Source organism: Cibotium barometz, chromosome 29 (genome assembly GCF_041138505.1).
Source record: "Cibotium barometz isolate CiBa-2024 chromosome 29, ASM4113850v1, whole genome shotgun sequence".
Taxonomy (NCBI): domain Eukaryota; kingdom Viridiplantae; phylum Streptophyta; class Polypodiopsida; order Cyatheales; family Cibotiaceae; genus Cibotium; species Cibotium barometz.
Window position 1 is genome coordinate 36,891,898 of NC_141074.1, and position 72,089 is coordinate 36,963,986.

Below are 72,089 nucleotides of genomic sequence, written 5' to 3' on the forward strand. Positions count from 1 at the left end.
TAATCCAGAGTCTACCACCCTTACCATCAGTTTTTAGAGTCTTAGAAACTACAGCGAAACCCCCATATTTCACCTATGTGGACCGCTCTACCCTTATGTCAGAGTCAAGCCTAAGAATTTCCCTTGATGGTGGCAAATAAGACTAATTATATTAGTCTCAGATCTTTGTAATAAAACTCGTCCTTGTAAATATTTGGAAATAAAATGATTTCAATGTTTTACTCTCTAAAATAAGCGTTGTGCAAATATGAATCTTGTAATCTTAAAATTGTTTTTACAATGATGGCCAGGATGATCACCCTCCACTTCCCAATGCGCTTTACACTGATATCCAGGAGAAGAAGCTCTTGCTCAAGCAAATGCAACCTCCCTCCTTTAAAGAAGAAGGTTCAAAGATTGAGAAGGATGCTGAAGTCTGGATTAAAGCGATGGACGATTATTTCTCTGCCGCCGCCGGTACTGGAGTAGCAAATCAGTCTATGCTTGTACATTCGCCTCATCGGAGATGCTAAACTCTGGTGGAAACAGTGGTGCCGTGATTAGGGAGTCACCGAGCATTCTAAAACATGGGAAGACATGAAGCAGGCCGTGGAGGAAAGATATCTTCCCCCATCCCATGAATCCATAAAGATGAATGAGTTTTTTTGTCTTAGGCAGTGCAGCTTAACTCTTGAGGACTACTATTCCAAATTTATCACTCTTCGGAAGTATGCCCTAGCTATGACTACTTCCCAGCAAGTGGCTCGTTTCTGCCAAGGGTTAAATGGACCCTTAGATTCCCACCTTAAAGCAATGAGGCCAAGCACATTACAGGATGCTCTCATATGAGCAAAGCCCCTTATGAAAGAAATGAGGACTGACAAACCATCAAAAGAGATCTTACCCCTGAGGAAAATCCTAAAGATCAACCCTACAAGAAACCCCAACAGAATTTCCCCTACTACAACAGAGGGCAACAAGGTAACTCTTTTGTCCTCCGCTCGTATGCTGCTTCTTCCAGAGAAGGCCCTCTATGTTTTGAGTGCAATGAGCCAGGACACTTTAGGGCAAACTGTCCCAAGATAGCAACATCATTTCCCCAAGGTGGCAGAGGAAATCAAGGCCGTGGAACCCCTATCCACCAAGGTGCAAGAGGTGGTGGGCGTGGCAGAGGCCGCGGAGGAGCAGTTGCTAGGACTGCCTGTATTATAAGTGAAGAACCGACCTTGAAAATGGCTGAAGAAGAGCACGCCACCGTCCATGCAACAGTAGAACACCAAGGTCCAAATAAACAATTTGGTGTAATCCAAACCCCAGCCACTCATCATGGTAAGCCATTTCAACTTTTGATTGATTTGTTGAAATATACACGTGAATAGGGTGTGTGCGAGAACAAGCCCTTGGTTAGAGGCTGTAAAAGAGAATGTGTAAATGTGAAAGAACCTGTGAAAAGGTGAGAAGAATCTCCTGGGAGAGAATAAAGGGTAGCATGAGAAGATTTAGAAAGTGTGGAGATATTCTAGGAGATATTCTTGGAAAAGTGAAGAGGTGGAGAGAATCAAGCAAAAGAGGTGGAGTGAATCAAGGAGAAATCAGTGGGATTAGATGCTTGGATGTAAACTCTATAAATTGAGGCATTGGCCTAATGAGAATTTGTTGGTTTTTGATTATCCATGCCTACGTTAAGCTATTTGCTAATTACTCACTAATCACATCTTAATTATTTATTAATCACATCTTAATTATTTGCTATCACTTTGTTAATGATGTTCATTCTAGTATTTGATCCACCATAGCTCATCACATTGCTGTAATTTCAACATGGTATCAGAGCCATGCCTAGAATCCATCAAGTTTATGAGCCCATTATCTAGTTAATTAGGATTAGTAGATAATTAGAAATTAATCAAATTTTTAGTTATTTTTTAACTCACCTCTGTACCCCCAGCTGGTGGAGGAGCTCTAGCTCCTTGCACACTCAACATTAGGCCAAAACCTTCTAGCCACAAACATCCAACACCCTTGTGCTCCAGCCAGTCGAAACAACGCAGCAAACCGCCGTGCTGGACGAAGGAGAAATCGCGATTTTAGCCAGCGCAGTTTTTTCAGAGGAAATTGCAGATCTTGTCTTCATCCAATTAAATTGCTCTAATTCCTCATAGCTCCAAGGGTTTTCAAGCATGCTCTACAAGCTGGTGAAGTCAAAATTCAATTTGATCAAGTCTACAGTGAGATCCAAGCTCTTCATCAAATCTACAGGTGACTTTGGTAAAACAAAGATTAAACATTCAATGTTTGGTCAAATCTTGTGTTTCTTGGCTTAATCCTCTACTAGACTCATTGCTATTGATGGCCTTGAAAGAATTTGAGCTCATTTGAAGTCTAAGGCCCCAGATCTGGACTCCTCGCATACTCTGCTTTCTGCACACAAAACAAAGAATTAATTTACTAATCAATGCTAATCACTATATTTTGGTGCAATTGAGGGTTCAAATTAACCATTAGGTATCTGATACAGATCCCTATAACTTCATATTACAATTCAGAGTTGGTTTGATACTCCAACCATTCCGTACAAATTGGTTACCCTTGATTTAATGTAATTTTTGGTAAAATTATGCTGATAAAATTGTGGTAATCATCATTTTGCATTTAACCCTTGGTTAATGCTTACAAATCACACTCAAATTCAAGATTATTCACAGCCAGATTTGCATTTGGGAATGTGCATAAGAATGAATGCTATACGCATTATGTATTGGGCACATTACATCAGTGTATCAGACACTGCCCTTGTCCAGAAAGAGGTAAGACCTCCCACATAGATCTGGGTTTGCATTGCATAATGATACAAGATAAACATCAAAAGCCCAAAAGAACTGTCAGTAAAACATGTTGCTCACATGGAGCAAGAAGACTTGACGGACAAGCTCATGGCCCCAGCCATGAAAGAAGAAGAACATCTCTTTCCAAGAAGAGGATCCACACTGAGAAGAAGATCTAAAGGAAGCGTTGAAGGAAGACATGGACACGAGAAGAGAAGCTGCCCCACAAGAAGACTGAAAGAAGAGGAAGACATGGACGCGAGAAGAGAAGCTTCCACAAGAAGAAGACTAAAGACAAGAGAAGATGTGAGGCTCTAAAGAGTGAGGAGCCATGTGAAAATCTCTGAGAGAGAGAGAGACCCCACAACCCAATGTAACATTCCCCAACAAAGTAAAACCACCTCTGAGCCACTGATGATGTAGGCCACGTGGTAGATAGATGTATGTGTGAGCACTTTAGTCAAGGTCGCGGGCACTTGTAGTAAGCCTTGGACACATAGAGAGAGAGAGTGTGTCAAGGACTATGAGTTTAGGGACTTGAGGCACTGGTCGCAGGCTATCAAGTAAGCGAGAAACTTGGTACAAGGTCCAGGTGTGCTAAGTTAACTTGAGGGGAGGTATGCTAGACTATCAAGTAGGAGAGAAACTTGGTATAGGGTCCAGGTGTTCTAGGAGTATTCACTTGAGGGGAGGTGTTGAAATATATAAGTGAATAGGGTGTGTGCAGGAACAAGCCCTTGGTTAGAGGCTGTAAAAGAGAATGTGTAAATGTGAAAGAACCTGTGAAAAGGTGAGAAGAATCTACTGGGAGAGAATAAAGGATAGCATGAGAAGATTTAGGAAGTATGGAGATATTCTGGGAAAAGTGAAGAGGTGGAGAGAATCAAGCAAAAGAGGTGGGAGTGAATCAAGGAGAAATCAGTGGGATTAGATGCTTGGATGTAAACTCTATTAATTGAGGCATTGGCCTAATGAGAATTTGCTGGTTTTTTATTATCCATGCCTACATTAAGCTATTTGCTAATTACTCACTAATCATATCTTAATTATTTACTAATCACTTTGTTAATGATGTTGATTCTAGTATTTGATCCACCATAGCTCATCACATTGCTGTAATTTCAACATGATTGTGGCAGTACCCATTCATTTCTTTCTCCTAGGTGCTTGCAAATATTAAACTTGGGTCAAAAAACAGGTAAAAAACTTGGTTACTATCAGATCAAATTCAAGGAAGCAGATATACCCAAGACAGCCTTCAATACCCGCCACTATGGCCACTATGAGTTTACTGTAATGTCATTCGGGTTAACCAATGCTCCTGCAACCTTCAACCGCCTAATGCAAGATATATTCCGTCCTTACTTGGATAAATTTGTGCTTGTTTTCTTTGATGACATCTTAATCTACTCCAAATCAATGGAAGAGCATGAGGAGCATGTACGTAGAGTTCTACAATTGTTGCGCAAACACAAACTCTATGCCAAGAAGAGCAAATGTACCTTCTTTACTCATCAAATTGAGTATCTTGGGTTCATCGTCTCCAAAGATGGCATTTCAGTAGACCCCACCAAGGTGAAAGATATTCTAGAGTGGCCATCCCCTAAATCAGTTTGTGAAGTTCGTGGGTTTTTGGGAATCACAGGATGGTATAGGATTTTTATCAAAGATTATGCCTTGGTAGCTACACCTTTGACGGATCTTCTTAAGAAGGATTGCAAAATAGTGTGGCTGCCAATCCATCAAAATAATTTTGATGATCAGCTCAAGGTCATTATTACTTCTGCCCCAGTCCTGAAGCTTCCTGATGTCACCAAGGAATTTGAAGCGGTTACTGATGCCAGTAGTCTAGCACTTGGTGGTGTCTTAGGCCACGAAGGAAGACCAGTTGCTTATACTTCTTGCAAGCTGAAGCAATATGAAGTAAATTATGCCACCCATGATTTGGAGCTCTTAGCAGTTGTTCATTGCCTCAAATTATGGAGACATTATCTCTTGGGGGCAAATTCCAGCTTGTAACTAACCACAAAAGTCTATAATGGATCTTCACTCAACATGCGACAAAGGAGATGGATTGAAATTCTACAAGAATATGACTTCAACATCAAATTCCGTCCTGGGAAAGATAATGTGGTAGCACATGCACTTAGCCACAAATCTTTCTTGAGTGTAATTTCAATGCCAAATAATCCCATACTGGTCAAGGTGGAAGAAGTCTCATCTCATGATCCAGATTATCAGAGGATGATGAAGTTAATAGAAGAAGGGGGAAATTCAGAGAAAGAGAAGAATCTAATCAAGGGATACTCCACTCATAAAGGAAGCCTCTACTCACAGGCTATGTATCCCTAAGGACCCTGCTTTAAAGAAACTAATCCTCCATGAAGCTCATGATAGTCCTGCTGTGCAAGACATACAGGCTATGCGAAAACATTAAATGCCATAAGAAGGAGCTTTCATTGAGCAGGCTTAAAAAATGATGTCCTTCGGTACTTGAAGCAATGTCTCTCATGCCAAAGGATCAAAGCTGAAAGGGCCAAGATGCCTAGGAAACTTCAACCCTGGGATATTTCCCAAATGAAGTGGGAGTGCATTAGTATGGATTTTGTCACAAGTCTCCCCACTGTTCAAGGAGAATATGACTCCATTCTGGTAGTAGTGGACTTACTTACCAAAGTAGCTCACCTTATACCAGCAAAGAAGAACTTCAAAGCTTATGATGTTGCTCGAATATTCATAAAGGAAGTCCTCAAACTTCATGGTCTCCCAAAACAGATAGTAAGTGACCGGGATTTTAACTTCACTTCAAAGTTCTGGCAGTCCTTATTTCAAGCCCTGGGAACTCAACTTTGCTTTAGCACAGCTTATCATCCAAAGACCGATGGCCAGACTGAGAGAGTCAATCAAGTAATTGAAGACATTCTCAAAGCATATTGTGGACGGGAGCCAAGAAGGTGGATTCAATACCTTCCTTTGGTAGAATTTGCCTACAATACATCTTATGATCAGAGCATAGGAATGTCACCATTCAAAGCACTCTATGGGCAAGAATGCTTGTCTCCTCTAAGTTTCTCTGATCAGAGCATCGGAATGTCACCATTCAAAGCACTCTATGGGCAAGAATGCTTGTCTCCTCTAAGTTTCTCTGATCCGACCATAAGAGTTAAGGCACCCAGGAAAATAGTCGAAGAGATGGAGGAACAAACCAAAGCAATCCAAAAGGATATTAAAGCTCCCCAAGATCGACAAAAACATTATGCTCACACCAAGAGGTCTGAAAGGATCTTCAAGGAAGGAGACAAAGTTCTTCTACGACAAGTGCGACCCAAACGAAGTTCTCTATCACTTGGGAAATATAAGAAGCTCAGCCCTAGGTATTGTGGCCCCTATACAGTTATCAAGTGTCTAGGTAAAAGTGCCTATAAACTTCAACTCCCAGTCCATATCAAAGTCCACAATGTATTTCATGTAAGTTTGTTAAAACCTTATGTACCCAGTATCGATCATATTCTTGATGATGAACAAGTTGTGATCCCTACTCAAGGAGTCCTTGAATTACAGCCCAGTAGCATCATAGATTCTAGGGAAAGGCAACTCCGAAATAGAACTCTTATAGAACATCTAGTACAGTGGAAAGATTACCCTGAAGAGAGGATGCAACTTGGGAAGATGAAGCTACACTCTTAAAGGATTATCCCCAATTCATGACGAGATGAGGACATCTCGATTTCTTTAAGGGGAGAAGGATGTAACATACCCATCTTCACTAATAAAGAAATGTCAATGTAATAGATAAATTTATGAGTTTTTATGGTATAAAAATCAATGTTTTTATTAAATGAGTCATTTTTACTTAGAATCTTCAAATTCTGAGCCCAAATTTAGAATTTGCGCACAATTTTGCCCTAATATAGGATTTCACAGCATCCAAAACGGACACCGGATCAAGCTTATACACAAATTTTAGTCATTTTTAGTTAAAAAGCGAGGACCTTTAAACCTTAATAAATGCACAACCGGGCGTCCGATTGACGAACGGTCTAAACTCCAACGACCAGGAGAACCTCTCGGACAAAAAAAAAATCGCCCACATGTAAATCGAGGCTGGCATCCCAAATTTGGGGATCCCGCCCCAAAATTTAGACCGTACACACTTACCAGGGTGCCCGTACGATGGCCGCACAAGAACCAAAGGACGGTCGCCCACCACTGTGTGGTCCACACAGTGGACACCCATGCTACCCCAGACCAGATAAGGTACATGCTGCCCCGTACGATGGCCACACAAGAACCAAAGGATGGCCGCCCACTAGTGGTCCACACAGTGGACACCCATGCTGCCCCAGACCAGATAAGGTACATGCGTATCACTCCTTTCCCTGTTAACCGACACCATACCTTTTCCCTAGACCCATGCAGGCCACTGATCTACAGCCTTTGCTGGTACACCGTCCTTTCATCCTTGCTTTGCGCAGCGCCCGGGCAACACGCATTTCTGCGTAGCCTATGCTCTGATGTGCCGTCGTCCGTCCCTGTAAGTGTGCTTGCTGTAGTACTTGCTGTAGTACAGCTGCCCCTTGTAGCCATCCCTCTCACACCCCCTCATTTGCCACTTTAGGCAATTTTCCTCTATCCCCCTCTTGCTAAAAGGCAGTGTCCTTAACTCTTCTCCCCCCATGTGAAGAGACTTACAGCAGCCCTTAGCCCTTCTCCCCTTTTGCAAAGTGTTTTTGTGTTAAGGACATCTCACAATTCCCATCCCCCATTTGCGTGGACTTTAGTAAGAGGTTTTTGCCTTAAGAGAGGGTTCATGCACTGTGGTCTTTTGCTCATACGGTGAGCAAACGATCTCAGAATTGAGATCCGACTAGAGCGTTTCGATCGCGACAGCGAGCCCTACAAGACTACGTCCAAGATGGCCCCTTCCCAAAAACAACAGAATATTACCTCAAGAGGAGCACGCAACAACGAGATTGAAGAAGATGCTCCCAATGCAAGAAGAAGAGAAAAAGAATTGCTAGCTGTAAACAATAGCCCCAAGACCTAGTGGGGTAGTTCTCTACTTTTAAAATTCAAGACCTCTTGTAAAAAGACCTTGAGTATATTTCTACTATGACCCTTAAGGCCCATAAAGGGGCATGTTTCAAATGTAATACATTGGGCCACAATTCATTCCAGTGTCCATTCAACAAGATGCCTCTCCTAGTGGTGGAGGTGGTGGTAAATCCGTCAGGTAGGTAATCCACTTATTGATAGTATTGATGTCTATTGGATGTTAAGATATCAAGCTCCAAATAGTGCTACATATATTGATGACCCACTTAGGTGATAGTCTCCACACTTATGCCAGTAGCATAGTTGCAAAGATTATGATTGATATGCCACTAAGCTATGTGATAGCCATATTTGGATTACCAAAGTATGGCATAATTATAACGCCACCTTATATAGTCAGGTTTAACTATGGACCGTAACTATGGATCGTGACCATTATATGTTATAGCAGGAGAGTAGTTTCCCTTATAGTATATACTCATCTCTTTAGTTTATGGTTGTAGAGAAGAGAAGAAGATAGAAGAAAATTCAGCCATCCATCTCTCTCTTGTGTCTTGCTCTCTCTCTCTTGTGTGTGTGTGTTTACTTGCAAGGAACTCAAGGAACTCTATGTCTTGCTCTCTCTCTTATGTATGTGTGTTTTCTTGCAAGGAACTCAAGCTTCCCCTCTCATGTGCATTCTCTTTATGATATTAGAGCTCCAAATCATGTAAGAGCTAAGGAGGCAAGCAAGAGGCAAGAACAAGGCAAGTAAGGAAGCGGTACATGGGTAAGGTTATTTCCATCTCTTTCCCTCTTTGATTTTTGAGCAACAACTTCAGAGGTGCTGTGAGAGCTACAGGCAAATAGGGAAGTCACTGTCTCATATCCTCTTGGGTGAAGGAAGAAGACTATATCATGTGCAATTGTGTATTTCGGCGCGATTCAAGCACATTTCACACCCCATTTTAACTTTGCAAGATTTCCACATGCACTCTATGAAAGTGTCAATTTTGACTGTATATGCCAAAATTTTGGTCTACAAGGTGTAACATAAATTTGATTACAAGACAATTTGTACATAGAGAATCTAAGTGTTGTAGGTTTTGATGAATGTATATGTATGTAACTGATTCCCATACAATGGCATTATTATAGGTTTACAGTATCGTTGTGTTACACATTGCGGATTTGGTACAAGTGCAGAAGTTATTTGTGAAAGCACCATTTGGTAGGTTGTTGTAGCAGATTCACATACAATGGCATTATAATAGGTTTATAGTACCATTGTGTTAGAGATTATAGATTTTCTACAAGTGCAAAAGTTATTTAAAAGCACCATTTGGTAGGTTGTTGTTGCAGCAGGTAATCATGTCTAATAGTCTATATTCCAGATTGTGAGCAAGAAGCTAGACAAGAATATATTCCAAGTGTGAAAGTTGGCGATGACCAATTTCCTTGTGGAAAAAGGATATTGGGAGTTCATCACATGTGAAAGATGAAAAGGAGCCAGAAATTGGGGAAGAAAACCCCACCCCTCAGCAAGTGTAGGCATAAAAGCATGGCATGAAAGCGCCAAAAAAGCGTTGTACTGGATGTGTGTCAGTGTGATAGATTCTATGATTGTGCATATAAACGATGCACAAATGACTAAGGAGGCTTGCAACACCTTGGTGTGAAGATGTACAACACAAATATCCAAGCTTGAAGATGCAATTGAAGCAGGAGCTACATAATGTGACCAAAGGGAAGCTAAGTAAATGATTACTCAATGAAGGTTAAAGGGCTTGTAGATGCCCTTGCTTCTATTGGATCACCAGTAGATGATGATAATATGGTTTCAGTGACCTTTCAATGATCTTGGCGAGGAACACAACCATGTTTAGACCTCCATTAAAGTTTGAGAGAACTTTCTTGATTTTCAGGAACTGATCGCTCTTCTCATCGATCAGGAGATGAATATTAGGGGAGGTTCATCCTCTGGAAATTCAAATGAGCATGCCTTCTACTTAGATATAGGTAGAGGTAGAGGTAGATCATCATCTAGAGGCCGAGGTGGAGACCATTTTGGAACAAAAATCATGGGCAACAACAACAACAACAACAACAACAATCAAATGTATAGATAGGTGGAAGAGGCCACTCTAGAGGCAAGGGGATCCAAACAGACCGAGGTGGTTGGCAAGGAAATAAAAAATGTAAATAGCATAGAGTGCTATTACTTTGGTAAACCAGGGCACATGGCAAAGGACTGCTATAAAAAGTAGAATGATACCAAAAGTGGATTGCATGCAAGGTAACTATGCATTATCAAGTAAATAGGGTGATAATAGAAGCAAGAGCTATTTGTGATGCATCATATGCTCAATTTCATATCTCAGGAGATGTGTCAGGATCAGGACATATTTGGTATGTGTATTCAAGGACCTCTAACCACATGAGTAGTCATGGTTAGTGGTTTTTAGAGATATGCAAAAAATGAAAAAACCTGATTATATAGAACCAGGTGATGATATTGTGCACCCCATTGTGTATGTTGGTAAAGTGCAATTGTGTATGCAAGATGGAAAAATAAAGTACTTGGCATATATACTTCATGTTTTAAATATTACAAAGAACCTAGTTTCTGTTGGGTAGATGGTTGAACAGGGTCTACAAGAGAGGTTTAATCCTCAAGGCTATTTTGTGGAAAACTTCAAAACAGAATACCATTTGGTTGCAAAGGTTGATAGAAATGGCAGGATATTTACTTTGGATGTGAACGTACCTGAGGTAAAGACAGTCATGTTTTCACATGGGACAGGTGTCATTGTAGATATTGACATATGGCACAAGTGCATTAGTCATGGGAATATACAACAATAGAGCTGAAGTCTATGTAGGCCCAAAATATTGTTGCAGGTTTACCAAAGTTTAAGGTTGATGGCATGCATAAAGTATGTGAACCATGCCAAATTGGTTAAGTAGGACAAACATGCTTTCCCACATGAAAAGCACATCAGTGCAAGGCCATTGGATGTATGAGGACCGACCACGACTGTAACAATTGTAGGTTGTAGGTATTATATTATATTCATTGATCACACTAGGAAAGTGTGGATTTATTTCATGAAGGAGAAAAGCAAGGTGCTTGCTTACTTTCAGAGCGAGAAGAAAAAAGGCATGCAAATAAAATGTCTGAGATCAAATGGTGGGGGAGAGTATTTTTACAATAAGTTCAGTGATTTCTTGAGAAAGGAAGGAATCAAGAGATAGTTCACATGCAGGTACACTTTGCAAAACAGAATGGTTTGTAGATAGCAAAATAAGACACATTGTAGAAGTGACACGTGCCTTAATGTTTGAAAAGAATATGCTATATTATTTTTGGACAGAAACAGCAACAACTTTTGTTAACAAGACCCCCAGTGCACTTGTTCATGATATGATGCGTGAACAAAAGTTTACAAGCATAAAACCAAATGTGTCTCACTTGAAAGTGTTCAAGTATATTGCATATATGCATGTTCCTGATGAAGTGAGAACAAAGTTTGATCAAACAGCAGAGAAATGCATCTTCATTGGTTATACTTTGGAGGAGCAGGTGGTATGCATCAGCAAAGGTAATAGAAGATGCAGATATAAGACATAATGATGTTGCCCCACATGTAGAGCAATCATCACATGTGTTTAGTGGACCTGGAGAGTCCTCTGATAGTGGATCTAGTGCTAGTCCATGGTTAGGCAGGTTAGGACATATGTAGGTATATAAAGAAAAGGAAAAGGGAGATCAACCCTTTGTGCCTGATCATCAGCAAGTCACTTATATGTGGATGGTGACTCTAGTGGCTCAAAGAAGAGCCTTGATGAGAAGTTTAGTAAGAAGAACCATGATTTTTTTGAGGACACCTAACAATAATACAGGTGCAAGGAGAACCATAACTATTTTGAGGACACCTAACATTGGTTACTCCTAGGGCAAGGAGAACCAGGATTGTTTTTAGGACACCTAACAGTGATCGAGGTGTATGCAAGTCTACGAGGGTCAAATACCCTAACAAGTTGAGACATAATGGATATACAGCACATCATTATGCTTACATGGCTAAAGCAATACATGAGTGAGAGCCCACTTGTTTTGATGGAAATGCTATGGCTAAAGTGAAGGGTTAGTCTTTACATCAGATGGATGTAAAGAATGCTTTCCTGCATGGTGATTTTTAAGAAGCAGTATACATAATGCAGCCATCGGGTTATGAGAGTGATGCGGAGACTCATGCCCAAGAGGACCTCCAGTACAATAGAATTCAGTCAAGAGCAAGTGTGCTCCAAAGTGGTGTTTTGTAAATCCAAACCTAAAACTCTCACGTGGTATGAGAAGACCAAATAGAAAAAACACACTTTTTTGCTATTATGGAGCTCCCCACCACTAGGGCAAGATTTGATATCAAATTGTGGGCTAAAGGAGATGACTTTGTTTGGTGAGTCTCCATAAGGGGCTACTGTATTAGCCCTCTTGTACCACTACAAGACGGTTAAAGGAGATGACTTTGTTGGTGAGTCTCCATAAGGGGCTACTATATTAGCCCTCTTGTACCACTACAAGACGGTTAAAGGAGATGACTTTGTTGTTGAGTCTCCACAAGGGGATACCGTCTTTGCCCTCTTGTACCACTACAAGAGGGCTAAAGGAGATGACTTTGTTGAGTCTCCACAAGGGGCTACCGTCTTTGCCCTCTTGTACCACTACAAGAGTAGACCCCCCTAAACATCACAAATAACGAGATCCAATAGGCATATTTTTGTGACGTTAAGCATTATGTATAGAACCTCTATCATAAAACGTCACTCATATGGTCACAACTATCATCATAATTGTGACACAATAAGATCTTGAACTTTTGAAACTAAGAATTTGGAGTGACTTTAAATGTCATAGATTGTGAGGTTTAAAGTCACATTTTAAAGTCACAAAATGTGACTTTAGACGTCACAATCAATGATGTTTAAAGTCACATTTTGTGGCTTTAAACATCCAATTTGTGACTTTAGACATCATAATCCTTGACTTAAATGACTTAAAGTCACATTTTAAAGTCACAAAATGTGACTTTAGACGTCACAATCAATGATGTTTAAAGTCACATTTTGTGGCTTTAAACATCCAATTTGTGACTTTAGACATCATAATCCTTGACTTAAATTGTAACTTTAAAAGTCACACTAGATATTATAGTATTTGACATAAACCCGCATGTAATCTTTTTTACAACAATCACATACACACACAACTCTCAACTCTCTCTCTCTCTCTCTCTCTCTCTCTCTCTCTCTCTCTAGTAATCGTATCTCTTCACACATATAGAGAGTTTTATACATTATCCTCCTCCACTTCATTTAAATGGAGGTGCATCTCTTGTTCTTCATCTCTTTTTTATTGTACATTAAAAAGATAGAACCATTGATAATAAAGAGAAAGGATATATATGTATAATGAGATTGTATATTGCAACATTCATGACAAGTAAGATAAAAACCAATACATGTATACATATCCATGACTGAATCAATACAAGATAAAAAATATCCATGATTGAATCATATGACTGAATTAATACAAGATAAAGTATTCAATACAATCAAATCTATAAATATCCATCATTGTATCAATGCAAAGGTATACATGCAATGTGGCCAAGTGACCAAAAGCTAGATCTTTATAAGCTATCAAAATCCTATATAACAGTCTCGGGGCCTTTAGAAGGACACAATATGTAAATAGAATAGTGTGAAGGTCGGTAATGCTTTTGCTTCTATACATGTGAATAGGAAGATGTAGGGAAGGCAATTGAGATGCCAAGAAGCATGAAGCTAAATTTCTTCCATTCAGAGAGCCCTCTGCATGAAGGCAAACAGAGAGCCTATCACATGAATCCCAAGTATGGTCAAATGATCAAAGAAGAGCTAGACAAGCTCATTGCAGTGGAGTTTGTGTATGAGATCAAGCACACCAAGTGGGTGTGGCTGTCGATAGTGATCAATCCCAAAAAGAACACGCAACTTAGAGTGTGTATTAACCTCAAAAAGGTCAATGCCACCACAATTTGTGATCACTACCCCTTGCCCTTACCCCTTGGAAAGAGCTATTAGAGCAGAAGCTTATAACTTCTTGGGATGGCTTCTCAGGCTATAACCAAGTGACGATTGACCTAGTGGACAAACACAAGAAGGAATTTTCTATGGAATGGTGAACCTATCATGCCATTCAAGCCCCCCCCCCCCCCTAGCACCTTCCAATATACCCTTTGAAATATCTCCTTTGGAAGATCTTGGAGATATTCATTCACAACATATGCATGATCATGAACTCCAAGTGGAAGAAGCATATTGCTCATCTTTAGCTAGTCATTTTTTTATCACCAAATTTTTTTTCAAGAACTTAATAATCCTTTATAAAATAAATCATTTTTTATCATAAATTTTTAGGGATTATTTGGATTTAAAGAGAGATGTTTTGATGGAAAAATAAGGATTTATTGTAAGTTGATTTTAAGAGCGATGTTTCAATTGATGGAGAAATCTGAGCTTGTGTAAGTGGAAACAATGATTTCATGTGGGGAGAGAGAGAGAGAGAGAGAGAGAGAGAGAGAGAGAGAGAGAGAGAGAGAGAGAGAGAGAGAGAGAGAGAGAGAGAGAGGAGAGAACTTTTTAACGTTGTAGGAAACTATCCCAAGAGACCAAATTGATATATCCGACAAGATTTGAACTCAAGACCTTTGATTCAAGAGGGAAATGAGCTAACCAATCTACCACACTTGGGTGATAGAGAAAGAGAGAGAGAGAGAGAGAGAGAGAGAGAGAGAGAGAGAGAGAGAGAGAGAGCATCTTGCTCATCTTCAACTAGTCATTTTTTTATCATCAAAGTATTTCTCAAATTTATTTAAAGAACTTAAAAATACTTTTGGAAAATAAATCATAAATTTTTAGGAATTATTTGGATTTAAGGAGCCCTGTTTTGATGGAGAAATTTGGGTTTATTGTAAGTGGATTTTAAGAGCGGTGTTTCAATTGATGGAGAAATAAGGGCTTGTGTAAGTGGAAACGATGATTTCATGTGGAGAGAGAGAGAGAGAGAGAGAGAGAGAGAGAGAGAGAGAGAGAGCAGGGAAGTTTCCATCTGAGAAAATGAATCTTTTTTTTTGGGGAACAGTAAATATATATATATATATATATATATATATATATATATATATATATATATATATATATATATATATATTAACAAAGATAGCTCTTTACAAAAAGTTCTCTTACAACTCCTCTCTTAGATACATCAAATCTTAAAGCCAGAAGAGTCCTCATCCATATAAAGATCCTCCAATTTACCATTAAGTAATCTGCACATGAGAAAATTAATCTTTAGCTTAGCTTTGAAAAGCATGGCTTTGGAGAAACTCTTATCACATTTCAAAGCCAAAAAATCAAAGCTTGAAGTTTTAAGAAAATCAACCTTTATAAGGTTGTGTGAAAGTATAGAAAGAGAGCACCAAATGGGTTGTGTTAAAGTAAGGTTCAATTAAACCTTGAAGGAGAGAGTAGAGAGTTTAATTGTGAAAAAGTTATTTTTTGGCAGCTTTTACAATTTTTGAGTTCAATTATAGTTCATGCTTTTGAGTTTCTTTTTTATTTTATGATTTTTACAATATTACTAAGAGATTTGGTTTATGTGGAATATAGTTAACGATGTAGGCCTTTAAAATTCCCAAGAAGAAGTATTAGAGCATGGCTACTATACTATCTACATGGTTGAGAGCCCCATGTGGCTTCATAGTCTGATGCCACGTGCTTCTTAATGCCTACGCCATCTCAAAATTCATATTCTTTGAATTTCAAATTTCAAAAAATGATGAGCACGGCATAAATAAAGGCACAAAGAACTAATGCTCAAGTTCAAGTAACTATGGAACAAGTCTCAAAGCAAAGAGCTGTAGGTAAGAGTACCAAGGATTAGGTATTTTAATGTTCATATTAACACATGCCTATTACTCCCATAGACTAATTAATATGGTACACAATCCAAGGTGGATATCCAGTAACTTTTCCAAAGGTGTAAACTCAAAAACATTTCCACACTTGTCTAGTAACTTTTCCAAAGGTGTAAAGTCAAAAAGATTTTCATAAAAGAAATCAAATTTGTGGATCCACAAATTAAACATCTCTCCACATCGGGCTTTAAATTTGGCACCCGTACGGGAGCCTTTCACAATTTCAAGTGCCAAATGGCACCTCCATTTTCTGGTAGAAGTGCCAACGTGGCACTTTGAAAAAACAAGGGAAGTGCCCAATGGCACCTAGCGTTAGGGGTCTAAGTGACCAAGGGTATATATCCTATATAATATAGTAAATATATATAATATAGTACACAATACATAGTAAATATGGAAAGTCTTCAATAACTTGAAAGTCTTCAATAATTTATGATGCCTTTAAAAATTCTCTTGCTATAATGTATTTTGTGTGATGAGAATACGTCTATTGAATTGTGAAAGCTTAATGCACTTACAAAACTAATATGTTTTCATTACTCAAAGTAAAGTGGTTTGTTATTAAAAGGGGCACTCAAAATTTTAGCCAAAGGTGACATTTTGGCACCCATGGTTGATGGCAAAAGTGCCACTAGATTTTCTATGGCACCTAGACTTAGGTGCCAAATTTAAAGCCTGCTCCACATTCTTCCAAAAACGTAAACCTTATATTAAAACGTTGATATTCAATCTTGAAATAAGGAAATAATTACTTCAAAGGTGACTTTGTTCACTCTCTTCTCAAAAGTTCATTAAACCAAAAGAGAGCATCACTTATCATTCTAACTTGAGGCTAAGGATACTCAAAAGTTTTAACCTCTCTCAAAGCTATCTAACATAGAATTTCATGTGATTCACACGCACAAATCCTTTTGTGTTGCTCTCTACCAACATTTAGTCACTAGTTAACAAGAAAAACTCAAATCGATGGAAGCAAAACCCCCTCTCTCTCTCTCTCAAGCAAGAAAACCAATTCCCTCTCTCTTATCTTTATCAAGCCCAATCTAACCCTAAAGTTAACCCTAATCCACGTTAAATTTTAGCCCTTTTTAATGGTTGTAACACTAAACAAATCCCTGAAATTCTTAATCTTTAATTAAACATCCATTAGAGACTTATTATTGACTTAATCCAAAGAGCAGTGTGGTGCCGCCACACATCAATGCCACCACGTGTAAGACCAGCCCGTTTTCTATTTTTAGCAGAAGAACTAAACTGAGAGTATTATTAATTAGCCTTTTTTTTCCATCCTCCGCATGGGGAAGAAAGAGAGAGAGAGAGAGAGAGAGAGAGAGAGAGAGACGAGGAGTTGTAAATAGGCTCACTACTCCAACCAATTGAGAGAGAGAACTGTGCACCATAGAATGAGGCTTTCAGATCTCAAGACCACCACCACTTCTGCATATCACGTGCGCATGTTACAAACCTGCAAGCTCCCTAGATCTAGAATCACACATCGCTGGCTCAATGCACTCAATTATTAGCCCACTTCCTAGCCTTGAGTGTGCGGTGCTATTTTTATCTCTACACATATAGGACAATTATCGAACACGTCTGCATGTCACGTGCACACGTGCAAGCTCGGCATCTCAAGACCCACCTCAACGGCGAGTCTAGATCTAGAATCACACAGAGGACTTGGGCGCATGTAGGACAATTATCGAACTCTCTTCATAACCAATTTCTAACCCATGTTACTCTCCCGCAACAACTCATGCCATATATGATATTGTATTCTCTTCTTTGTGGGTTTTTGTGATAGATTTGTGCATCTATGGCTTTGACATTGAAGCGCTATAGAATATGCTTCTCTTAAATAGTAGCTAGATAGTGCTGCCTGCCTGCCTCTTGCTTTAACATTGAAGAATGTGGAAAATGCATACATATGTCTTGTCTTAAATAGTAGCTTGATAGTAGTGTGCTGCCTGCCTGCCTCACTAACGCTTTGACATTGAAGCACTATGGAATGTGGAAAATGTATACATAATATAATCGCTTGATAGTAGTGTGTTACCTCTCTTGCTTGAAGCCTCTTTCTAGAGTCCAGTGGAAAATGAGTGGAGATTTTGCTAGGTTGAATCCCAATGGGAGTAGCACCGGATATATGCTTATAAAATTGGACTCTCACAAAAGTATAGACTTCTCATGGCAATAGTCTGAGCTTCCATGGAAGCTTGGCAATCAGTAGAATATAGATTGGACTCTCACTCTCATGGCAATAGTCTGGAGTCTCACAAAAGTAGACCTCTCATGGCTATAGAGTCTCGACCTTCACAAAAGTAGACCTCTCATGGCTACAGTCTGGACTTTCACAATAGGAGCTTTTAGCCTATACACACCTCATTACTTGTTGCTTGTTGATTTGTCGCATGTATTTCGCTACATGCAATGCAAGCTTAGGAACTGTCTACTGTAGCATGTGCCTTGACGTCCAGTTAGTGTTACCTTCAAAGAATCGCACAACACAACAAGGTCCATTGAAACAGTGAGACCTTGTTTTGTAAACATCTGAGCAATCAACGTTCCGTATAATTACACATTTAAAATAGTTTCGGGGTACCCTAAACCATGCATCGCTTCAGAAAGGTATTGCACTTAAATATTCAGGGAGGACACGCACATAATACATGAAGAAACACTCTACAAGAAGAATGTAAAAAGGGTAAGACAGGAACAGGCAGAGGTGTGTTACATACACCAACTAGCAGACTTTCTAAGAATTGTCCAAAGGCTCCCTCACTTAAGAGGCGTTGAGTAGGACCTAGTTTTTCTTGCTCATAAAAATTGTAACATCCTTTTCAGGCACCCCAAAATGGTGCCAAATGATAGAAGTGGGTGCTTACCCCATCATTTCCCCAGGTTTTGAACAGTACACTTAATGTCAAGCAAAAACCTTCTGCTATCTGATAACATTTCTGCCAAAATTCTCTTGTTTTGTTGTGAGCTGTCAATGTCCGGTGAATCATGCACTGCTTGTGAGAAGCTGTCCTTCAGCCCGTGCAAGTAATGCTGAGAGTTCTTCATCTGCTCCTCGAGCTCTCTTACCTCAGACTCAGCTTTTGAGCGCATTGAAGTTAAATTTTCAAATTCTGCCCTTGCCTCTGCTTCAGTCTCTAGCAAGACCTGTTTTTCCTTCTTAATTTCCTCCAGTTCAGCCTTTGCTTCCTGTAGGCTAGGAGTTGCTGCCTCCCACTCTACCTGAGCACAAAGAAGGGCTGTTTCCTTTTTGTCAATTTGCCCTTTCAGATGTTCTATGTCGACCTTGATCCTCTTCAACTTCTCGTGTTCATCCGCAATTACAGACAACAAAGTGGCTTTCTCTTCTTCCCCCCTCAGCAATTGCAACATGGAGAAAGCATTTTGGGTTTTCTGACCACTAGTGGACTCTGCACCATCTAGTCTCCACTGTTCTGCTGTCTGAACCTTCTCTTTCAAAGCTGCTTCCTCCAACAGCATAATCTCTTCATGTTTGAGAAGCTGATCAAGGCAACTTTTGAGATTCTCCTCTTCAGCCTGCAACTCAGAGATCTCCATCTCTTTCTCAGCCAAGACACCAGAAAGCATCTGTACACGATCCCGCATTCTTTCTTCTCGAGAAAACCAATCATGTTTGGATAAAGAAAACCCACCAAGAACCTTTCTCAGGGCATTCGCTTTGTTTTCTTCTTGTTTTAGCTTAAGCTGAGCTAAGTTATGGCTTTCCTCTACAAGCTTCAAATCCCTCTCTACTCTCAAAATTTCAAAAAAAGTGTCGTTGAGACTTTCCTTCTCTCCCTTACATTGAGTCCTCATGCAAATGACAGTTCCGTCAACCACAGAAGAAAGGTCTGAGAGTTTGGCCTCCACTAAATCTAGCTTTGATTGAAATGCCACGAGACTATCATTCCATATTTTCTCTCTTGAGTTGCAGAGATTCAGAGCAGTATCAAGCTTTTCCTGCAACATCCTTCTGTCTTCCATCCATGTGCCTTTCTCTACACTAGACAAAAGGCACACATCATCCCTGGCCTGCTCCTCCTCTCTCAATCTCAATTTTGTCTGCTCCAGATCTTCATGCAATTTTTGATTTTCCAGGCTATTTTCATCAATGATAGAGAGCAATGCAGATACCTCCATGCATACCTTCTCTATCAATGTCACCAAGCTCTCCTTATCCTGTCCAAGCTCCCCTGCCGATGCATTCATACCGTCTAGTGTTATCTTAAGACCCTCAATTTTCCGTTCAACATTCTGTATCAATTCACTAACTCTTTCATCCATTCTCAACAACACTGCACAATGATCCTCAAGGAGCACCCTTACCGAAGAGTCCATATCCAGGCTTCTGATGAAACTCTTATCTAGCACTTGGTTTTGAACAAGTTCTTCTCCTTTCTGTTGCATACTCACATTCTCCAATGTTGCTTGTGCCACCTCCAGGGCAAACCTTAATTCACTTAACTCGATCTCCTTCTCTTCTTTAGCAGTGTGCAGCTTTCTACTCAGTTCTTCTGTGTTTGCACTCTTTTCTGATAGAGCAGACTGATACATTGCTGACAACCTTGCATTCTCTGCCCGTAGTTCCTTTAAACCTTTCTGTAGCCCTTCAACATCTATCATGTCCTCATGCTCATTTCTTCCTGTGTTTTGAATATTAAGCACTTCTACTTCCTGCTCCTGCGTTTTGTAATTCATCGCCTGTTGAATATTAAGCACTTCTACTTCCTGCTCCTGCGTTTTGTAATTCAACGCCTGTTGAATATTATGCAATCCTCCTTCCTGCTCCTGTAGGTTTTGGTATTTCAATGCCTGGTGTGCCTCCTGCAGAGCAGACCTAAGTTCATGTTTCTCGTCATTTTCTACAGCTTTCCAATCCCTGTCAAGTTCTTTCAAGATTGCCTCATTCTGCACTCTTTCTTGCTCCAGCCTCATCGTCTCTAATGCTTCTTGTGCAGCGTGCAAAGAAATCCTTAATTCCTGCTTCTCCTCCTCGGTCTTTTCCTTTATTGACTGCCAATCTTTACTGAATTTCTCTAATGACACCTCTCTTTCTGAAACAGCAGATCTGTACCTGCCCAATAACCGTGCATTCTCTTCATGCGCTTCTTCCAAACTTTTTTGAAAGCATGCAACATCTGAGGAGTTATCTAAGGAGAGAACATTCTCATTTTTTACATTTGCCAGATCAACTAGATCTTCTCCTGTTTGATGAAGCTTCACACTCTCTGACACAGCTTGTGCAGCCTGCAACGCACACCGTAACTCAATGATCTCTGCATCCTCCTTTTCTTTTGCTATTTGTCGATCCCTTTTGAAATCCTTAATTATCTCATCCTTTTCAGCTAGAGCACATTGATACATGTCACAAAGCCTAGCATTTTCCTCCTGGAGCTCTTTCAACCCTTTCTGAAGGCCTTCTATCTCTCCAGTCAATAAAGAAACCCGCTCCCGAGCCTCCATCTCACCTTTTGTTGCTGCAACTACAGCTTCTCGCATGGCTATAAGCTCTGCTTGCATAGAGGCAACAGCTCCAACAGTCTCTATCTGCTTCTCCAGTTTGAAACTGTCAACCTGCAAACAAACTTCATTGACTCAACGTTGTAGAGAGATGAACACGCTTGGCAATAATCAGGCATGATCACACACACACGCACACATGCAGGCAATGCATCGATGTGTTCAATAATTAAGTAGACCACCTCCTTTTCGATTGACTTATCCTCGCCATGTGAAGCACTCTGCTGCGAGTCCTGGACCAGTGAAACGTAAAAGCCTCTCAATCTTTTCAACATTCTAAAAGCTCTAAAACTGCACTTAAATGATTGAAATGCAGAAAAAAAATGTTGGTCTTTACCTGACCCCTTCCTGCATCAATAGGATCCTGCTCATGCATAAGCTTCCAGTCTAATGCTTCTAGAAGCTATCAAGACACCCCAAAAAAAATATTAGCTCTCTCTCTCTCTCTCTCTCTCTCTCTCTCTCTCTCTCTCTCTCTCTCTCTCTCTCTCTCTCTCTCTCTCTCTCTCTCTCTCTCTCTCTCTCTCTCTCTCTCTCTCTCTCTCTCTCTCTCTCTCTCTCTCTGCACGTGCACGTGCGCGTGCGCGTGCGCGTGCGCAAAGGAGATCTTGGTAAAACAAAGATCTTGATTTTCAGTACAGGTTATGGGGGACTGCAAAATGATACCTTTGTGTTCCTTTGTGTTCGAGGATGACATTATTGAGATAGTGGAAGCTTAAATTTATATGGGGGTTGTGTTTACAAGTACAAAAATCTCCATGAAACCAGCAGCGGCAGCAGCCTACTTAGCTAGAAGAATTCACAGCTAGGGAGAAAAAGCTTTCAGTCACACTTTCAGCGAGTGAAAACGAAATGTCTTCTCTTTGACTCACTAACAGGACCTGTAGCAATGAGGCATCTTTTTGGGCAGTAGGCCTCACACCTTCGGAATGTAAGAAGAGAGACTGGAAGCATGATGCTCCCTTGACTCATACGCAGTAAATCTCTATCCGCTACCACATGATTCTAGTCTGCAGCCTGCCCCTTTCACAGAAATATATATCAAGGATCCAGCCTACGAAAACACACCCCAGAGGACAGACAACCGCTACATGGCATGCTTTCACATTATCTATGCACCTGGCCTGGATAAAAAATTGTTGGTATGCTATTGTCATGTTGCGGATGACTTCACAAGGGCTCTCTCTCAATGCACTGCCACCACAACAGTATAATGGAGTGAAGCATAAACCACTTCCACTTGAACTGGATAGAGTTATTAGATATGGTATCTGGCACATGTATATCCACAAGACATGGATTGAGCTGGAAAAGCTCCCATCTAGAATGGCCACGTACCTTAACCACTTCCTCACAGTGACTAAGGATGCTTTATTCAGATGCCAGATTACTTGGAAGTACAAGTGCATGCACAGAGAATCTAAGTGGGGCAGCATAGGGTCTCATCACTCAGGCTCCACACTCAGACAAAAAATAAAGGCAGAGGTGATGTGGGAGAACTGCAAGCTACAGATATGTCTAGTGTGTGACATTGACGAAACAGAGACCGAGCGGCACACGCCAACCTGCAATATCCAGCATACTAGGAGATTTGAGGGAGATTCAATTGCTTGTTCTGAGAGCGATTAGAATTTTAGTCCTCTTTCGCAAATCATTATTGAGTATAAGAATCAAAGATGTGTGACCCTATACTTTCATGGAATACAAAGACTAGAGACAAACTCGTGAGACATTCTAGGAGATGAGGATCATACTCATATTTCTAGAGGTGCAGGTCAGGGCAGAACAAGAGAGGGGCAGAGTTAGAGACACACATGAAGAGAACAAGAACACTAAAGTGACCACAGCTGTAGGGCACCTTCATTTTGACATCGAGATGGTTTGCTTCCTCTAGGCACCCATATGTGATCGGCACACAAGCACCTGGGAAACCTACGACGCACCAGAGGAGGTCGAACATCCCAATCAGAGTCAGATATGCCCACCAGCACTAAGGACCCTGTTTCATCATTGGGTTATCTGAAGGAGATTGTAAAACAACTATCTAACCATACCAGTCTCTGCCGGATGATAGACTCCCTCATCTCAGATGAAACTAGCAATTCTACTCTTTCCTTTTGTTTTTTTATGCTTAGGATTTTGGTGATGCCTTATTCGTCTTCTATCAAGCACGTGGGACCAAAGACCAAGCAGAGATCAAACATCCCAATCAAAGTCAGACATGCCCACCAGCACTAAGGACCCTGTTTGATACCATTGGGTCTCTAACGGAGATTGTAAAACAACTATCTAACCCTACCAGTGTCTCTGCTGGATGATAGACTCCCTCGTCTCAGATGAGGCTACTCTTTCCTTTTGTTTTTTGATGTTTAGGATTTTGGAGATGCCTTATGCACCTTCTATCAAGATTAGTACTATTAGTCACCATGTATTAGTCTTGGTCACATGGGCAAACTACGCCCCCAGCAATCACACCATAGGCAGATCATGCTCTCATGAGGCCAGCGCCCCATTACACCTTGGGTGCCATCATTACAGCGACTCAATATAAAGGACATCCTCCAGTGGCATAAGACCACATGATGTGGACTGGATGTAGATGGTAAATATTATGTATATGATGATGAAACATAACTTCCCCATCAGGATGGTGATGCATGACCACTCTACCACTGAAGTATAAATTATATTGTTTTATTGCACAACAGCTTCATATTCTCGGTTGTATTTTGGCTCAAGTTCGGCAAAACTCACATATGCTCCATCATGCATGCTTGCTTGCTAAGGATGCATTCTTATTTGATCTTACATGTATAACTTTGAAGATGAAGTAGAAATTAAAAGAGCAGACCTGTATTCTCTGGTTGCAACTTGGGTCAAGTTTTGGCAAAACTCACATATGCTCCATCATTCATGCTTGCTTGCTAAGAATGCATTCTTATTTGACCTTTCATGTACAACTTTGAAGATAGAGTAGAAATTCAAAGAGCAGACCTGGTCTCGCAGTATTGATATCTCCTCAGCCATCATGTCACGCTCACCAGCCTCGTAAAAATCTTGAAATCTGAGTAGTGCATGAGCTGTCAAATGTTACACCCGCTCTCTCTCTCTCTCTCTCTCTCTCTCTCTCTCTCTCTCATACAGAGATTGGGACAAAACCTGAGTTCTACACAGCATTTTTTAAGACTCACTGGGGATGGATTGTTTGAGATCCCGAGGTACATTCAGATCCACGTGTCACATGCATAGAGATCCACATGTCACATGCTATGCCCATCGCGATTAGTCAACTCAAAGTATCCTCCCACCACCTTCGAGTAAAGACTTGGAACCACCAGAGGAGCGGGATATGCAGAGTATGCACCATAGGGGAGATAGAGGACATGGCCCACTAATTGTTCAAATACCCAGAGGGAGATTTAACTGCCTCTCTTGGGAGGGGTTCGGGCCACTAGCACGGGTGATGCAGTATGAAAACCATGGATGTCTCAGGATGTACCTGAACCCACTTGAAGAGAAACATTCATGGATAAAGAAGTCAGTCAGAGCCTTAGTGCTTGCATTGCATAAGCATTATTTAACCCCCATTGAATCCACTCGACAACAAATCCATTCAGTCGACCAACATTAAAACATTATACACATCATATATTGCATATTTAATAAGTCGTGTAGCATAAGGAAGCCAGCTGACCAGCTCCTATGATTAATCTTAATCATTCATCATTTATTCAAGTATTCAGCAATCAATCCATCAAGCGACCATCTCCCAAGGCTGAAGCACATACATATCTGCTCCTCTCTTGCAAAACCGCAGCTTCATTCCAGGATGCATCATATTCAGCCTTCATCGCTTGCATATTCACAAACTAGAACAGTCTCCAATCAGCCTTTCTTTCAACACTGTTTGCAGCCTTCCTACAACCCCTTGGAAGAGTGCATTAGCATCGAGATCGGTCATCATTGGTGCTTCTACAACAGTGTGCAGTCTTGCAGTCAACCCTACTCTTGGTCTTCTAAAGGTCTTGTGTTTGGCTCATCAAACCGCATACATATATGCTCCTCTCTTGCAAAAACGCAGCTTCAATCTAACATGCATCATATTCAGCCTTCATCGCTTGCATATTCACAACCTAGAACAGTCTTCAATTACCCTTTCTCTCAACCACAATTTGAAGCCTTCCTACAGCCCCTTGAAAGAGTTCATTGGCATTGAGATTGGTCATCATTGGTGCTTCTACAGCAATGTGCGGTCAGCCCCCCTACTCTTGGTTTTCTGAAGGTCTTGCGTTTGGCTCATCTACAATCTCAAAGTCAATCCTACAATCATTCTCTTCAAAGAAATAAAGCAAATACTCCTACCAATAGGAGGGGGCCCTTCAGTGGGTAATTGGAACCCAGTACTGTGTACAGATATCTCTCTATCTCTTTCTCTCTCTCTCTCTATCTCTTAAGGTTTGAAGTGATAAACTGGATTGCTAAAAAGACTCACAAAGCTCAAGATACAAAAGGCGTTGTGAGACTTTGTGTGACAGAATCCTTTCATCTACGCATAATTCCGTTGCATGTTACATTACACATGTCTCTTCCATAGGGTACTTTGCATGTATAAATGGCAAGGACTCATCTTGCCTCTCATCCATGGTTTCTATAGAGATACTATGAGCTGTAAATATAGGTTTCAGTGGGAGAGGTGGGCAGGGAGAAGAAGAATGCACAAAACTACTTGTGTTCGTGTTCTTGCACTTGCACGGACTATTTGGGTAGCAACCCCATCACGGTTAAGACAAGGTGGCTTCACAAGAGTGAGACCACCCACCTCATTTTCCATCACATCACCCCATTTGATGAAAATGCAGAGGCAAGTTGTAACATACCCATCTTCACTAATAAAGAAATGTCCATGTAATAGATAAATTTATGAGTTTTTATGGTATAAAAATCAATGATTTTATTATTTGAGTCATTTCTACTTAGAATCTTCAAATTTTGAGCCCAAATTTGGAATCCACGCGCGATTTTACCCTAATATAGGATTTTACAGCATCCAAAACGGACACCGAATCAAAGCTTATACGCAAATTTCAATCATTTTTAGTTAAAAAGCGACGATCTTTAAACCTTAATAAATGCACGACCGGGCGTCCGATTGACGAATGGTCTAAATCCCAATGACCAAGAAAACCTCCTGGACTAAAAAAACACCCCTCAAGACGGTCCAACACGCAAATCGAGGCCGGTGTCCCAAATTTGGAAACCTCGCCTCAAAATTAGGACCGTACACACTTACCAAGGTGCCTGTACGATGGCCGAACAAGAACCAAAGGACGGCTGTCCACTGTGTGGTCCACACGTACCGCTATGTGGACACCCATGCTGCCCCAAACCAGATAAGGTACATGCGTACCACTCTTTTCCCTGTTAACCGACACCGTACCTTTCCCCTAGACCCATGCAAGCCACTGATCTACAACCTTTGCTGGTACACCGTCCTTTCGTCCTTGCTTTGTGCAGCGCCCGTACCCATACCCCACAGTTACATAAACCCCCGGGGTGCTCCATGGGCAACATGCATTTTTGCGTAGCCTATGCTCTGCTGTGCCGCCGTCCGTACCGTCATCCGTCCCTATGCAGTGTACTTACTGTAGTACAGCCGCCCCTTGCAGCCACCCCCTCATTTGTCCCTTTTCAGATAAGGCAATTTTCCTCTATGCCCCTCTTGCTAGGAAGTAGTGTCCTTACTCTCCCCCCCCCCCAACCCCCCTCCCCCCAAGGTGGAAAGGTACGTAGTGTACAGCACGCTATCAGTACGTACAGAACATACTTCTGTACGGAACAAATTTTAAGGTACGTAAACAGTACGTACCATTTGTAAACAGTCCTAGAAACCTGAATATTTTGTAGACATAGCAACCAAAATACTTAAAATAAAGACTGAACCTCATTACTTAAAGTTTAAATCAATTATCAGTTACCAAGCCCATTACACAATATCTCATGATACATGTCAACAGTCATAGTGATATAAGCAAGAACCATGAAAGTCATAGATGATAAAAGAGAGTACAAATATCATGTCTACAGCACATGTCCTGGTCCACAAGTGCAAAAAGCAAAACAATGAAACACTACAGTTGTCTAGACGCAAGAGTCTCAAATCTCATCATCAGATGAAGATGATGAGTCTTCTGAAGAGAGCATGCCTCCATCATTGACACCATTGCCCTCTTCATCGAACTCTGGCTCAGCAGCAACAAGCTCCAGTGCATCCTCGTCATGTGCCTCGGGAATTTGAGTGTGAATGAGTTCGACAGCCTCATTTGCACGCCTCTGCTGGGTGCGACGAACTGAAAGCTTTCCCCTGCGAATGCTCTCTCGTCTCGCAGAGCCTGGATCTGGAGTTGCTTGGCGTAGAGGAATGCTGAGAGATCGTGCACGTGAGCGGGTCACACAACGATCCACGCTCTCAAGCTCTCTATGTAAAGCTCATCTTGCTCATCTCTAATCTGCCGATCCACAAGCTCCGGGCTGGGTTCATCTACCAATTTGAGTAGTGTTGGATCAACCTGTTTAAACATGCCACAACTTGCATATTGGATATTCATTGAACTAGAAAAAAAAATCTACTTCTAACTTCTTCTTGAGTCCAAATTCCAATTTATACCTACTTTGGTGACCCCAAAGCATGGTAGCTTCGCACGAGCCTCATGTTAGCTCTGCAGTACACCAACTTCTCTAATTGAGAAGTACTAAGGCAATTCCGAATCTTGGTGTGTATAAGGGAGTATGAGCTCCAGTTCCGCTCACATGCTCCAGCTGAGCAATCCTGTGCAAAAATGAGTGCAATGCGAGCAAATTTGTAAATCTTTTAATGCTAAAACATCAAGCTTCACTTCCGAAGACTATACTTTAGAGATTAATTACAAGTTACCTGAGATAGAACACGAAGAGCAAAGCGTGAAAGGTTTGGAAGACCAACCCTTCCATAAGAGTGCCACCAAGTCAAAGGGAATTTCATGGCTTCCTTCCTCAATGACACAGGTCTCGCAAATGAAGCACCAATACCACTCATGTAAGTGGTGAACGCTCTATCGATCTGAAGTTGCTCCTCCCCTGAGAACATCCTTCCAACATACTCTGACTGCTTCATGCTCAAAGCAATATTATTCCATAGCTCTGGCGACCTGTAGAGAGGATGGAGCATGGCAACCATAGCATGGATGGGACGGCTCATGAATGTCCACCGTTTGTCTACAATGTCCAAGATCTCACCTCGACTGAAAATGAGAGATTGAAAATACATGTCTTAGGTTATAGTGCTAAGTGTACACATGTCAATCCTGACATGTCATGAGAATCGAGAATCGAGAAGTCGTAAAAATCAAAGAAAGAGGAAGAAATCAGAACTATTGCTTACCGTTGAGCAGTCATCATGGAGCACTGAGCAACATGGTCTTTCATTTGCATAAACACACGAAAGACCAACCCAAAAGTTGAGCCCTCCATGTCTGTAAGTCGGAGAAGGACATACACGGGCTTAAGTGCAACTAAAAGGCTATGAACTTGCTGCCAAAAATCATCATCCAGGATCCGCCTCTGCAAGTATTTTGTACGCTCATCCTCTGAATGATGCATCTGTCGCCACCTTGGATCCACAACTGTTGATGATAGTGAATCTCTTATCTTGTAGAGCCTATCCAAGACCAAGAATATGTAGGCAAACCTGGTCTTGGAGGGTCTCACCATATCCAAAGGGCTATGGCTCCGAAAGATGGCAAGAGCCTGATGCTTCTTGCGGAAGAAGGTGGTGATCTTTACGGCATCTGCAACAATGGACTGCACCCAAACAAGCTTCCCAATGTCTTCCATAAGTAAATCAAGACAATGGGCAGCACATGGAGTCCACACTATATGTGGAAACTCTGCCTCGACCATTTGACCCATTGCCTTGCAGTTAGAGGTGTTGTCGGTCACCACCTGCACAACATTGTCCTCCCCAACCTCAAGGATAGCCTGTCGAATGTGGCCATAAATGAACTCCCCTGCGATCTTGTCTCCTGCTCTCCCTGCATCCACGGCACGCAAGAAATAGGTGCCCAAGCAAGATGACACAAGGATATTGATTATGTGCCTCTTGCGAATGTCTGCCCACCCATCTGAAATAATAGTGCATCCAAACTCCTGCCAACTGCTTTCACAGGAGTGAGCGCCTTGTCTATCAAGGCCTTCTGCTCATCCAACATGGATGTACGCATCTTCGTATACTCAAGACCTATCCACGTCTCAGTAGGCCCTACCTACGCAATTGCTTTCACCATTCTTTTCCATTGGTCTGTCCTTAACACATTGAAGGATATATTGCACTCAATAAGAGTACGACAAATCTCCATTTCTGCCACCCTTTGCCGCTCCTTTACCCAAGCTTGTGATGAGATACAAGAACGCAGAGTGGATTGCTTTGATGCCTCCCCTGTATCTCTCGCATCTTGTGGCAGGTCCTTATCATCGGCAATACGTGCCCTCTTCCTGCCTGTGGTGGATTGGGCTGAAGGCAAAAGACTTTCACCCTCATCTAGTGTACCTGAACTTGTAACATCTCCAATAAAAGCATCATGGAGAGCATCTTGCGTACTTTCACCACCTCTAACACTGCTTGCACCACCCATTGCAGGACAATTCTCCACAATCAATTGGTCCCTCACAGCTTGTGGTATTTTATCACATGGACCACATTGATTGGTGCACCCGATACCTGTCATGTGCTTGATGACGCGAGTTATGGTGCTAGTTGCATGCCCATAGCCGAGTACCTGACCCTTGAGGACATTGGTGTGGATTGCCCAGCTCGAGTTAGTCTTGCGTGGCATGATGAAGTCTGGGCGAGAGAGAGAGCAAAGAAATTTGCTCTGCAAAGTTTTGCAAGTACACACAGGACACACGATTTTGCAAGTACACACAAAATGCCCAAATTTTGGTCGCTTATCTACAATCGCATGATCGCCACACACGCGCCTCGCCACACGCCACACATTTTTTTTAAATGATTCCGTACGGATCCATACAATACGGTACCATACCGTACCGTACGGTTGTACCGTGCTGTACGGATACGTACGTGCGTACGACAGCAACCTTGCCCTCCCCACCCCGGGCGGCGCGGGTGTGAAGAGACTTACAGCAGCCCTCAGTCCTTCTCCCCTTTTGCAAAACAATTTTGTGTTAAGGACATCTCACAATCCCCCCCCATTTGCGTGGACTTTCGTAAGAGGTTTTAACCTTTAGAGAGGGTTCGTGCACTGTGGTCTTTTGCTCATACGGTGAGCAAACGATCTCAGAATTGAGATCCGATTGAAGCGTTTCGACCGCAACAGCGAGCCTACAAGACGACATCCAAAATGGTCCCTTCCCGGAAACGTCAGAATATTGCCTCGGGAGGAGCGCGCAACAACGAGATTAGGAAAGATGCTCCCGATGCGGCTCCAACCCTCCCTTTACAAGCTCCTCAAGGAAATGGTGGCCAGGTTAGCTTGGTTATCTTTTAAAGAAGAGTTTTTTTTTTTATTAGTGTTCATAAATGTGTATCTTTTCCTTTTAAAATAATGACATAAAATTGTATGAAGTTACGAATTGTGTGATGTTGTATGTTGTATGTTGTATGTTGTATTCAATAAATTGCATTGAAATTGTTATCTTTAAAGAGTGCAAGTTTTTCTTGGCTTCGACGCTAACTCCGTTTCGTACTTGTGTAGCCGGGCGGCGTCGTTAGCAAAGCCCGAGAATGGCCCAAGGTATCCCTCATACCATTGGGAGAATAAGCTTCGCCGATTGAGGCGAGAGATTATCATGCTGCCTAGTTCTGAGGACCCACGCTAGTGCCGTGAATAAGCCCACCCTAGTGTGCACGCATCCCTCTGAGGAGCGGAAGGATCGAGCGATGAAGCCTGAGAGGACGACAGGCCGGCTTGAGTTCTCGCCAGCGGCCGACGATGAGGTGTATGGTCCCGTAGGATTTTGCCCAGCATGTAGAGGCTGAAAGGCCGAATTCTAGATCATCGACAGTATAAAGGAAAAGAATAAGAGAGCCGGTTTGGCTTGTATGAAATTGATTCATGTATAAACTTTTTTATAAATCTTGTCTTTGGCATTATTATACTGTGGAAAAAAGGCTGTTTTAACAAACCTTATGAAAAGGACCTTAATTAAGGAATATGTTTATTTATGTCAAACAGTGTGGTAGGATTAATTAGAAAACAAATTGACGCATGAGTAGAGTGTAAAGTGGGAGGATGGAATGCCCCGACGGTACCATCCTACGGACGGATGGACCCGATTAGTCGGATAGCTTTCCAACAAATTAAGTGAAAGCCCTACGCTAGATAAAAAGGTTCTTGGGCAACTCTATTCTAGAAGACTAGGCCAGCGGCTGTGCCTTGTATGGATGAGGAAAAAGGTGTTGCCTCTAGAAATCAAGTCTAGTAGTTGCCCAATTTATGATCAATTACCCTATGGGTGATTTAATTTTTAGAAGATCACGCTCCCCCTGCGGGATAGGACTAGGTCTTACCTATGAATCGTATCCTTAAATCTCTACATGGTCAAAGTGTCGATAAATAGAAAATTTTCTCCAAGTTAAGACTTAGTGGACTATCTTAAGTGTTTCCTCTATTTTAGAAGGAGAGAACCTTACACAAGTTTATGAGCCTTATCATTCATTTCCTTAGTCAAACCTAAATATGTGTTAAACTCTTGATCAACTTGAGTTTAAGATACAACTCTTTTACCTTTGTCCGTTGTACATTTGGGTCATCCTTGAGTTGCTTGATGATGGGTTCTTTCTCTACACCACTTCGAGAGTCTCTCCATCTCTTGCTCCTTACACACCATAGCTTATTGAGAGTCCACCTCCAATTGGACAGCCAACTGTGCTTTGTGGGAAGCAATCACTTAAGATGGTGACTGGTGTGCGACTCCTGGAGAGACACTCACAAGTGAAGTATAGCTACTTTGCACAAGAGAGGACTTCTTCGGCTAGCCGCAACTCTTACGCCAATGTAATGTGGCAAATTAGGAGCCCTAATCTTGCGAGTAAAGAACTATTAAAGAGAATAATGCCAAACAACACTTAACCAAATTCACACAATACAAATGAGAACAATAAACCACACTAGCATTGGAACTGTTCGAACCCCCTAAAAATTTCTTTATTCCAATAGAGTACCTTTGAGTGCAAGATAGTGAGTGCCAAGCACCAAATTTTCAAATACAATACAAAACCAAGAAAACAACAAGTTCTCTAAACTAAGGCAAAGAGCAAGGGAAGAAAAACACCACCCAAGACACTAAAGCAAGCGGACACACCACCACCCAATCCCAAAGCAAGGGGAGTTTCCAACTTCACACCAAGCCTAAGTGAATCGCACAAGCAGGGCCCAATCTCACGTAGACTACACCTAAGTGGATCTCACAAGTGGAACCCAGTCTCACGTAGACTACTACATGGCTTGGCATGAATCTTGCACGCCAAACCCAATCTCACATAGACTACTACATGGATCTAAGCCAAGCCCAATCCCAAAGCAAGGGGAGTTTCCAACTTCACACCAAGCCTAAGTGAATCGCACAAGCAGGGCCCAATCTCACGTAGACTACACCTAAGTGGATCTCACAAGTGGAACCCAGTCTCGCGTAGACTACTACATGGCTTGGCATGAATCTTGCACGCCAAACCCAATCTCACATAGACTACTACATGGATCTTGGAAGCCAAGCCCAGTCTCACACAAGGCAAGGATGCACCCAAGGACAACGATCCTAGTCTTCAATCACCTCCAAGTACCAACAACAACAAACAAGTACATCTTCATAGCCAACCAAGTGCACGAGGACTCTCTCGAATGAAGAAGTAAACAACACGAGCATCTAGAACTGCCTGTATAAAAAAGAATTAGGCTATACAAACACCAGATCAAATCGTACAAGTGTTGGATTGGGCAGTATCAAGAGCAATCAACCAATGTCCATACAAGTGTTGGGCAACATCAAGAGAAATCGACCAATGTCCGGTACACGTAGGTCGTACAGAAGCGAACAACAAGGTCTCATCATACACAACATGTGCAAAGGATGTGTGTATCTGATCGAGATACACACACATCCTCTGCACAAGAATTCTCTCTAATGAAGAAGTAGGCAATGGAAGCATCTAGAACCGCCTCTATAAAAAAGAACAGGTTGTACAATCACTAGATCCAATTGTACAAATGTTCGTACAAGTGTTGGGCAACATTAGGAGCAATCGACCAATGTCCGTAAAACAACGGTATACACAAGTCATACACAAGCGAACAATCAAGTGTCATCGTGCACAGCATGTGCAAAGGATGTGTGTGTATCTGATGGAGATAGGAGCCTAGAGCAAGAGGGGCTTGGAGAGGGCGGTAGGCGGCGGCGAGACTTTTGCCAAGTGTGTGGGCGCACTATTCTAAGGCCCATGTGGGGTGCCCAAGCATATTTCAAGCAAGTGTGGCATAATGGTCAGGCAGCACGGAAGGTCGTACAGCAAGTGCCAAGGATGTGTGTTCAGTTGGTAGAGATGGGCACCTAGATGAAGAGAGGCTTGGAGAGGATGGTGGCCATGCAAGGAAACTTTTGCCAAGTGTGGTAGGTCACCATGACGTAGATACTTGCTTAAAATATATAGCTAGGCAACCTACATATGCCATAGAAGAGGGCACCTAGCATTTAGAGGGTGCCAATCTTTAGCATTTAGAAGGTGCCAATCTTGTTATATTATTCACTCACTTATTAATGAGAGTGAACACATAACGTTGAGAATTTGTCTTAGCTCCAAAACTTCTCTTTTGGGCTGAATTCTAGCACCACTAAATTCTAACACCACTTTGGACCCCTACAAAATGCCAACCACTAGTCAACAAATAGGGGCGCACACACAGTCTTGTAGCCAATAGTTCTAGGCGTCCTCAACACCACAAGCCTGACCCAAAACAGCACAAGCAACACACAAAAACAAGGCATATTACTAGCAAATCATTTAACCGGAAAATACATCATGAGCTATGCATATGCATATGTAATTTGGAAATCTACCATTCACATACCTTGTACTTGACCACATGGTCATCCAGTCTCATTGTACGAGGTTGTCAGGACCAAATAAGACAATTTTCCTCTCGTACGAGCTTCATGTGCACCAACTACTACCATTTCAATATAGTTTGGATGCATCCCTACTACCCTAACCCATCAGGATTTCAACAAGCTCATCCAACTCCAACCTACTTCACCTCACTTGCGCACTTATAGTACATTATAAGTGCATGGCTTGTATTGTACCGCCATAGTTATCTCCAAAGGATGCACCCCTACTACCCCTAAACCATCAGGATTTCAACAAGCTCATCCGGTTCGGACCTACTTCACCTCACCTACGCACTTATAGTACATGGCTTGTATTGTACCGCCATAGTTATCCCCAAAGATGTAGTTCCATCAAGACCACTTGTTGCGTGTGAAAGGATGGCTTCATTCAAGAGCCTAGCTATCTCCATGTACATCTGTTACTTGCCATGCAAATCGCAATCAGGAAGATTCAAGTGTCATCACACCTAGCATTTTTTTGGGCAAAATTCAAAAAATTTGGCTATCAAAAAATTGTGACAATGTGAAGGAAATATTTCCAACAACTTTGGCTAAGAATCCTACCTGAAAGAGTGCACAAAGCAGAAGCAAGATGAGCATTAGTGTATGCTGATCTGAGAGTGAGTTATGAACCACACCTCCAACAAAACAATGAATGAAAAGGGGAGAGGCCAACACACCTATATATAGGTCATATGGGGCTGGCCGATTGGAACAAGACAATCTAGCCAACTGGACATGAAGAGTTCGCCAACTAGAAATGCATAACCGACCTAGGAAAAATACCAAGAAAATGGGGAAAAATAAGGAGAAAATAAGGGTGACCACAGCCCACAACCAAGGGGCCCATAAAAGGCATCAAATATGGGCACGATACATGGGCAGACTATGGGGATGAATATGCTAACACTACCCTTGAGTAGCTCACCTCAAAAGGAATCTCTCTCTCTCTCTCTCTCTCTCTCTCTCTCTCTCTCTCTCTCTCTCTCTCTCTCTCTCTTACTTGCCATGCAGGTCACAATGCGCGAAATTCAGAAAATTTGGCTATCAAAAAATTATGACAATGTGAAGGGAATATTTCCAACAACTTTGGCTAAGATTCCTACCCTTGTGTAGCTCGCCTCTAAAGGAATCAATGTCTCTCTCTCTCTCTCTCTCTCTCTCTCTCTCTCTCTCTCTCTCTCTAGCAGCACCTACCCGAGGACCACCGCAGAGAGCTTTCACTGATTTCTTCCAGACCCGAGGACCACCGCAGAGAGCTTTCACTGATTTCTTCCAGACCCGAGGACCAGCACAGAGAGCTTTCACTGATTTCTTCCAGACCCGAGCTCCAAGGGCAGACCCACCCACCCTACCAAGCTGATGTAGGAAGCCCAACCCAAAGGAGTGACACTAGGCTACACACCCCATACAAATTCATGTATTTTCATTGAGATAAAGTAGTTGAGTATTTATGTACTCATCAAGCATGATTATGCCAATGAATACCCACCCACACAAAAGACAAGATCCAACACCCTCCAACCCATTCAACATACATTTACGAACACCCTGACAAAAGCTACTAATTCTTGTGTCAGCAGAAGTTACAGTGCAAACCTGCGCAAGTCCTCCAGTAGACGAATGTTCTCCATGGCAAAACGAGTGACCTCAGGATTACGCTCAAGCCGAGTTCTTAAGATCTGCACTTCTTCTAGCAGAGAGTTTTTCTCATCCAGCAAATAGGAATCTGTGGGTATTAAGCCTTTCAAAGCGGATTCTAAACGTTTGATTTTATCCTCTCGGAAACGCAGCATCATCTTGCCACATTGACTGTCCTCTTCCCGCTGCTTCACCTGCACAACCAACATCATATCCAAGTAAATTTTACTTGTAAATTTTTCCATAAATATGTAAGAGACCAAAGATCGATGGATGGAGATGTACAGAAAGATGTAAGATCAACTCTATGCTGGTCTACCACCAGCTGTACCTTTTGGACCAGGCACAAGAACCAACTTCGAAGGCTGAAGCATGGCCTCCTAAAGCACCTTGAACGTCCACCATTTTGAAGAGGTTACATAAAGGGGCTCCTTTGTCTAAAACTTTATGTTCTCTACAAAGCTGAGCTGCTTTGAAGAGATTAAATAATGGGGGCTGCTATGTCTCAAACTTATAAACATGTGCTCTACGAACCTGAGCCAAACACTCAAACTGACAAGTTCGAATTGGATGGCAGTGTGACCAATCCACAATACTTGAATCTTAACAAGATCCATGGCATTTAGCATTGGTTTATACCTTTAGATGAGAAACCTTACAAAAAATGTAGTCTTCTTGATGTTAGTCGTGACCTCGGCACCAAAAACTATCCCAGACAGTAAATGCAGAGGGAGACCTTACTCTAAAGAATATTATTATATTCGAAGCAATATCTGATAGGTTCAGGGCCTGAATCATTTTATATCTGTGCACCCTAGAAAGCCGGTTGCCAATACTTGAATCTTAACAAGATCCATTGCATTTAGCATTGGTTTATACCTTTAGATGAGAAACCTTACAAAAAAATGTAGTCTTCTTGACTAGTCGTGACCTCGGCACCAAAAACTATCCCAGACAGTAAATGCAGAGGGAGACCTTACTCTAAAGAATATTATTATATTCGAAGCAATATCTGATAGGTTCAGGGCCTGAACCATTTTATATCTGTGCACCCTAGAAAGCCGGTTGCCAAAGGGTGACAGGGACCGCAAGCCACCCAAGGTGATTAAGATGTGACATCAAAGGTCCCTATTAAAAGCATGTGGCATGTCCATCATCGGCCAGATGAGAGTCCATTCACACTTATGCAACTCAAACCCTCCTTCCCCACTATCCCGAAATTTTATTTATATAATTTTGAAGCAATTACATCAGTATTTCCAGGAGAAGGAGCATCTGCCATTGTTGCAACTACCAAAGCTTACCCAAACATGAACCTGACGTGTTGATACTTACCAAGCGCTTGAAGTGCTCTATCTCAGCATGGAGCTGTCTAATTCGTGCCTCTCCAGCCTGTTCTCTTCGGAGTGATCCTAGCAATGCCATCTCTAATCCATTTTTCTGCACATGTCAATAGAAAAAACTTGATAAGCACTAGTTTTTTGTGCTTACCCGTTAACCACTACTTGGAGGATTAAGTTCCAGCCAAATTCTCATACCTTCTTACTACTAAAGGATGGGATACCAAATGCTTGAAATGAGTCCCAAGCTTCCAAGGAGTATGCTGAATGACCTATGCTGCCAATATTGGACAGCTCTAGACAAGTGCCATCAGTACCCATCATGCTTTCAGGGAGAAGCTCAACACCTCCACTGGCCCCCATGCTTTGAAGTCGTAATCGGTTGACTTCTTGCTGTCCACACCACATTCAACCAAAAAAAAAAACTTAAAATCAAATATCCTCAAACCAACCTAAGACATCTTTGATAACCTAGAAATATCCCGGATGGATTAAATAAGGGACCTTCAGTTGTTGGATTTGCAGACGCAATGCCATCACATCCCCTGAGGCATTCTCATTGACAATGGCCTGCAAATAGATTTTTACTATGGTTAGACATGCACTGACTGTGACCAGTTGTCAAGGAGCGTACTTCATGGAAAAGCATATAAACAAGATAGGAAGGTCCCAAGCTAACCCTCACATTGTTGCGAATGAATTTGGCCCTTTGAGCAAACTTCAATGTACTCAAAGTCTCCAAGGCACAGCTACATCAATCACCAAGGCACTGTTATCTCTCTCTCTCTCTCTCTCTCTCTCTCTCTCTCTCTCTCTCTCTCTCTCTCTCTTAAAGAACTCACCAATTAGAGGGACTGATATTCGCAATAATCGTGGTTTTGGAGTTTCCACCCAGTGAATCCTTGGAGCAAAAGCAAGTATCAGGATAAGAACTTAAAAGAATAAATACATCTCCATGGAATAAGAGGCACCAAAGGCTTTTTACTTAGCAGTTGGGTTGAGCAATTTACATGAAGGAGAAAAGTAAGCTTCGAATCACGATAGGGTACGTGCCGCTGTTTACCGTTAGCAATATCAACCAGACTCATAATAACAAGTCTGCAGAGCAGCAAAAATTGAAGGTCAATGTGCCAGAAAAGAGAGAAATTCGCTGCCACTATCCTTTATTATATCGAAGAGATCAACTCAATAAAAGAAACAAATCAATAGTTTACCCCAGTGTTGACAGGGATTTATTAATGTTTGCAGCCTCCTTGAGCCTTTCACCCTCAGCACCTGAACTTTTCTGCCTGTAAACAAATCAACACAGTTAAAGACTTACTGATGCTTGTATAAATAGAGAGAAAGGCTGCTGTCTGCTATGAACAAGGACAATGGGTTCTCTGCATAGCACTAGACCTCTCAGATCCTGCCAGATCAACAAGATTGAGTCTTCCATAGCGGCTATTTGTCACAGACTGACTTGTCCACTGCATTCACCAGTTCAAGTCAGCTTTCTTTACATATTAACATTACTCAAATTTCAAAAAAGCAAGCATACAAATCTTCTTAAAACAGGCTACATGAGATAAGACCCTCGTTACACCTTGCTTTCAATGACACAGGTAAACACACTGTGCGACCGACTGCTTTCTCTATTCATGTTTGTTGCTGCAACTTTCCTGTTTGCAGCTCCCTTTACGCAACAAAGAAAATCACAAGCAACATGAAGTGAGAAGCCTCTATAAGAAGTAAAAAGTTAGTTCTTGTTCTTGTAAGATGTAGCATACCTGAAGAAGCAATTTGATCACATCCTGGACGTTCTTCACCTCGACTTCAGAAAGATTCTCCACGTAAACACCTTTCCTTGCATCTTCTCTCATCTTCTCATCACAAATGAAGAACGCTTATGGATTAGAAGGTTCATGCTGCAACAATCCTGCAAAGTACCTCAAAAGGCCTTAAAATACAGGATTCCTTAAGCAAGGCAAAGACAGGTGGAGCTTTATTTTACCTGAAGATTTGCAGTTGCTGGTTCAAGAAGGTCCAAAATCTGTTCATTGTAGATCTCTAAAAATGAGCACTTGCATGCAAACTTGAGTCGTTCATCCATGCGTGCTTCTTCTTCCTAGCATCAACCATTGTACTTATGTGTAAGCTTAGCTTACTTGATAAACTTGTCCATTTAAAGACCAGTTGTGGTTATAAACTCACCTGGTCAATCCTAGCAAACAAGTACTCAAAGACGCGGGGTGTCATACCCCGGTTATTGCTAGGTCGGTGATCTGCACCTTCAAGGTCCCCGAGCATAGTGAATGTCTTCCCACTGCCTGTCTGCCACAACAAAACACAAACCCCATAAATAAAATCAAAACCAAGCTTAAACCTTGGCAAGTCAAACAATAATAAATTAACTCTGTATTGATTATTGATGTTCTCAAGTCAAAAAATTGCATTTTCTTTTACATGCCTGTAATCTGACAACAGCCATACAGCAAACACATAAAACAAGATTCCTTCCCCTTGGTAAAATGTAAATTTGAATCTATTATCAGCACCAACGGATACCAACCTGACCATAAGCAAACATGCAGCTGTTGTATCCCACCAGGCAGTTATCAACCATAGGAAGACCAGCAACTTTGAATATTTTTTCCTGAAGAAACAAGCAGGCAATGCTGAAAAAAGGCAATGCAGTCTTGAGTTCGTGATCTATAATATATACAATGCTATAGTAAAGGATCATTTGGCATGGTGTGTTAGAAAGATCTTAAGTCATGGGTGAAGTCCACAGGTCAAGTGAGTGCATGTACGAAAGTGATTGCCTGGGTCTGCCCCTTTATCAAATGTGAGGTTATTGTGGCACGTAAAACTGAAGTGCAGTTGTGCGTGTGTGCATACCATAATCTATATATATTGATTTTAGAACCAATATACAACAACTTGGCAATGCGAACAAAGCATAGCATTATCTATATATTGATTCTAGAACCAATATACAAGAGCATGCAACTGAAGGAGCCCTCTGATCAAGAGCTTATAGAATTTTGAGTGTCATACTCCACAGCCACCACCACTACAGCGACAGCTAATTGAAGGAGGATTTTCCTATCCCTCTGGCACTAATACTGCCATTAAGAAACCAGTCAAATTTTGAAATTGCTCCATTGTTCAAGACAGCAAGACGGAGTGGTTTGACAGCTACAAGTCAGTCAAAGCAGGGCACAGTGACGTCACACATCCATTGTAACTCTTGTAACAATGAGGTTGCATACACAATGTTTCTTCTTTGAAACCCTCTAGAGGGTTACTCACTAAGAAAGTCATTGTGAGTACCTTTTTTCTTGTATCACATGCCAATATCATGATTTATCGGGCAACACAAATGCCATGGGGATACATTAATCGTCTGTTGCTTTTTGTGTGCAAAGATCGTCTTAATATGGCTATGCACAGCATTGTAGGCAAGAACTCGAGCCAAGGTAGTAGGTGAAAAAGTGATGGGCTGAGAAAATATGAAGCCTTATTATGAAGTTAACAGTTTCTAAACGGGCTGCCCCTTGTAAGTTAAAACTCTTAACCAATCTTGTAATCCCAAAACCACCATAGTGGTGGACAACAATAATCTGCAAGAAGCCTTAAGGGACACATAAGAAAGTATACTCAAAAGAAATGCCACGCTTATTAAGAATATTCTGCCTCTATCCAAGTAACTTGCAAGGACAAAAAAAGCATCCTACTTTTAAAATTCCTTCTCTCCACACTAACGTGGTGCCTAAGGCTATATGGTGGATTCCATGCCCTATCGGATATCTACATTAGGACTTTGGTGAGAGGAAATGGACTGACGTAACTAACCCCGTGACGTTACTACCCCATGAGGAGCATACCTTTCTTCAACTACACTGCACGTAGCACCACATTGCTCATACTCGGACAGACCCAGAGAGTTCCCTCTTAAGCCTCACTAGGAGGTGTATGACATCACACACCCCATTCAGAGGAGATTATGGAAGAGACTCTAGCACTCATACAGGAGGAGCCGGTATCCTATTTCTTCAGGTTGTTGCGTCACGGTGGGTTTCCCACCGGAGATCTATTTTTCACGTGGACCCCTCTTTTCCTAGATGCCTAGTTTCATCCGAGACAATGTATCATTGCTTATGGGGCTACAGAGGAGCACAAAGCATCTGAGTATCTATAGCCCAGCTCTTGGGCACGTAGAGGAGTGAAACTCTTTATATTACCTGGGAGATTATTGCTAGTATCACAACGTGGCATATCTAGAAGACCAGATGCTCAGAGGCCTTCTAGGGTTTATGACACCCACTATATTTGTTGTATATGGAATGACAATGTTCACTTTTTTGGCCACCTGGGCCCGCATACAGGGATCTTCTAGAGGTGCACAAACAAAACACATCACATTTATGAGCGAGTGGAACCATGGTATTTTCTTCCCCTCCACTTCTACGGGGATTTTATGGCAGCATAGTGCCGCCGGTTGGTTGAGATCTCCCTACCTTTTGGTTTGAAATCTTTCTTTGTATGATTTCATTTTACTTAATAGTAGTCTCTTTTCTCAAAAAACAAAAAACAAAAAAGAAGGGCTGGTACTTGTGGAGATGAAATGGTCACATGAAATCAATTCATGTAAATTCTAGGATAATCTAGTATTGGTAAATTTAGAATGGCCAACAAGGTAATAGAGAGGAGGGTTATCAATAAAGCAGATCATCACAATGATCTTCTTGGAGATGGCTGTATAAACTTTAAAGTCACTTAGAAATCTTTTTTGATATGCGAAGACTTGAAAAGCTGACCAAGAAAGTAGTACCGCTGGCAGTTATGACAGCATACGTAAAGTGCAAGCCTTAAGCATCACAAATGAGTTGGGGTGGTCAAGCACAAATGAGCATTGATCTTAAAAGACCAGGCAACTCAAAGGGGGCCAAACAGAAATGTCTTTAATGAGGAAGCAACACCTGAAGACGGGTGCATTGGGAAGACAAGGGTGTGCCTCTGGTTAAATTTTGGTGTGGTTGCCATAATGGCAACACCCATTGGGGCCCATCAAAAAACCACAGTAGCATTGACCAATATTGACCAAGAGAGATCCGGAAGCACTTAAATTTATGGTTCTACTGGCGCAAGGGATGTATACATTGGTAACAAAAGCGTGCCGTATCCACTAGTAGACTGCTTTTGTGTGCAGTTGTATACAATAACATACATTTGTATGCAAGAGATGAAATTCGAACCCTACACCCCAGTTTTGAGAAGCGTACATACCGCTGGGCTATACGCTTGGCCTTCGGTTGTAAAAGGGGCAGCCGGCATTGAGCAGTCGAGAGCAGAGAGTACATGTTGATGTCTTGCATATAAATTGATAAAGCAAAAACCTTTGCATTTGCCCTTTGTGGCCCTTTTATCTCGTAATCATAAGCTACCCCTATTTCAAGGACTCTAGAGCCAGCATTGACCAGTCAAGAGCACCCTTAAAAATAACAAAGCTACGATGGTGTAGTATCCGAAGGTTCTTGATCTAGAGGGTGCATAACTGAGAAGGATTGAGGTCATGAGCTAGAGAGTGCATGTTTGTGTCTTGCATATGAATTGACAAAGCAAAGTGGTGGAGTTATGATTTACCTACTTTAGATATCTCCAAAAAAAAAACCATAGTATTTTCACTTCATGGCCCTCTTATCTCATAATCATAAGCTAACTATTTCAAGGACTCTAGAGCCTAAATGCATTCTCCTTGGTACAGTCCTCACAAGACACCAACACGGTGGCTTGCACCTACTACATTGACTACACCTCTCAGGGTTTTCACAAAAGCCACCATGCATGCTCATTTTTAGACGTGAAGAGGACAACGCACTATCACCCACAAGCCTGCAGCATTGTGCAGGTATGCCGCCACTAGTATTTTTAAATCTCCAGGCCGTCAACTTCAACATCCCGAGATGCTACAACATTCCTATTGAGTCATCAGCACTCAAGAGTAAGTGAAATGTGGTCAAGGCACATCCACAGTGAAATGATCAAGGACAACAAAATGCCTTCGCTAAAAATACCTGTGTGATTGTTTCACATGCCACAAGGTCAAAAGTGAAGCGTGATTCTGGGTGTCCTGTCCAGGTGATTGCATGAGCGCTATCTTGTCGTATACAACGGCCTTGGCCCTGAGTTGCAAGCTCCGAGCTGCTGATTGGACGGAGGCGTATAACAACCTGCAACAAAGGAGCAACAAAGAGACTAAACCTTCAGGATGAAAAATGGTTGACGCAAAAGAGATGCAAATCTGTTTTAAAATAGAAGGGAAAGCTCAGCATGCCTGCACATTGTGGTCCTTCCAAAAGTTTGGATCTTCCTCGATTTCAAAATGGGGCTGGGAACAGGAATTCAAAGATGCAGCAGGCCCTGCAGGCAGTACTGCTGTGCAAGATCCAGGTTGGGAAATACTTCCGGCACCAGACCCTGCAGATTGGCTGTATTTTAATGATCGAGCCACAGGAGTATCGGCAACTGTTACAGGATCAGAATCATTACTGGACGCATGTGGAGTAGCATATAGGCTTTTCTGTTCCGAGCTAGGGTTTCTGGGAAGTGTATCCTGCAAGCTAGCAGAAGAAGCGGAAGACCTTAAAGAGGTAGAAGTGCTTTCTGCATCAACAGCACTGGTAGACCTCAGCTTGCTATCCTTAGACCCGAGCTTCATTTTGAGATTCAACTGCAGAGAAGATAGAGGCTTCTCAGGGGAGACGGTAGCAAAATTTTCCTGAGATTCAAAGAAGGGGGGGTCTGGCAGAGGAGTGGAAGACAGCCATTTCACTACACTGCGGGGTGTAGTGAGGAGGTCATTCTTGCCGTCGCTTGCAAAACTGTTCCATGCGACCTCTTGCAGAGGAAAGAGGGGAGGGCGGCAGGGCTCTTTACCTGCCATATCTGCACTATCACTGCTGTTAACCGTTGGTTTTGGTGAGCCACGAGAAAAGATCCGAAGCGGCATCCCTGCCTTTCCTCCCTCTAAACAGAAACCTTTTCCCTATGATGAAAGCCTTAAAATATCTGCCTTATCTCTGCACAGAAAACATCTCCCTGTAATGAAGCCCTGAAATTCTTAGCCTTTGTTCTGCACAGAGAAGATTTCCCTGGGATGAAACCCTAAAATGATCACCCTTTGCTCTGAATGAAGAAGAAACCTTCGGATGAAAACCTAGATTTCAGTTTCGGCTTCGAATATGCCCTAGAACGCGCCTTTGCTCACTCTGCACAGAAAAGATTTCTTCAAAACAGACTGCTCCAGCTTTGAGCTGCTCCGATCTGAACTGCTTGTTTCATCTACCTTAGAATGAAACACTGGAACGCTGCCTTTGCTTTGTCTGAACAAAAAATGGAGGTTCAATAAGCCCTAGCACGAAACCCTAGTTTGCTTCATGGAATGAAAAAATCTGTTCTAATTTACTCTGCAAGTTTGCCCTAAAAAAAACCGATGATTAAGGCTCTGGAAATCTCGTCTTTCATCGAAAAACCCTTCAATCGGTGGTGTAGCGTTGTTGAGAGACATCTCCGTCTCTCGCTCTTTCTGTCTCAGAGAGAACACACACACACATACACGCGCGCGCGAGGGTTTTGATTGCCTTACTTACCTAAGCGTTTCTTCCGCTTCGACCCGCAGCTGTGTGCCCTCACTCTGGATTAACTGCTATTAAGAGATTAAGAGATAATCGACCATTTGGGTTCCCGCGCGCTCACACACAAGGCTCGAGTTTGAATGCACGTTGATTGGCACCCTCAAACGGGTTCCTCACACCCAATCCCAAAAAGCCAAAAATGACCGTTAGACACCATTAATAATGCATATATATGCAAATTGTAATATTTGTTGTATTTATGTACCATTAATAATGCCATGTATATGCAAATTGTAATATTTGATGTATTTATGTACCATGCAACTCGGGTTATGCATGTGCTTGTATGAAATTTGAATCATGATTCATTCATACATCGTGGTGGGCAAAGCTTCAAAAATCAACAAGATCTCCTCAACTGAGCAACAAGTCAAGAGCCCTTAGTTTTGAAGCATGCTGCTCGACACTCTTCTTGGGCTTTTTTACCCTTCAAAGACGGGTGCCTGTAAAATAAACCTTCAAAAAATGTACCCTTCACATTGCTTACCCAGGATATAGCTGTTAAGTGTCAAGTGGTGATACATGAAGATAAGGACTCCTACCCACCGAGGGCCCATGGTCTTGCCACATGTCGGGTTGAGACTTGCTACTTATTGAAATGCAAGTAGTATATGCCACATCAGATGTTCCACTATGAATTGTTAAAACTAAAGGTGCAAGTCCTAGTTTAACAGAACAACCTGTGAACTTCTAGAACCTAAGATCTCATCCCTACTTCATTTATGACAAGGTGACATCCCTCCAAAGTTGCCAAAAGAAGGGTGCCCTTAAAATTCGCCCTTCAATTAATAAATTATCAAAAGAAGAGTGCCCTTATAAATTGTCCTTCAATTAATAATTTTTTAGCATGGTAATTATTCCCAATGAAATTTGATTAGCTTTGCAGAGTTGATTTTTTAATGAAAAAAAAGGGTAGGTGGTGACCATTAATCTAGTTGTTTACATGGGCTAGTGCCCATTTATTGCTACCTTACAAAACTATCATTGGAGTGAAAATTAATCTAGTTGTTTACATGGGTTAGTGCCTTACAAAACTACCATTGGAGTGGAAATTGAAACACATTTGGCTAACTCTAAAGCATAGTTTGATCTTTTCATTTTGCCCACTTTTGAAACCGAGGTCTAAGCATTCCAAGTTCTAGTAAAAGTTGAGAGAGGCTTGTTAGTAGCTACCACTAGGTTACTATCTCAAGGCCATTACACTGTACTAGCACCAAATCGTTTCCCTTCATTGAAGAGATAAAGCTAAAGAAGGTAGCTCTAGCTTGGCTATAATGTTACCTCCTCACTTCTTGGTGCTCCAACTAATAGTAACACTCCCAAACAAGAACATGAAGCAACTAGTAGATCTCTTATGTGAGACACTACCAACCCAATTTGCATCTGTGTACCCATGTATCCTAGCCTCATAGAGGTCCATAATGTATTGTGGACTTTATGTACCTGAGTATCCTCCTAATGTGGCTTCCCTGGGGCTTGCATAAACTAACTCACCAATCCAATTGAATAGCTCAAACTTGGCCTAGTAATACTGTGGAAATCAAACTATTATACATATTAGGGTCCTTCAAGGGATCACCTATATCCGTAGACCACCTCGTGTGCTGCTCTAATAACACATATCGGCTCTAGCCTCTAGTAATGATTATTCTCACAATTGCCATCCTAGCAAATGGGGTTGACTATCTCCTCATAGTCAATGGGGTTGACTATCTCCTCATAGTCAATGCCATATGTATGTGCATAACCCTTGGTAATCAATCTTGCCTTATACCTGCTAATAGAACTATTTGAATTATGCTTGTAGATCCACTTACATCCAATTGCCTTCTTTTCCTTAGGCAAAGGTACCAAACCCCTTTGTCTGATTAGCATTTAATTCAACCATCTCTTCATCCATGGCATCTTTATATTGCTTGTGTTCAAGCGCCTCCTCAAAACATGTGGGCTCTACCTCTTGTATAAATTTGACTATATATATATATGCATAATGATGGGTTGTGTATATCTCATATGTCCACTAGATATGCATAATGAGGGGTTGTGTATATCTCAACATGTTCACTAGATATTTGACTCTAATAGACCTGAGTACACCTAGATCACTACATGGTGTTATCAGCATGCTTTGGCTATCACTGCATGGTGTTATCAAGATGCTTTGGCTCTTTGTACACCATGTGTAACAACGTTCGCGATTCCAAACTCCTCATCGTTGATCCACCTTTTCTTTTCCCTTGTGTGACACATCTTTCCTTTTTTTCTCTCCCCCTCTCCCACCCTCTTCCCTCCCTCTCTCTCTCTCTCTCTCTATCTCTCTCTCTTTCTTTCTCCCTCTCCCTTTCCCACCCTCTTCCCTCTCTCCTTCCTTGCCCTCTCCCTCTCTTTCCCCCCTCTTCCCTTCTCTCTCCCTCTCCCTCTCTCTCCCACCCTCTTCCCTCTTTCCTTCCTTGCCCTCTCCCACCCTATGCATAATCTCTCCTGCCCTCTTTCCTTCCTTCCTTGCCCTCTCCCACCCTCCCTATGCATAATCTCTCGTGCCCTCTCACTCACTCTTTCTCCCTTTCCCACCCTCCCTCTCCCTCTCACTCTCACTCCTTCCCTCTCTCTCCCCCCATTCCCATTCCCATTCCCTTTCTCTCTCCCTCTCCCTCTCCCTCTCTCCTACCCTCTTCCCTCACTCTCCTTCCTCTCCCTCTCCCACCATATTTCTTACTTCTCCTTGCCCTCTCCCTCTCCCACCCTCCCTATGCATAATCTCTCCTCCCCTCTCTCTCACTCTTTCTCCTTGTCCCATCCTCCCTCTCAATATCTCTTCTTCCCTCTCGATAGTTTTTTCTCCCTCTCCCACCCTTCTCTCTCTCTCTCTCTCTCTCTCTCTCTCTCTCTCTCTCTCTCTCTCTCTCTCCTGCATGCCAATACATGTATGAGCCATTATAATACATGCATGGCATGGCATTGAATTTGGATATTATTACATGTGCATGTCATTGCATTACATTACATGGTACTACGTTATAATGCATAGTGTTGCATGTCATTTCATATCATTGCATGCACTTACATAGTATTACACGTCATTGCATGCCTCCTATTTTGACTATCTTATTATTTTAGATGTGATTTAGTTATGCGTGAAATTGAATTCATCAATAATTGACATTAATGATGTTATTTCTATGTTATTTGGGTTGTTCATTAGTGATTTTCCTAAGAGAGCCACTTATGTATGTGGTTGTGCATCCATGCCATCCCACTTGGCTTGTTCTACTATGGGAGATGCAGAGGTAGATGCCATAGTTACATCAAAACACTTGAATCACCATCCAAAGTACATGTAGTATGATGTTGTGTTGGTGAGACAAGGCATGCCTCAATGCTAATAACAACGTTCTAGAGTCCTTTTGCAACTAATACATGGCACAACATATAGAACCACAATGGGTAGTTTGTCCAGTCAAGTTTATCCTTATCAGAAAGCATCCCAAATACATCACTACCTGCCATTGTCCCTACTAAAAACTAATCTTTGACACATAATACAAATATCCCAACAACTTTCAGGTACTATTAATGCCCACTACTAAAATGCAACCAAAATGGTTTACCAGTAGATTACTGATGACAATGGAAACCTGTAACGTGTATGAAAAATTATAGATTGTAAAGTGTGAAAATGATACTTAGAGAGAATGCAAAAATCAATGACAATGTTGGTGATACTGTTGAAGTTATTAAAGATGAACTCAAAGATCCGATGTCGAAGATGACAACGAAACTGTCTGCACACTAAATGCTACTACCATTGTGCTCAATAACCCAAAATTTTTTAAAAAAATCAGACTTACACTCCATCGAGATGCTTACAAAAACCTTATAGCATGCAAACATGCCCGAAACGCTTCGAAACAACACGTAAAACAACTTTGTTATCATAGTTAATAACACACTACATGGTATACCTTCTCTACCTAAGAGGATAGTTCAATTTGAGATAATAAAAAGAGAAACTTGAGGAGAAGATGACAAGGGGGTAAGAGCCAAGAAAACCTACACTGATACTAATTGTTGGAGTGGAGATCAATGTACCAACACACACATAAGATGCAATAAGCAAGGAGAGATAGATGAAAGCATAACATTCAAAGTAGATTGATGAGAATGAGTGAAGTACAAGTGAAGTGACATGATAAGACATAGGGTTTGGAGAAGGAGAACAAAAAGATGGCAGTAAGACATAGGGTTTGGAGAAGGAGAACAAAAAGATGACAGTAAGACATAGGGTTTGGAGAAGGAGAACAAAAAGATGGCAGTAATGCTTTGCAAATATTGTTGTTGCTAGATCCTTAATGAAAACTAAAGAAGTACCTAAAGTGCATGAGGCTACTTGAACTACTACATGAGTTAACCAAAGGGAGTGGGCAATATAATCGGTGGGTCTATGCACAATGTGCAAACATTAAGAATATGTTTTCCAATCCAAGTGAAGAGGTGGATGATGCAATTGTAAAGGTCTTAAGCAAAGGTATGGTGAAGTTTGCATTGGAAAATCCCAAGTTCAAAACCATTAGATGTTACAAGATTATGCTTGAAGGAGATAAGCAATACTTTCACAGCCACTAATGCTTAAGGCATATGTGACAAGATAGGGATTAGCTCCAAATCCTATGCTATGATTTATAAGCAATTGGATGTAGGGGTTAAGGTTATACTTTTAATAAGAGATGGGTGGTGCCCGTCCCTAAATCGTTCCATGTGTGAAGCAAATACGAAAAGATCTTTTTGCAAAAGTCTTAGACACAATTGGTGAGCCAATGCATTTAGAACATACACAGATGCTCAAGTTTGGATCAAAGGAACTACCATTTAAATTGCATGCAGACAATAACTTTATATTAGATGTATGTAAGCTATAAACAGTAATGGTGAAGTTATGTAACATGTCTATTGAAGAGTGCAGAGGTAAGCTTCAATTTCTTTTGAAGCTTAATGAAAGTGAATTTGTTAAGGGCCAAAAGCTCGAAGGTGTTAGTTTGACACTAATTTTGGGTTAATAGTTGTGTTTAATGATGATATTACTTTTAGGATGTGTGCCAAAACATGAAGAGGGACATTCACTTCCAATTAGAGACTGAGTATGGTAACAAGTAAAAGAAACAAGTGAAAGGCAGCCATAGATAATGTAACAAGAGAGAAATACTAAAAGTGAAAAGTTACAGTAAGGCAACTATGCCATCAAGTAAATTGGGCGATGAAAAAAGTAAGCAACGGTTTGTGATGCATCACAGCTTCACGATAAGAGATATGTCAAATCATGAGATATTTGATATGTGGATTTTGGCACCTCCAACCACATGATTAGTTATGGTGAGTGGTTTAGAGATGCAGAAAATGGAAAACCCAAGATATGTGGAAACATGTGATGATACTATGCATCCCATTACATAAGTTGGTAAAGTGGCATTGTCTATACAGGATGGCAAAATGGATTACTTAGTAGATATACTTCATGTTTCAATATTACAAAAAACATGGTTTCAGTTAGATAGATGGTCGAGTAGGGTCTACAAGTGAGGTTTACTTGTATGTTCACATGTGTGAGGTGAAGGTAGCAATGTTTGCGCATAAGGGACATGTGTCATTACGAATATTGAAATATGGCACAAGGCCATTGGTTGTGTGAATATACAATAGTAGCTTAAGTTTATGCAGGCCCAAAATAATGGATGTTTGTCAAAGTTTAAAGTTGATGGTATGCATAAAGTATGTGAAGTATACTAGCTTGGTAACAGTCCAAACATGCTTTCCTACATGAAAATTTTAAATATTGGTGGTAGTAAGCATGGTGGTGGAATGAGAGGTATGGGGGAAGCTAGCAATAGCAGTGATGTGAGCAGTGAGAGTTTCAAGAGGTTAAAGTTGATGGTATATACACAAAGTATGTGAAGCATGCCAGCTTGGTAAGTATGACAAACTTGCTTTCCACATGAAAAGTTTAAAGTTAATGGTAAGTAGGTTTGTCGAAGTTTAAAGTTGATGGTATACACAAATTATGTGAAGCATACCAGCTTGGTAAGCAGGCCAAACATGCTTTCTTGCATGAAAAACATATCAGCGTAAGGCCATTAAATGTTTTACATTTAGATGTATGGGGACCAACCAAGATTGTCGCTACCCCACATGTAAGACAACCAATCACAAGTACTTAGTGGACCTAGAGATTCCTCTAGCAGTGCATCCAATGTTAGTTCTATTGAGATATTAAGCTCAATACGAGCTGACACTTATGATATGCGTGTGGGTGACTGTTTCTGCCACATACATCACTGGTGTATTTGGTATGATGCTAACATGATGGATCTTCGCCACAGTAATTCTACAGCTGGACTATACCAGATACTAGTCCACCACTAAGTTATGGCATACTTATCTTACCAGCTTACTCACTTAGAGTGTTATGGACCGCATGTACATAGTACTTTAGTACTTATGTTGCCAACTCACTCACTCACTTAGGGTGTTCACATTATGGACCGCATGTACATGGTACTTTAGTACTTATGTTGCCAGCTCACTCACTTAGGGTGTTCACTTATGGACCGCATGTATATAGTACTTTAGTACTTATGTTGTATTTTCCTTATCCCTTTGGTAGATCTCTTTTGTTGAGGAGAAGAAGAACAACAAATTTTCAACCTCTCATCTTGTGTGTTCTCTTTTAGGGTTTGTGTGTGAGTGAGTGAGTGGTGGACTAGTATCTAATATAGTCTAGCTGTAGAATCACCAGCAAAGATCCATCATGTTAGCATCCTACTAAACACGCTAGTGATGTACGTGGCAGAAACGGTCACCTAAGCATATCATAAGTGTCAGCTTGTGTTGAGCTTTACATCTCAACACTCCCCCTCAAGCTCAACTCCATCTCTAGGACTTTAAGCATAGTTCAAAATTTGTGAAGCTTCTCTGCTCCCACGGCTTTTGTGCAGATGTTAGCTACTTGCTCCTTTGTGCTAGCATACATGAGATCAATGTCTCCTGCTAAGACCCTTTCTCTTGTGAAGTGATAATGGACATCTATGTGTTTGGTCCGTGCGGCATGAAAAATTGGGTTCCTCATCACCAATTGTATATTGCAAAGATTGTCACAATAGCATAATAAATGATAACCTATCTGTCAACCTATAGCCCCAGATCACCAAGTAGCTTGCGCAACCAAGCTACCTCACATGCTGCCATTGCAACACCCCTATACTTTACCTTCGTACTCGATAAGGCAACTGTTGGCTGCTTCTTGTTGTTCTATGTCACATTACCACTCCCAAAGGAGAACATAAATCCATTGATAAATCTCCTATTTTACGATACTACTAACCTAATCTACATTGTTGTATCCAAACACTTGTAACTTCGTACCAGCCTCATAAAAGAGAACATAGTCTAATGTAGACTTCACATAGCGCAATGTGTGCCTCACACCATCCAAATGTGGCTTCCATGGAACCTGTATAAACTGACCCTCCAATCCAGCTGTGTAGTTCAAATCTGGCTTGGTGAGATCATCATATAGATCAAGCTACCCACTATCTTCCTATACATAGTGGGGTTCTGTAACTTGCCATTTGAATTTAATGGCATAGAAATTGGCTTACAACCAACCATACCATATTTGGACAGCATGTCCAATACATAGTGCCTTTGTGAAGCCATATACCCTTAGCCGTCCTAATAACCTCAATGCCAATAAAGTATCTCAGCTTACCCAAATCCTTCATGAGTGACAAATTTATGCTTGAGAAGACATTTCACACTCTCAACTTCCTGAATTTTGTTGTTAATAGAGGCAATATGGCTTGGACATATTGTCCAAGGATGGTATAATAGACTGTAAGCCTATTTTAGTGCTATTGGAGTAGAGCACAAAGCTTTCCGTAGATATAGGTGAGCTTTTGGAGGATCCCATTATGTATAGATACATAGTGGGTAGCTTGATCTACGTGACTATTATTAAGCTAGACTGGAATTATGATGTTGGGCTTGTGAGTCACTTTATCCAGGCCCCTAGGAAGCCACACTTGGATGTGGCTAGATGGATTCTCATGTATCGACTTTTCTATGAGGCTAGCACAGAGATACAACTACATGGTGTTAACCTCGTTTTGGATTAACAAACATGATCCTCCAATTGAGGATGTTAATAAGTGTCATGAAACGGCACTATAAAAATTGTCCATTATGAGATATTGGCCACCCAAGGCCTAGTTAAGTAAGTTTTGGGCGTCCAAGTGTGAATAAGGGCTAAATGTATATAAGGCATTTTCTCATAATGAAAAGACAATCCCCTTTTTGTGCTATAGAGAGCTCTTCCTCGTGTCTTGAGAGAGACTGAGAGAGAGAGAGAGAGCATTTTAGCATTGTTCCTCTTCTATGCTTGTGTGATTCATGCTTGTGTGGAAGAGTGAGAGAGAGAGAGTGATTGCCTTATGCGATGGTGCGAGCGACTCTACGGTGACAGCATGGAGGTGGAGCTTGGAGGCCTTAAGGGACTCAAGTTCAAAGCATTGGTAAGTGCCCTATGACAGTTGTGATCTATTGCTCATCCTTTAGGTGAATGCATTGAGTTCCCTCGTGGAGGTGGTAGCCCATAACATTTTCGGCGCCACTACTGAGGAAACACATTTGTTTCTTCCATCCTCTTGGAGTTTCAGCTCCCATTGCATAAGATTCATGATTGCCCTTGCATTCTGGTAGTGCATTGTGTAGAAAATGAATGGATAAGATTTGTGTGGTAGTAAGAAATCATGAGAAATTGGTTGTGATGTTGTGTATGTGTGTGGTGGAGTGGTCTTAGGATAGAGCTTCATTGTTTTTTCTTGGTTAATTTTGATATTTGCATCATTGGAAGCACCAACGTGAACGAACATGTTGGTGTTCTATTTTTCTTCTTTTTCAAAATTTCACAAAAATCAAAAACATAAGGAGCCATTGATTGTGCCAAGAACTTGCATTCCATTCCTTAGGCATGGCACAATCAATTTGGGATCCGTTGGATAAGTATTTTGCACCCAAAAAATAACTTTCGACACGGAAGTTCCACGTGACACTGTAGAAAAACGTTCACGCCGTCAACTTTTTCTACAACTTCATGCCAGCGAATCACTCCCAACTTTTTCTACAACTTCATGCCAGCGAATCACTCCCAACATCAACGCGTCGTATTTAACGCCACAAATCATGGGATTGCCTTGCCAAAAATAGGCAACCTTATCCTGATACCTTTAACGCCACGAAGTCTGACAAAATTTTTGATCACATGAAAGTTCCGAAAAACATTCATGCTATGAACTTTTTCTGAAAATATTCACGGCATGAATCCTTTTGTGTTCACGAAGTGAACTTTTTCTACAAACTCACAGTTTAGTCCAATCCAACGAATAGTCAGCAGGCCAAGGCTATGAAGGTCGGTAAGGGAGGGACCCCTATAGCAAAGAAGAGGGGATCTGACCCTAAAAGCAAAAATCTTTGAGCACGTGAAAGTGCAGAAGAACGTTCACGCGTGAACCTTTTTCTGACACTTCACACTGTGAACTATTCTCTGCAGTTGCATGGCTTCAGAAACAGAGCGATAGAATCAGAGCAAAATCAAATTGGGTCGACGAAGTAGCTTATCAAATCATACATACATGCACTTAATATCTGGAAAACTAATCGGAGACAATCTTACACCTGAGGATAGTGCATTGAATCACCCAGGATCTTCCTATCAAAGAAGTGTGGGATCAGGACATTCCGGAAGCACATGCCTGAGTGTCTTAAGGAACATGACCACTGTTGAAACTAGTAGCGAAGAATCCATGGCAGAAGGGCTAAGATACATTGGGTTTGGGAAAGAGGAGAAACCACCCTCCCCAACCAGCTCCAATGGTATTATTGATATTGCTCGGGAATTTTTTGGTCTCCAAACCAGTCATCATGAGACGAAGAAGCACAATCTGCAGGCATGGGTCCGTCAACCAGCACTGGACTCGGTCCACGACAAGAAGTGCCCATCCAAACGTCGAATTCTAGGCTGTTGAACACCGGCACCCCCCCGAATGAGACAGGACATGGAAAGTGCGGCCAGGATGGGTCAAATATTCTTCCCCACCTCTGAGGAAGTGGAGTTAGATCTAAAAAGGAGCGAGGTGGAACGACAGCTATGAGAATTGAGCTTAAGGAAACAAGAGCTCGATACTCGAAGGGCGAGAGAGAGGTAAGGAGCCAGAATTGGTTATGGGAAGAAGTGAGGGAGAAATTCCAAACTTGGAACCCATAAATCAGGAATCCAGAGCTGAGGAAGGTTTTACAACCATAAAAGAAGAGGATAACCTAGCAAGAGTGGCGGGCAAAGTAGAGGACCATCTGTACACTAAAAAGGATATTGATGAGCAGATGATTAATCACCCTACGTTCCTACAAGACATGGACTTTTGGTTCTGCAAAGACGTACGGAGGCGACTAATGATGAGCCACTCCAAGGTATAGTTGCAGGACCATCCCATGGACCAGGAATACCTAAAAGAGCCAATACAGGAAGGGGATAAGGTCTAGGAAGGGGGGGAGCAATTTCTCAAAGGCCAAGGATGGATCCAACCATGGACCTTAATGCAGCCACAAGGACAGACGTAATAAATATGGTGGCGGAGATGGGCCAAGGAATGGTCAGAGAACTAGGCACTACTCTAGAATCCCAACCCTCCCAGATGAAACCACATATCATTTCAAACTTGTCCAAAAATTCTTTGGGGACGGAGATCCTATCCGATATGTAGAGATTTTTGAATCCACATGTGAAACCTGCGGGCCTGTGTCAGTGATGTGACAATGATTCATGCCTTCTCACTGACCTTGGAAGGAAAAGCTCATCAATGGTTTCGAACCCTCAAGCCTAAGGATAAGGTTAACTTCACAAAACTCAAGAACGTTTTTGTGCCCAATTTTTCCCGAAGTGGTGACAGATGGAGCCCTGTGGCACAGTTACATAATATCAAACAAAAGGAAGTTGAGTCGATGAGAGACTATGTGTCTTGTCTTAAGTACTTAAATTCAAGGTGCAAACTACAGGAGAGGTTAACTGATGATCAATTATTACCTTTCTTCCGGAGAGCGGTTAGAGACCACAAAATGCATGCTTACCTGGTACAAGCCCGACCTGCTACTCTTTATGCATCTTGCGAACTAGCAATTGAATATGAAGATAATATGCTAGAATCGCTGCAATCGGAAGATGTCAAAACATCTTCAGCAAAACTATGACTTCGTGTGTCTCAAGTCACTAAGAAATTGGAACTCGGAGCAAGCAAGTCGAAAACATGATAGTGGATGAGCTCAGTAATGCCATATTAGATAAATTGAAAGTAAAGGAGGGAAGAGAAATATCTGGGCATGGGCATAATCATCTTTACCCCCATAGGGAATTGGTGTGGTGCTCTATGTGCAGATTGAATCACACTACCACCAAGTGTCCACAATTAAGAGCAAGGCCATTACTCTATTGTGCCCACTATGTAAAATTAAGAAATCATGACACTTCAATGTGCAGATATCCAAGATTTCAAAATGTTGCATAGCTACTAGCACTTAGAGCCCCATTGGCTTTACCTATGTCACTTGTACAGATAACTGCTACTACTGGATAACCCAACTCTTCCTACTTACCTAAGGGGATGTTCTAGGTACAAGATGCTTCACCTGTGCCACCACCAGTTCTACCACCACAACTACCGCAGGCTAAAATCAATCAAGTATTCATTGAAGGGTCGTCATAAGATGTTGATATGGTGCGTGAATTAGAACTTAGCAAAGAGTACTATGAGGAAACGGTGGAGGTCACGTCTGAATATTATGTTCTACAGAATAACATGCCAGTACTTGTGTTTCAAACCATGGTACAATGGAAGGGCAAGGACATGAACTCGAACCTGAGAAGAGGACCGCTATAATGTTTTAGCTGCGGAGGGCCACATCGAGTCGCGGAGTGCCCAAACAAGAATATGGTTCATACGCACTAAAACAAGTGGTTGCTATGCCTAAACAAGAATATGGTTCATACGCACTAAAACAAGTGGTTGCTATGCCCAATGACATGCCAGTACTCACCTATACCTAAATGTGGGATTGATCATTTGATCAAGGATCATCCATATTGCATAAATGGTTTGACTTCTACTACCAATCAGGCCACCATCTGAACCATTAGTGTATAACCTCGAAATATCATGCCACTTGACATCCTAACAAGAGCTCAAGCTCAATTAGGAGACAAGGGAAAGAACCGAGCAGATGCAATTGTTTCCAGAACTGGCCGCAGGAGAAGAGTGAAAAAGTGGGTAAGGGTGACACAAGGGTCACAATCCAAGATGGATCCGAAGAAGATACAATCAACACTAGATCCACCCAATCACAAGGGGCCGGACCAAGAAGAGCAAAGGGAGTAACCAACAACTCCTAAAGGGGTCGGTGAATACCCCAATGTCGACGAGGAAATAAGAAAGCTCGAAGATGCCAGGGCCTTAGTTGAAGAGTAACGGCTTCATGAAGTTAAGCTAAGGGCTAACCGGGTTAGGGATACAGTTTATCCACGAAACGAGTCAACTAGGGAGAGGGAATTGGATGTGCCTACTCCAATTCCAGAAGAAAACAGAAGAGGGGTCCCAAGAAAACAAACTGTCTAGAATGTTTGAGGAAAATGTGTTGGGGGAGTCCATCCTTTCCTTCCCTATGGAGGAATATGAGCCACATACATGGGGAGAACCCTCTATCTCCAAAGAACCCAGAGACATAGGAAGTCTCGCGGCTGTGCTATCCACGCCTATACAAATGCCTTTAGGGCAACTGTTACGCAATTCACCAACCCTATGGACAGACATAAGAGAATGGGTAGAAGGTGGACTAAAGCCAGCCAATACTATAGATGAGGCTCTGCCACGTATGGCAGAAAGAACCTTGAGACACACAAGGAAAACCCGAGTCATTAAGATACCAGTTAATCAACTGGGACGTTACTACGAAAGCGACGACACAAATGCTACAATCTCGATTCATCATAATGGGTACCAGGCACACTGGCTATCCTGGCTGGTGGGGCGAGGGTTAGCATCATCACAAAACGTTGCTGGGAAAATTGGGGAAAACTTGATCTAAAAAAAGCAGATCTAATCGTTAAAACGGCTACCGGAACATCTTCGAGGCCCATTGGCCTTCTGGAGAATGTGAAATTCAAACTCTTTACGTTTCACTACCATCATACATTTGTGGTCATGGACTTCGTGTGCCAACCTGATTCATATGACATGATATTGGGGAGACCCTTCATGAGGGAATCCAAATTGGTGCATTATTGGGCCTTAAATCACGTGTATGTATGTAGGGATTCGCAAATCTCAAAGATTGATCTGAGAACATGGAAAGCACACCCCATGGAAGGGTAATTGTTTGGTAATGATTCGGTCACAAAAACAGAACGGACCACTTCTGTACAAATATGCCAGCCCTCGGTGGGAGATCCCAAGGAAGAAGAGGAAATGGAAATGTATGCGTCACTTCCTCCTCCAGACTTCAGTGAAAATTGGATGCATGTGTTGGCCACCATAGATGTGATGCAACCCAGGGGGACCCATTGGGGTATGTGGAATCTAGAACTATCCCCACAACCTCTATCTATATGGTTAATTGGCAAACCATTGATGAAGCATCAGAAGAGGAGACATCGAGCACAAAAGGGACCATAGCACAAGGCCGTACCAATGCTCAATGCCTCAGAAGGTGGCGAAAACAGAAACGATATATAGCCCGACGAAATGCCCTATTACAAAGAAAACCCACGGATGCCCAGTGTGGCTGAGATAGCTTGAGGCCATTAAGGTACACGATGAGTTCTCCAAGGATTGGGGTGAGGAGTTGAGTAAGATATCGCTGGAGGTAAGACACAAGGAGAAAGTTGCCCTTTAAGAGCTAGAAACACCCAAGCTTACAAAAGCTGGGCGCCGAAAACGCAATAAAGCCTTGGTAGAAGTAGAACGTGAGGCTAGAAAGATCATGGCTAAAACCAAAACTGAAAATGAGGACAAACGAGACTTGCTCTCAGTACTCGACTCTCAGTACTCGACCACTTCAAAACCTATACTGTTGGCGAATGAAAAGTGGTCCAACTACTGAAGGCAACAAGGGTTAAGGAGGATGGGCTATCCACATCATACGACGATGGCCCAGCAAAAGTCAAGGAAGTGGATATTGCAGGACCAGGGGAGGAAGCTCGACCTGTATACATTGCTAAGGACTTGACTTCAACTTAAGAAGATGAGCTCATCGCTCTCCTTAAGGAATTTAAGGACTGTTTCACCTGGAATTACAAAGAGATGAAAGGGGGTACCACCTGAGGTAGTACATCATACGATTCCAATCATGGAGGGGTCAAGACGGTCAAGACCAACTAGGCAGAAACTATACCGGATGAATCCTAAGTATGCGGCAATTGTAAAAGAGGAAATAGACAAGCTCATTGCTACGGATTTCACCAATCCTGATAGTGCCAAAAAAAGAATGGAAAACACTGTTTCACTTGGAATTACAAAGAGATGAAAGGGGGTACCACCTGAGGTAGTACATCATACGATTCCAATCATGGAAGGGTCGAGACCAACTAAGCAGAAACTATACCAGATGAATCCTAAGTATGCGGCAATTGTAAATGAGGAAATAGACAAGCTCATTGCTACGGATTTCATCTAGACAAGCTCATTGCTACGGATTTCATCTATGAAATCAAACATACGGATGAAATCTATCAGGATTTTTTTGTCACCAATCCTGATAGTGCCAAAAAAAGAATGGAAAGCTTAGAGTATGTGTTGATCTTAAAAAGTTTAACACATATACTAGGAAAGACCATTATCCACTGGCCTATATGGAACATGTTTTGGAAAGAGTGGCTGGGGAAGAAGCTTACAGCTTCTTGGATGGATTCTCCGGTTACAATCAGGTGTCCATAGCACCAGAGGACCAGCACAAGACAACTTTCAATACGATATGGGGGACATTTGCATACAAGGTTATGCCCTTTGGCCTCACTAATGCCCCAACATTTCAAAATGGGGTTGATGTGCACAGCCTTCAAGGACTACTTATAGAAGTGGTTGGAGGTATTCATTAACAATCTGTGTGCACTCTCGATGGGCACACCATCTGGCCTGCTTGAGGAAAGTGTTCGAATGATGTCGATTATATCGCATATCCCTAAACCCTTTAAAGTGTCAGTTTTGGGTTAAGCATGGTGTGATATTGGGACACATTGTCTCAAAGAATGGTATATCCACGGATGATAGCAAGGTTAAGCTGATATTGGAGCTGCCACCGCTTGGGCCAATTACAAGGGTGTGCAAAGATTTATGGGCCATGTGGGGTATTATCGCCGCTTCATAATTTTCTATGCTCCTCATTGTCTTTGAATGGACTGAGGAATGCCAGGAAGCATATGATCGACTGAAGCAAGCATTGGCTAGCGCACCAATTCTACGACCCTCCAATTGGGATATCATATTTCACATGCATATTGATGCATCAAATTTTGTTATTCTCCGAGCTGCACGCCCTGACTTAGAAGAATTAATTCCTTTGGCTGGAGAGGGCACATTATGGGCGAATGTGCGAATGTGGCAAAGCACACAAAGTTGTCAAACCCCCAGTTAGCTGATCTGCTAGAAATACGGATCGTTACATTCGTGATCAGCTATACTGCTTCCGAAGGTGGAGGAAAGCCCAACCTGTGCACACAAGAGGCGGCTATGCCACCATAGTCACCGATGAAGGGCAACCTAGATTGGAAGACTTTGGCATACAACCAGATTAGCGGAAGGAGTACTTGATAATTTTGGAATATAGCCAGGTCTATATGGGCGCGCCACCAACATAGCGGGTGGATTCTTCATACATGCCAATTAAAAGAAGATGGACACCACTTGAATTTCAGGAAGCCAAAAGGTGTGACTCACATGTTTGCTACAACTTTCCAATTTTCATACCAACAATATTTGTAAACATACAGGAGCAAAGACAACAAATGCTTACATGGATACGGGCATGGTGCAAAGTTACAGACCCAACAATTATGGCTAGCGTCAGATTTAAATTTGTGGTGCTGCTAATAGACTAATCCAAGGAGCCCTACGATGGGTATGAAGTAGAACAAATAAAGTTCGATATGAACCAAGGACAGGGGCATCATGCTTTACTACCACCGACTACAATGTCTTCCAGGCTACATACATATAACATTCGAAGACATGGTGGATACAGGATTCTGGAGATCCCACTCAACATTCCAACACACACTCAGAAAGCTCCAATCTAGAAGAATTTTCTACTAACATGAGTTTAGTGACTAGGTCTTTAGACCTCGGTTAACAGGTTCTGCGGACATAACCTACATTAGGAAGGGGGGATGTTAATCCCATTTTGGATTAACAAACATGATCCTCGAATTGAGGACATTAATAAGTGTCATGAAAAGGCACTATAAAAGTTGTGCATTATGAGATATTGGCCACCCAAGGTCTAGTTAAGTAAGTTTTGGGCGCCCAAGTGTGAATAAGGGCCAAATGTATATAAGGCATTTTCTCATAATGAAAAGACAATCCCCTTTGTGCTATAGAGAGCTCTTTCTTGTTGTGTCTTGAGAAAGATTGAGAGAGAGAGAGAGCATTCTAGCATTGTTCCTCTTCTATGCTTGTGTGGAAGAGTGAGAGAGAGAGAGAGAGTGATTGCCTTATACGACGATGCGAGCGACTGTACGGTGACAGCGTGCAGGTGGAGCTTGGAGGTTGGAGCTTAACAAGCAAGCTTGGAGGCCTTTGGAGGCCTCAAGGGACTCAAGTTCAAAGCATTGGTAGGTGCCCTACGACAGTTGTGATCTATTGCTCATCCTTTAGGTGAATGCATTGAGTTCTCTCTCTTGGAGGTGTGGTAGCCCATAACACATGGATACACAGATGCTGATTGGGTTGGTATATCACAAACAGGGGATCTACCATTACCTTTATGTTTTCTTTTGTAGTGTTGCTATAAGTTGGAGCAGTAAACATTAACCGATAGTTGCCTTGTTGCCTTATTGACATCATTATCTAAGGATTCTTGGTGAGACATTTCCTCTTGCCAAATTATTTTTTTAAAAAATCCATCTAATTCATATTCTCTCTTAAAATAAGAAAAAGGCATTTATTTAGTAGGTCAATTTTTATACATATGTATGTTAGCTTTACGAATTCCCCTCCTATCCCGTAATTTAAGTTGGGGCACTTCTTATTTATTCTCGTGGTAAGTCTATTCACTCTTCACATAGTGTAGTTTCAACTATTATGGGGGAAATAATACTCCCCTTACATTGTGTAATGAAGCAATTTTATATGTACATACATATGTATGGGTATGGGCCTATGCACATGGACCTTGGGTCCCCTGAGTTGGGGCATGGACATATTGTTAGCTAGTGTAAAATGGCTAGGCACTATATAAGTGACCTTGGTCTAGGCTTTTTTACCCTTTCATCACCTTACATTTCGATATCATTTATTATAGATATCTTGTCTTCTTGGAGCTTATGCCCAAGCTTTCATGTATGATTCATGGCAATCTTTCCATATTTAGGTGCCATTGCCTAGGATGAGTGGGACATGTTTGTGCTCCATGTTGATGAGTGCAAACCCCTAGGTCCCTTTATTGCATTCGTATCAAAGCTCTTGGCTTAGATCTTGATGTTTTGATTAGAGAGTAATCAGTACTTAATCTATTTTGGATTAGTGCTTTTACACAATTTTTAGATTTTTCTTTGATTTTATTTTTAGTAGATTAGTAATGGGATTAATGATAATTATTTTTGGACATATGCTAATCATAGATTTCAAAAATCCTAATTCTTGTATAGATTTAAGAGAATCTTAATTTTCTTGATTTTTGAATTAAGGTTTTCAACCATTGTGTTTTTCTTGGACTTTTCTTGTTAAATCTCCTTGATTAGTGCTTCTTGTCACATGTCAGCCTAGTTGCAAAGCTTTGACTAAAGTCTTCAATTGTGCAAGCTCTATAGATTCAGTGAATCACTGTTAAAGAGCTTCTAGGGGAGGAGTTGTAGATGGGTCCTTAGAGCAAAGCCATACATGTGTATAACTTCACACGGGATGCCATAAAAAATCAAATGTAAAATTTTGGAAAGCTATTCTTCTTAAGTTGCGCATGAGGATGAGGCATTGGCTATGCTCAAAGAGTGTTTGAAGAAGAAATACACAAATTAAATAGACAAAGGCTCCAAGATAATTCATTCATCATAGTCTTCCCCATAGCTCTGCTTTGAGCAACTTAACAAAAGAGTGGAAACTTCCTTCCAGCTTGTGACCTCAACAACAAGCGATTCAGCCTTTTGCTCAGAGAAGGCTATTGAAGTGCATTCTTAGAGCCATATTTGGTAGTGATGTGACTAGGATGAGCCAGGGCACTTTTTCCCTCTTTAGGAGGTTTTTTTCCCTCGTGCTAGTATACACCCATCTTGGGGTATACTTACCATCTTTGTACATCATATATTCATTATCTATCTATCGTCTCATTATGTGCTCCCTTTAGCTTCTCCATTGTGTGTGTATGTGTGTGTGTGTGTGTGTGCATTCATGTAACCTTGCTTCCAACATTTAGTATATGTGCCTACGCTCCTCGTCCCTTGCTGTTGCTACCTACCCTTCGCCTTGAGTCGCCTGTCTTCTTGAATTGGATTAAGGAGCCCTTCTGGGAGAAGAAAGAGGACGTGGAAGTGTGCATTACTTTGTACTTTGTCAATCAAGAGGAGTATCATTCCTCGCATTTGGTCATGTAGGACTGCTACACATACTTAGGATATGTACGTGTGTCATTGTACCGGTAAGTAATGAAGCACGTGTTGCTTATCTATGCAAGCAATTAGAGTCAGAGCATATGAATGAGGGAGACTCCATGGATAGTTTCCTTACAAAAATTAAGGATTTTAAGGAGCAATTGGCCAGTGTTGATGAACTATATCCTAGCAGTTCATTAGTGCCTACTATCTTGAAGGCGTTGTGAGGTGAGGAGCAGCAATCAATCTTTGCCTCTATAACTCTCATGTGTCAAATTCTTAACCCTTAAAACATACAAGAGGAACACGCTATGATTCTTTATTGAACCCCAAAAACAACCAAACCCCGATTGAACAAACATGAACTCCCCAAGAAGATTTCACAACAATGAATTTTTATTCCAAAAACGTTGATATGGTATATTCTTAGATATTGGGTAAATATGCACCCAACGGACAAGCAAGCCACTGACACACTTGAATAGAATAAAACCCATGGCTCTAAGCCTCACACATAAAATCCCATGAGAGTGATAAATAACCAGCCCATCACCATAGCCATCCCAAGGAAGACAAACACTTTTGATATATAGCAAAAAAACTTCACTTTAAACAAAAGACCACTATTGGATATGTCCATGAGATAGATACATAACTTTGCTTTACCAAAACATACAAGATTTTTTTGAAGACAAACACTTGATATATAGCAAAAAAGCTTGACTTTATACAAAAGAGCAATGTTGGATATGTCCCTGAGATAGATACATGACTTTGCTTTACCAAAAGATACAAGATGCCCACATAAAATCAGTTACTATCCACATCTTCTTCTTGCACTATTTCTGCATCAATGCCCACATAAAATTAGTTACTATACGCATCTTCTTCTTGCACTATTTTTGCATCAATGATTCATTTTGGTAAATCTCCAAGCAATACGTACATTACCCAATTCTACTAGTAGTTGGAGTAAGATGAACCATTCATAGTCAATATGGAAAGATCCTATGATGTTTAGTGGAAAACCCACAGTTGAGATGTGTTGTATCCATGGTTCCAGTACAAGAGAGAATCATGATGTTAATTTTTAAACCACCCCCACACACCCAATACAACATATAAGAATTTTGTAGTTACAAGTTGGGGAAACTCATTAGGATATGTGACTCAAGCTTAGATGGAAACTTGCCCTTATACCTTCACTCCCACTCTAGAAACACATTACAACACAACCTCCTAAAGAACCCACACTGTCATCCTCAACATAAACTCCAACTTTTTTTAAATCCTTATCTCCTCCTTGAGATTGACCTTGTCTTACTAACTCCAAACAAAGCTCAACATGATGCCCATAAGTAGATACATAAAGAGAATGCACTCACACAACACCCAATACATCCTAATAACCAACTATCTCCAAGCTTAGGAGACAAGCTTTCCACAAACACAAACCCACCAGCTATGAAGTGAGCAAAACAAAAACCACCTAATTTTTGCTAATGTTGATAGTCATACTAGTGAGCATGAGGATGACTGCAGTCAACTAGTGAGCATGAGCATGACTGTAGTCAACTCACAAGTACATCCGCAAAACAAGGAAGTTGATTGCAAAGATTTAAGAAACTCATTGATGAACTGAAGTTGATCAAAGCTCCACAAGCACCCAACACATCCTAATAACCAACTATCTCCAAGCTTAGGAGACAAGCTTTCCACAAACACAAACCCACCAGCTATAAAGTGAGCAAGCCAAAAACCACCTAATTTTTGCTAATGTTGACAGTCATACTAGTGAGCATGAGGATGACTGCAGTCAACTAGTGAGCATGAGCATGACTGCAGTCAACTCACAAGTACATCCGCAAAACAAGGAAGTTGATTGCAAAGATTTAAGAAACTCATTGATGAACTGAAGTTGATCAAAGCTCCACAAGCACCCCAGGCCTTCATGACCTTCATCACCTTCAATATCTTCACAAGAAGGACCTTGCCGTGAGCGGTTGCTCTCAATTAGCAGCATCACGATCTTCCCATTCTGATCCTCAGTGATAGTAGCTTGAAAAAATTTACCACCTTTAGCAGACAGCTTCTTCACTTTTACTTGTGTGAAACCTTCAGTATGAGTAGCATGAAGAACATAATAGTCTCCACCATAGAGCATACTCAACTCTCTCAAACCAAACCAACAGCGTCTCCTCAACACTAATGGCAAAAAGCTCCTGATTGTTGTCCCACCGTGTCTATTTATAATGACTTAGGCTCAAGATTCTTCTGAAAGGACTGGGTCTTTCTCCTGCAATCTAAGGTAACTACCATTGGGTTCAAAAACATATCAACCATGGAGAGCTCCTAGAAAGGCACATCATCATTTCTTGACCTATGATATTCACATATAAGATGCATCAAACTTAATTCTATAAATATACAAAATGCAATGATGCATGTCAAGGTACAACCCCCTCTACTCTAAAGAATAAACATGCTATTAACACCTACCCTAAGTACAAGCTAACCATCATTGCTTAACATAAAAACACCAGGATTATATACATATATACATGTTTTTTAGTTTGTGTTTCTAGCCTCACATATTTTGCCCTCCCCCCAAACTGCTAGAGCATTCATGCTCAACACCGTAGAGAAAAAATTAAATATGCCAAAGGTTCCTTGTTCTTCTTATTGTTGGGAAAGGTCTTCATTTGCAGCCTAGGCCCAAAAAAACTTATCTTTCATGAGAAGGGCTATGTACTTCTTCAATCTAAACCCATTTACTCTCTTCTTGTGCCAGTTCCCATCTAGATCTGCAAGTTGATAGGTTCCATTTTTGAATTTTTCTATCACACAAATGGTCCTTCCCATTTAATCTGAAACTTTGTTTGAAAGGTACTATCAAGCTTGTTATTATATCTGAGTACAAGATCCCCTCTCCCAATGCCTTTGTCTTTGACTTCCATTGAAGCTCTCTTGATTCCTCAACAAAACTTGAGCATAATGCTCAAAGGCTTTTATCCTGTCAAGTTGTAATTCCTGCAAATACAAAAATCTATGTTGTAAGGCATTGCTACCTACTTCTTCATGCTTCATTAGCACCTTTACAACTCGTATCTCCACTTTTATAGGTGGCAAATCCTCCTTCCCAAACATCAAATGGAATGGATAAAATTTGGTCCCCTCTTTGATTGTAACCCTATAAACCCATAGAGCACTAGGTAACTCTAAATCCTAAGTTTTACCATATCCTTCCATCATTTTGGCCAACATCTTCATAAGTTCACCATTAAATCTTTCATTCATTCTATTACACTAAGGATAATAAGGAGTAGTGTACTTGTGTTGAATTTTTGACTTAGCACACAATTGAGTCATGAGATCTCCTCTAAACCCTGGTCCATTATCTGTTAGGAGCTCCAAAGGCACACCAAACTTACAACATATGTCTTCATACACAAATTTATCTACTTCTTTAGCTTCAACCTGCTTCATAGCTCAAGCTTCTACCCATTTTGAAAGATAATCCAAAGCAGTTTGAATGTAACACTTCTCTCTGGATGTCATGGGAAAAGGTCCCATTGCAATACCCCATCTTTCAAAAAAATCAAAAGATAAAAATGTATGCCTAAGCTCATACTTTTACATCCTCTTTCCCAACTATTGACATTGTATGCAAGACCTACACCAATGTGACATATCTTTTTGGATGCTAGGCTAAACATAACCCCCCAAAAACACTTTATGCAAGGCTATTGTCATAGCATAATGACCACCACATGCTCCCTCATGATTGGCTTCAAGGATCCTATAATTCCTCTCTCCATGGTACCCTTATTAGTACCAAGTTTACACCCTTCATATATGAGACATCATTAATCAATATGAACTTTGTTGCTCTCTTGACAAAAACATATTTCTTGGATTTCTCCAAGTTCTCTTGAAAATGACCGGTCAACAAAAAATGCTCCTCATGCTCTAAGCTTTTCCTTACAAAGGAGGATTAGCCTTTATAATAAACACCTCTGAAATTCTTTGCTAAGCTGTTGCATGAGCTTCCTTATTCTTCGTCCTCTCCACGTCTGAGAGACCATGCTTCAAACTTGTTTAAGAACCTTTTAATTTGTGTTGACACATCTTTTTCAAAACTATATTTTTGCTTTGCCACACACCTAATACTTGTTTTACAACAAGGATTCACCTTTGATTTTGAATTTCTTAATTCCCATTTCTAGTGCAAGGAGTGAACCTTTTTCCAAAGTTGCATATTTAGCTTCATTATGACTTGTTACCTACAACTTCATAGTTAACTATTTCACTTTGTTCCCTCTAGGATCATACAAAACAATCCCTCCTGATGCTTCGTGGGGTAAGCCTTCTTGTAAGAACCATAAAAAAACCTGGTAACAGCATCTTCCATCTTTGCATCCTCAACTTCTTCCATCTTTGGTTCTACCTTTTTATGATAAATAGGGCCCTCCTTATAAGTGAGTATATCTACAAAGGTAGCTCTAGTTGACTCCTCTACTAGAAAAGAGTATTGGAATTATTGCAATTCCACAACCCATTTTATCATTCTTTTAGACAGAACCACATTGTTTATAAGTTGAGAAAGTAAATCATAGCTAGCTAAGAACACAAAAGGCTTTTGAAGGAGATAATGTTGAAATCTCCTACAAGCAAAGATTACATTGATCATCACTTGCTTTGCTTCACTATAACTTCTTTCCACTGCAGCTTTCACCCTACTTGCATAGTAGAGGGGCTTCATGTAAAGACTTCCCTTTCCTTGTTGGAGTAAGAATTCTCCCACAAAATTAGCACCTATTAAAGGATTTACATAAAACACTTTGTCCCATTAGAGTCAAGAGCTTGCACAAATGAAAGGCTACAAAGCACCTCTTTGACCTTGTTGAAAACCTCTTCATATTCATGAGTCCACTTTAGAGGGCCATGCTTGTGACAACTTGTTCGAGAGGATACAAGACTTGAGAGGCCAAAGAAATAAACCTACCCATATACTTGACCTTGTGGTTAAAAACTAGTAATTTATTTGTGTCTTTAGGAGGAGGTAAGAGCACTAAAGCTTTCACTGTAATATCATTTGCTTCAATACCATTTTCTGAAATAACATGTCCAAGAAACTTGACTTTACGTTGAGCAAGGAAACATTTTTTTGGGTTAAGTTGACCACCACTCCTTCCAACCTTTCAAATGTAAGCCTTAGCTTTTCACAATGCAAAATTTTACTACTATATATGCAGATGTCATCAATAAAAACTTTGATGAACTTCCTAAGATAAGGTGCAAACGCAACATTAATTCTCCTTTGAAAAGACAAATCAAACCAAAAGGTAACACTTTATAGCAGAAACACCCCCAAGGGGTTATGAAGATGGTTTTCTTTTGATCTTCAGGAGCAATTTGAAGTTGAAAATAACCTGAATAACCATCATAGATGCTATGCCTTTCATGACCTGCTCTACTGAATCCAAAATCTCATCTATATGAGGAAGAGGACAGTGGTCCCTTTTTGTAGCTGCATTAAGTGGCTTGTAGTCCACACAAATTCTCCACCTTCCATCCTTATTTGGATGAATGACTACTGGACTCAACCATTCAAAAGTTGTAACTGGGTATATGAAATTGGCCTTCAATAACTTTTCCACTTTGTCCTTTAATGCATCTTGTTGACCTTTCCCCAAAGGCCTTATCCTTTGACACACAGCTTGTCACCTTCCTTGAGTTCAATTTGAAAATTCTTTCCTTTAAAGCCTCGAATCTCTTCATATGATGTGATGAAGAGATTAGGAAACTCCTGCAACATAGTTTTGTATTGATGTTGTTCCACCCAAAGTAAGACCACTACTTAAAAATTTGTCAGCAAAATCTATCTTTACATTCTTTTTTGGTTCAAGAAACTCCTCTATTTCTTCAAAAGATCTCCTCTCACTAGCCATTACTTGTCTTGCTTCCCCTTCATTCATGGGACAACTTGAATATGAACTTGTGCTCCCCTCATGACTATCCCTTTCACTCTCAGTATTTTCCTTTTCGTCTTCCTCATCTTCCCCTAACAACTTTTTGTCAATCATGCTAAACTTTCTCCTCATTCTTTTTTTATCTCATAAAGTGTAATGGTACCCTTTTCCCAGTCTTGAATTGCACCCACTAACCTAAGCCATGGCTTACCTAGGAGATCAAAGGAAAATCACCCATCCCTACAGGCATAATGTGACAATTCACTTTAACATTTACACCAAAAACCTTTACATCAAGATCCTTGAGAATACCTAAATACCTTACTTTAGCATGATTTTCATGTCGAATTCTAAACCTAGAAACCCCACTTGTCTCTAATCCAAGCCTCTCTACACAAGATTGTGTAATCACACATATTTGTGCACCCCCATCAATGTAGGCTTCTCCCATACCTTGTCCTTTGTGCCAAGCATCAATAACTAGGAAGCTCCTCTACTGATTACACCTTGACAGTGCCTTTCCTTGGTTCCTCACCTTTTGGATTCACCAACCTTTTCCACTCTCTTCTTAGTCTTGGACAAAGCTTCATGAGTTGGCCATATGATATGTCGACCTTCTTGTTGAGAAGATCCTCCTTTAGCACATAATTTGTTTGACCATCTCCAAGAGGCAAATCTGCTACTTGATAGTGTCTTTTTTACTTAGCTTTATTTTTCTTCTTGATGTTTCTTCTTGTTGTTTCACCTTCTTGGCCTTTGCTTGGTCACCTTCGGATTCTTTCTCTCGAGTTATTTTCACGGGCATAACATCAAGCTCTTAATCTGTGGTCACTTCTTTTACTTGTATTGAACTTACAGTTGCTTTGCCTTTCTCCTCGGGTTTCACTAGAGCTTGTGGCTGGTCCTTGATTTCCATTGCAAAATCGTTACTTCAATTAGGCAAGGTTGATGGTAAAGGATATATATCTCCCCCTCTTTTAGAAGGTTGATCATAGTTAGGGCTTGTATGGCCCCATTCACCCCACAGTCAAAACAGTTATAAGGTTTAAACCTTCTTCTAAGCACTCTTCTACCTCTACCATTCCCTTCATTGTGTCCTTCACCATATGCTTCATGTCCTGGACCAGGTGGCCTATATCCTCTACCTCTTCCTCTTCCACCACCTAACAAATTCAAACTAAGGTTCTTGAAGAGGTTGACTGCTTCATGCATCTTCTTTTTTAATTCATCATCATTTTGACTTTTCACTAACAATTGAGGTGAGGTTTGCAGCACTAAAACTTCGACCCCCTCCTCCATAATCTCCACACTATGACTTACTTCCTTCCCAGCTAACACACAACCTAATCATCTTCCATTCTTTCTCCCTAGCTAACTCCACGGCTTCTTCAAAAGTTTGACTATTTTTAAACTCCACTTTCAGCCTTAAATTCCCTCTTAAACCAGCAACAAATCTATCTTTTCTCAGCATAAATGGAGGGGTTTCATTCCCTAAAGCAACACACCACTTATTCCACAATTTTGTGAAGTGCTGCACATAGATATCCACATTGTCCATCTGAGTTAACCCCATAATTTCATGCCACACCCGATTAGGATCTTTAGTCTTCTGGTAGTGTTGCAGCAAGAACTCTTATTTTGTAGCTTCATAGGTGAGCTCTTATGGAAGGTCTCTTGCTTGCAAGGAAACTTCATAGCTCTTCAACCCCATTGTCGGGCCTCATCCTGTAAGCAGTAGCAAAGAAGATAGGCTCTTGCCTATTTTTAATCGAGTAAGTGATTTTCAATTGCTCCATAAATTTCATGGGATCCTCATGCGGCAGCCCATGGAAAAGTGAAAAATCTTGAGCCATATCAACACAATTGATAAACCAAAGGTGCTTGAGATAGGTTCCTCAGTGGGGGCACCAAAAGGATGTGAGGTGACGAGCAGCTTCAGTCTTTGCCTCTACAACTCTCCTCTATAAAACTCTTAACCCTTAAAAACATACAAGAGGAACACCCTATGATTCT

The 72,089-nt window shown here is 41.3% G+C and overlaps 1 protein-coding gene and 1 pseudogene across 1 annotated transcript; both read right to left on the bottom strand.

Annotated features, from left to right (window-relative positions):
• Window positions 1–18,478: 18,478 nt before the first annotated feature.
• Window positions 18,479–45,308, bottom strand: LOC147622115 (uncharacterized). Its single transcript, XM_086823214.1, has 21 exons — window positions 45,171–45,308; window positions 43,856–44,903; window positions 43,596–43,751; window positions 40,088–40,171; window positions 39,730–39,849; window positions 39,530–39,643; window positions 39,306–39,398; window positions 39,122–39,211; window positions 38,935–39,005; window positions 38,751–38,825; window positions 38,547–38,634; window positions 38,379–38,437; window positions 38,222–38,285; window positions 38,041–38,106; window positions 37,735–37,929; window positions 37,532–37,636; window positions 36,155–36,390; window positions 24,392–24,461; window positions 21,735–21,800; window positions 21,580–21,630; window positions 18,479–21,451 (listed from the first exon to the last, which is right to left on the bottom strand). Exons 2-21 carry the CDS (start codon window positions 44,528–44,530, stop codon window positions 18,749–18,751), a joined length of 5,181 nt encoding a protein of 1,726 aa, XP_086679340.1. The 5' UTR covers window positions 44,531–44,903; window positions 45,171–45,308; the 3' UTR covers window positions 18,479–18,748.
• On the bottom strand, window positions 27,551–28,106 carry LOC147622116 (uncharacterized; annotated as a pseudogene).
• Window positions 45,309–72,089: the final 26,781 nt, after the last annotated feature.

Excerpts from the sequence above, each read along its gene's own strand:
- LOC147622115 (XM_086823214.1), bottom strand. The coding sequence starts at position 44,530 with ATGCCGCTTCGGATCTTTTCTCGTGGCTCACCAAAACCAACGGTTAAC. Across the intron at positions 39,850-40,087 it reads GCATGTTTGCTTATGGTCAG|ACAGGCAGTGGGAAGACATT; the intron begins GTTGGTATCCGT and ends TTGTTGTGGCAG. Across the intron at positions 37,930-38,040 it reads TGCAAATCCAACAACTGAAG|CAAGAAGTCAACCGATTACG; the intron begins GTCCCTTATTTA and ends TGGTGTGGACAG.